The sequence below is a fragment of the Oenanthe melanoleuca genome, chromosome 1 (assembly GCF_029582105.1).
Source record: "Oenanthe melanoleuca isolate GR-GAL-2019-014 chromosome 1, OMel1.0, whole genome shotgun sequence".
In the NCBI taxonomy this organism is placed as follows: domain Eukaryota; kingdom Metazoa; phylum Chordata; class Aves; order Passeriformes; family Muscicapidae; genus Oenanthe; species Oenanthe melanoleuca.
Genome location: NC_079333.1, coordinates 82,390,195 through 82,461,658, shown reverse-complemented (window position 1 = coordinate 82,461,658; position 71,464 = coordinate 82,390,195). Strand labels below are relative to the sequence as shown.

At 43.2% G+C, this 71,464-nt stretch overlaps 1 protein-coding gene across 3 annotated transcripts; it reads left to right on the top strand.

Annotated features, from left to right (window-relative positions):
* The first annotated feature begins 15,265 nt into the window (after positions 1 to 15,265).
* LONRF2 (LON peptidase N-terminal domain and ring finger 2) lies at positions 15,266 to 50,129 on the top strand. Of its 3 annotated transcripts, none has more exons than XM_056493146.1 (12): positions 15,266 to 16,440; positions 30,976 to 31,094; positions 34,006 to 34,128; positions 35,058 to 35,219; positions 35,660 to 35,885; positions 37,849 to 37,945; positions 38,292 to 38,406; positions 39,626 to 39,747; positions 40,539 to 40,697; positions 43,739 to 43,805; positions 45,771 to 45,920; positions 46,250 to 50,129. In XM_056493146.1, exons 1-12 carry the CDS (start codon positions 15,678 to 15,680, stop codon positions 46,406 to 46,408), a joined length of 2,262 nt encoding a protein of 753 aa, XP_056349121.1. In that variant the 5' UTR covers positions 15,266 to 15,677; the 3' UTR covers positions 46,409 to 50,129. The 3 variants fall into 3 exon arrangements, 2 of the variants coding, with proteins under 2 accessions (XP_056349121.1, XP_056349113.1); XM_056493138.1 differs by having other exon boundaries at positions 15,282 to 16,440; positions 43,643 to 43,805; XR_008840635.1 differs by lacking the exon at positions 43,739 to 43,805 and having other exon boundaries at positions 46,250 to 46,336.
* Positions 50,130 to 71,464: the final 21,335 nt, after the last annotated feature.

Genomic DNA, 71,464 nt, shown 5'->3' with positions numbered 1-71,464 from the left:
GAGCTTACAAGCAGTTTAGGGCATTTGGATGAGATAGTTATTTTTACAGGCTGTAGAGCTGATACTGCCAGGTGCAATTAAGTTTCTAAATACTTTCTTTATAAACCTCTGGCTCTGATTATCTCTAATTTTGCTGACAGTATCTAAGCTAAAGTGGTTATATTATTTCTGAGAATACCCTTAAATAAAGTTATTTAGGTCATGTTGTGCCTTTGATGGAAAAAAGTTCATGTGCTACACTGGTCTCTTGCAAGGGATGAAGGATTTAAAACTCAGTGAGAAGGTGAAGTCACTCTGGTGTTTGAAATGTCACCTTGCTATCTGTGGGACAGAACCACTGAGAAAATGATAAACTTTTGAAGAATGAAGCCCATGCAGCCTGGTAAAGTCCTAGAGCTGGTGGCTAAATCCTTTATAGAGGGTATGTCCTGTCCTGGCCTGCACATGGTTGTCCATCAATCACTGCTCCACACTTCAGCAGCCTACTGCAGCTTCAGGTGCTAGATCCACTGAGCCACTGGAGGGGCAAGGATAATTCAGGGGAATTCAGCCTAAAGGCTTGAGTAAGGAGACTGAACACTTAAGGAAGCTTTTGGGAGGGAAGGATAATGCTAGTGAATTCTAACAAGGTGGGAGGTGGAGTAAAAGCAAAGGACTGACAGTGCAAAAAGCTTGCAATATAAGAACTTGGAAGGGATCCTGAGGCTGATAGGACTTGCCTTGCTTTCCCTCTCCCCCCACCTTTTTTTTTTTTTTTTTTTTTTTTTGAGCCAATGTCTATAAATTTACATTCAGTCATTGCTGAGTTTGCAACAGGCTGGTACAAAAGGCTGGGAAATAACAATATTAGAGACTTCCCCCCTGCTCTTCTCACCCACGCTTCTTAGCATAGAAGTTATTCTCATTACATTGTCACATGCTATTTTTTCCACAGAATTCATGTCTCATTCATTGTACTGGAGAAATGAGGCTGCTGGCTTGAGCAGGTCTTGAGGGTGAGTAAAATGCCTGTGGTTCTGCTTTCTTACCTCTTGCAAAAAAACAGAAGGTGAGTATTGAGAGAGTGAAGAAGCATGAAGAAAAAGAATAATCTTGTAATCTGCGAGCAGTTGCCACAAAAGTTTTGCATAATGCCACTTACGTGACCAAACCATGAGTCTCACAAATCCTGTTACAGGTTCCTCATTCTTTAAGTGCAAACCTTCAGCTATGACTTGTACAAGCCCTGTTTGTTCACAGTTGCAGCTGAAGTCTGAAAAGGCTGGAGCCTGAATAGGATGTTTGGGTTTAGGTACCTCAGCTGACAGTCCAAAATTGATTTGTATTTTTTCTTTAGGCTGCTGTACAGTAGCTCTCCACTTACAAACCATCTCACAGGCTTACTTTTGAAAAAAGTAATTACTGGCTAGAAAAATAAAATATAGAGAGTTTCTCAGTCTTGCTGTGGGCAGTGTCATATAAATATGCCTTGAAGGACATAACTAGGAAGAGAAAAGCAGTTCAGCCATGAAGGAGGAGAGCCAGGCACAACACATAGACAAGTTAGGGAGCCAGGATTAGCAAGCACATTTCCCTAGAGACCAGGGTTTCTGGTATTAATGTTGGCTATGAAATCATAGACTGTCCAGAGCATGCCTTTATAGAAAGTTATGAGAGGGGGTGAAGAGCCTTTCTGTGAAATAAAGCTCTTACTGACCATTCCTTTGATGCTGTTGTTCAAGTGTCTTGTTCATGTGGCATAAGAACTGGACTCCTCACTTGAATGTGAGCACCTAACGAGTCCTGCTGAATAGAAACCCCTCAAATGGGGATGTAGCATTCCCATTTAGCAATCCTGTCTTCTGCTACACTTTTTTGTCCATCTGATTAACATTACTTTCTTCAACCCCTTGGCACGCAAGTAAGACACCTTGTAGAATTCCTTGCATTCCAAATCCCCTCTTTGAGGCACAAAGTTAGCTTGGCTGTACTCTTGACCTCCTTACCTTGTTTTCCACCAGCACCTTTGTACCCAGGCAATGTGATCTCCTGCTCACACGCTGTTTTCCAAGTAACACAGAGTGGGTGTGACGTGCTGGGCAGAGCACAAACAGCAATTTCACTTGTTGGGGAGTTCCTCTGGCTTGACAACTCACGCTGTTGACTCACTGGGAGGCTTTTAACCTGGAGCACTATGGCTGTGGGACCCAGTTTTACTGGAGTGCAGTTCTCTCTGGCACACCTGAATGGCTCTGTGCGTGTACTGTGCCTTTCAAAGATACACAGTAAGTGTTTGGTGGCTGCTACACATTGCCTTGATTGAAGCCTGACACCCATGTAGCAACTGGGATTTTCAGTGTATGGTGGGAAGGGAAGCCACTGTTAGTAATCCCTCTACAGCTGCAGAAGCCATAAGATATTTGTGTGAAGGTAATGAAATGTATGTGCATGGAGAAAATCCTCGTACAGGGGTAATGATTAGCTTACATCATTATTGCTTATTTGGCCTATCATGAGGGATTCTGGTCGTTTTATGGTTTGGGAGGAGGCCAGGGTCAGACTTTAGAAACAAAGAGAGTATTTTTTGTTAATTAAGAAAAATTATGCTTGAGTTCTAAATTAAATCAGAATACCCTTAAGCTGCCCTGCTGCGAATGCTTCTACGCAGATCTTCTGGCACCAAGTCAAGCATTGTCACCACTCCTGTGCCTATTATTTGTTATTTAGGCATGTACATGGGGATTTCTGGTGAAGACAGGGCAATATTAATGGTGTTGTGCAAGCCCTGAGTGAAACATCATCCAAACATGGGCAAACAACTCCAAGAGAGACTTCTGAACTAGAATGAGTGCAGAGAAGCTTGGAAAAAGTTGTATTAGGGTTTTGTGGCCTAGATTGATTCATAGGTTGTACAGAGACTTTGTAGTCATCTTTTGTGACTTTCTATATTACACATCCATTAAAGTGTACTCCTGAATTGACTCTGTTTCAATCACAGGTGCATGTTTAGGAAATGGGAGGAGGAAGGAATTGGATGTGAATTTACAAAGGTTCATTAATGTAGAAGTCATCACAGCTCTTGGTAAAAGGTCTTAGTCTTTATTACCTTCACAGGTAATTACCTTCCATTATCATCACCACAGTTAAATGTTTACAATTCATTTCTACTCTAAACTTTCTTCAAGCTTCAAATGTTCAGACTTGGGATACTTTAGTTCACTGCAGCCAGGAGATTTGATGTGATGTCTGTTCTGGCACAGATTCCAGTGGAGGATTCTGCACCTTACCAGAAGAATCATTAGAGGTGGGAAGAACTGGGACTGACTTGTAGCAGTGGGGTGTATAGCCTAGTAATCTCATGTATGTCACCATTCCAGTAACCCTCATGGAATAAGGCTCTGTTCCTGACATGCACTGCAGAAGCATTTCAACTTTTCAACTTCTTTGACCTTGTATGTCAGCCCCATGATACATAGGATCAAGAGAAATTTGCTTTAAAAATCAAATCAAGCTGACAGAGCCAGGAGTTAACAAGAGAGGCATTAGGCAATTAGGCATCATTTATTTCCTCTTGGTGTAAATCTAAACCCCTGGCATGGCATCCAGAAGACATTTAATTTTGTAGCTGCATAGCAGCAGTCTGTATCTTTCTGCAAATCACCTTCATCTATTCACACTTAACAGCACTGTTGTTTGTTCTCTTTGACCTGACAAACCAGAGATAAGAGGATTAGGTTTCCAGACACTGTGAGTCTTTTTATAAGTGACCAATTTGAATTTCAGGCTTAAGTGAGCCTGTTGACCGCCTGGTGAGATATGGCACACCTTGGAACTAATGAGCCTTGACTGTAGTTGTAATTCATCAGTGACACCTGCCTGTATTACTTTACCTGGTTAGCTGGCACTGACTCTGTGGGATGTGAAATCTGCTGACTTTGTTGAAGGATTGGGCAGGCTGCCCCACTTAGAAAACTAAAGATGCTGAAAGACACCATCTAAATAAGGTTTACAGAGGACCTAAGCCAAGCAGTCTGGAAAGAAGAGACTGCTGGAAGAGATCAGTGGTGTGTAGTCTCCTGATTATTAGTTTAATAAAGCCAGAAAATACATGTGTGTATGTATGCAGGGAGAATTAAGGTAGACTGTGTAGACTATGTATTTTGCACAGGTTGCTTGAGAGTAAGCTGGAAAAAGATTTATTCATGTAATAATCAGTAAATTAATGGTCAGCTTTAGCAGTCAGCTGTGGCTATCCCTTAACAGCACTTTGTAAGGAAGACCATTTAAAAGAAACCTCCCAATAGATCTTTAAAGTAAGTACCATGTATTTCTGTGACTGAGAAACTACATGGTTTTTGTTTATGTCATATGGATAAAAGAATGCTCTTTATGTATAAGCTTCACATGCATTTGAATTCCACATCCGGTTCTGCACGATTCTACTGGCTGTTCAGAGTACATTTCACTGGAAACCTTAACAGCTTTCAGAGACCTCATTCTAAATGTCTTGATGGAAGACATTCTTAATGTGTTCTTACTCATTCTAATCATGGCTGCTTTTATTAAAAAATATTTTGAATGAAAATGGCTACAAACTCCCTACACCTATTTTTGTACTCTTTCCATGTACAAAATATTTTCTTGCATGCTAGCTAACACTCTGCAATTGCAATTAATCACAGAAGTATTTTTCCTTTCTTGTCTTATTTCTTTCCAAATAATTAGTTTTAACTGGGGAGATGGTGATTACTGCACAAGCACTCACTTTCCAGTGTTCTTTAGCTCCAGTGATTCACAAAATATCCACTTGTTTGTGATGGAGCCAATACCTACATGTTGCTTGTGCAGTTCTTTTGATAGACAAGATTGTGTTCAGATATTTCATTAAAGGGTCTGATCCTTTAAAGTTTTACTATTGGCTTCTTTAGATCTGGATCAGTCTTAAAACTAATCAGTTCTTAGCTGATTATGAATCTGCGTGGTGTATAAAGCAGCATAAAGGATATCTTTGTTGCAACTGAGACAACCTACATGCACCTAACCTTATTTTTGGCTGGCAGCTCCTTTAAGTGATCTCATTTTCCTCAGTAATTAATGATGAATTCCATTGATATAGGTTAAAAAAAATCTAAACAAGCATTTTATCTTTTCCTTCTCTGCTTTTTCCCATCTTTCTAGTCCTGTGGCTGAATCCAGTCTTTTTTGCTCAAAATGCTCTCCCCTTGGAATCTTTATAATTTCTTCAAGGCTAAAAGGCATTTGAGAAGATATCCCAGCTTTTTGAAAGAGCCTGTTCTGTTTCATCATGTTTCATGAAATATCCATGTTTTTTCATGAAACTTAAAACTTCTTGCCTTCTTCAGCCTCTTCTTCCCTAGAGACTGAAGCCTCTCATCTCCTGCTTTCTCTTACCCTTTCCTCGTGCTTCCCCTCAGCTTCTTAGCAGCCTACGTGGAAAACATCAGTTCTTGCAGCTATCACAAAGATAGTGCTGTCCTTACTTCCTGCCACCCTTCACCTCCAAACACCATCAATGTGCTACTCTAATTCTACTTCAGGTCACTCCAGTATTTTTTAATGTCCTATCCAATGTATTTTTCAGTAATGTGCTGTCCTGTGTGGAAACTTTGAGACCATTGCCTCCTGATTCTTTTTCTTTCAGACCTTAAGGCAGAAGAGTGCTGTCCCTAAGAGCTTTCCTCTCCAATGCCCCTCTGAGTGATGTGAGCCTCAAACACAGCTTCAGCTGTTAGCTTTGCTCTTCCCTCAGCTAACTCCCCACAAACAGGATCCATGCTCCTTGGTGGGTACCTAGCCCACTTGGTCACAATCATCAGTATCATTGCACTTTTTATAAATCAGTCCTGTAATCTTGGTTTCCTACGGTTAGATCCTAATGCTCTGGTTTTGTCTCAATATTTTTATTCCTGCCTGCCCTGCATTTTTCAGACAAGATCTCATGTCTCTTCACACTCCTGTACTATTTTCCTGGTCTCAGCCATGCTGTTCCCATATGACTGAGTAGCCTGCTCTCCCTCTCTGGCCTCTTTTCAGATTATGCTCATTTATTAGTCAATTGTCCAAAGCTCCTTCCCTTCCTGTTTGTTATTCTCTTATTCCTCCTTCAGGTTTTCTTACTGCCTCACCTCTTCCTGAGAAGGAAACCCCCTCAGATTCCTCCATAACTTTGTTCAGCCCTACTTTGTGGGAAGATAGTTTGTAAGTGCAGTGCAGAAGGCAATTTTCCTCCAATGATAACATTTGTACTGATTACCAAGAAGTGGAAACAGCCTTGCCTGCCCAACGAGGATGGGTGTTATAAAAGAGTTAGATAGCTAGCTAGCAGAGAATTACAGCTGCAGTTGAAGATGGAGTTGGAGGAGTTTGAGATCTAGAGTTTGCTGCAGTTTGGGGATGGAGTCTGCTGGCTGTGCTGTGAGAAGGAAGGGACATATGGTTGTGCAAGGGACAGATAAGAACATGTTGTGTGAGGGACAGACAGGGCCAGGTTTGGGTATAGCCAGTCATGCAGAAGGAAGAAGGAAACTTGCAGAGAGGAGAGGAGTCAGTGCTGTATGGATCTACCTGTGAGGAAAGGAGTCAGAGGTGCCTGAAAAAAGGCATGAAATGTTTTTAATAAAAGACTGGTGTCGGTGCCAGTCACATACATCTCGACAAAATTACTACATAATGGTGATCCCGACGTGATGATCAGGACTTGGGCTGTAGGGTGAGGTACAGCTGGAGACAGAGCCCTGTGAAGCTGACAGCAGTAAGGGAAGCTGCCAGTCTGGACCTGATTGATTTTTGTCACCTGGAGGGATGGTTATTCAGATGAGCCACTGGGAACAGGCTGTTTTATCTATAAAACTGTTTTATCTGTTTGGGGGAAGCAGGTATTAAGACTGATGAAAGTACTGCCTTTAGTGTTAGAGTGTGGAAAGACTATGGATGTGGTATCCAAAGGAGACAAGGGAGCTGCAGATTCGGCTACTACCTGGACATTGCTCTATAAGATTTTAATGGAATGGAAAACAGAGCAGGAGGTGGAAGAAGAATCAAAGTAAAGAATGGAAGTTAATTGAGAACAAAGGAAAAAGGATGTTCAGCTTGAGAATGTGCCTGTCCCTGAAGTAGAGCCTGCTAGAATTGCTTCTGTATCCCCAAAAAGCTGAATTAAGAGCCAAGCTAAAATATGTTAGCCCTACACAGCAATTGGTTAAAATAACTTTACAAAAGCAACAAAGCTGAAAAAGGAACACTGAAGTAATGACAGCAACGAGATACAGGAAATGCTGGAAAAAGTATTTCTATTGCTCAATGCAATGTGTCTATTTGATGTTGAAACATATATTGTATTCATGAATTGCAGCTCTTAATTTTTGGTCTTTAATGGTATGTACTGTGCAAATCTGGGTAATGTATCATGCTTAATTCACAAATGCATTTCAGAGCTAAGAGAGAATCCTTAGGTTGATGTTCTATACTGATAAAAGCCATATTAAACCAAAGCAAACAAAAAGACAAAGTTAACAATCAATGAGAATAGAATGAAGAATTAATTGAATTGACTTGGATGCAGTTGTTAGGCTACTGTAAACTTGCACTTTGAGTAATGAATTTGGAATAGATTGGTTATATGTAAGGAGAAACTTAAGTAATAAGATAAGACTTTTGGCTCTGAGGAAAGGTAAATATCTAATGAATTTAAAAGAACTCTATGATAATAATCTACAGTGTGCAGACAATTATCTCTTATATAAGAACTGAAAGAAACAATCATAAAGCAAAGCTAGGCAAACTGCTTGGGATATTTGAGAATTAGGATTTGAAGCATATGTCCTTATTGTGATGTGTTACCCAAGCAATTGTATAACTGTTAGTCTGAAGTGAAATATGTGAATATGTCCTTATTGTGAACAATTGTATAACTGTTAGTGTGAGGTGACATTTGTGAATGTGTTATAATGTCAATTTACCTTAATTAAATAAAAAAAGGGGGAATTTGTGGGAAGCTAGTTTGTAAGTACAGTGCAGAAGGCAATTTTTCTCAAATGATAACATCTGTACTGATTACCAAGAAGTGGAAACAGCCCAGTGAGGATGGGTGTTATAAAAGATCAGGCTAGCTGGTAGAGAATTACAGTTGCAGTTGAAGATGGAGCTGGAGCTTGAGACCCAGGGTCTGCTGCAGTTTGGGATGGAGCCAGCTGGCTATCCTGTGAGGAGGTAAGGGACATGTGGTTGTGCAAGGGACAGACAAGGTAAGAAGATGCCAGACAGGGTCAGGTGGCTGGATAAGGGCCAGGTTTGGGGTTAGCCAGTCATGCAGAAGGAAGAAGGGAACTTGCAGAGAGGAGAGGAGGAGCCAGTGCTGTGTGGAGCTGCCTATGAGGAAAGGAGTCAGAGTTGCCTGAAAGAAGGCATGAAAAGTTTTATTAAAAGACTGGTGGTTGTGCCAGTCATGTCAGTCTTGACAAAATTACTACACTACTTGTCTGGCTTTTTGGCTTCTGAAGCAGTCTGCTCTGCTATGGTGGCCCAAAAGCAGCTTTTATTTAAAATATGAGAAACCACTATACTCTTCTTCCAATCCTTGCTTCTCCCTCCAAAAAAACAACAAAACAAATGAAAAGACAAACACTCACTGTTTAGGAGATGAAAACTTGCCTTGTCCTGTCTGCTCTTGGCTGGCAAAGAACAACAGACATTATAGTTTTACTCTCTCCAAATTTTACATCCAACCTGCCTATGGATTTTGTAGGCTGCCAGACTACCTAGTACCAGGGATGTCATTGAGAGGTTTCTTGAGCTGATGAGAGTAATGTGGCTCAAGGTGATGGGTCCTTTGTGAGGGATCCATGCTGAACACTTTACCAGGAATCATCAATAGCTGCAGCAGGGATTTCCGGAGCATTCCTTGAGTGGGGATGTGAAGACAGCAATTAGGTGTTGCCAGGGAAAACAAGGCATGGTACTGCTCCCCACCTGTAAGAACATGATCTCTCCTCTGCCTTAACACTGCCAGCTCTTCACAATGTTTTTCCTATCTGACCCACATTTAATTTTGCTAGCATAGTGTCTGGGAGTTTTCATGAAAATGTGTCATAGGCTGACTCACAGTAAAGAAGCAATCAAAACAGGACAAGAAAATCTCTTTCAGGCAAAACAGTATCTCATGTATACATCTAACTGATGTTATTTGTCTTTTTCATGCTAGATTGCCACTGAACAAGAATTTCAAAGTTGAGAAAAATTTGGAAAAGTTGGGAAACTGTGACCACAGGTAGGATGCTCAAGTGCAACACCAGGATGTCCTCCAGTCTCCTAGAAAACTCATTCCAGAGCACAGTCTCAGAGAAAACTTGCTGGCATGTGGTGTCACAGCAACATTGTAAAACTATATGGGAATTGCTTATTAAATGAATTAAAAGTGCTCCATTTCAATGGATGCTTTTCCCACTAATATAGTACCCAAAGAACAAGATGGAAAAAATGCCATTTGAAAAGAGAGATGTAAGATTATATTTACTCAAAAGTCAAATGTGACATGGATGAGAGACAACACCTGAGAACATAATGATGGCCTAGCAGGACTGGGAGAGAAGCTTGAGAAAACTTCTCACCAGCCACATTTTTCTTCCTTGAGAAAAGCTTCTCCCCAACCACATTTCTGAGGCAGACTATCTCCCTGAAATATGTTAGTGCAGGGCTGCAGAAATGGAAGAGCCCCCAGATGCCAAGATGTCTTTTGTCCCCATGGAGGTGCCACCTGTGGTGCCTACCATCTGATGTGACCACCCTTGTGGATGGCTGGCACCAGAAGGGATTTGGGATGCCATGAACTGCAACATGCTATCCTGCTTTTGAGAATGAGCTCAGTGCCAGGTGAGTCCCTTGCCAGGGTGTGTGTCATCTCTCTGAACTCCAGGATGCCCTGGTGTGACACGAGGCAGGGTGACAGTGCTTCCCACCCATGCAGGGTACATGCACCTGGCTGCTGCCTTTCAGCCTTGGTCAGGTGCTGCTGCACTTCAGCATCTGCAGCAGCCCAGAGGGAGTGTGAGATGTGCTTTGCTGAAGCTCAAATAGGGATTGCAAACAAGTGTAACTTCACCCAATTTCACCATGAATTTGTTTGCAGAATCCCCTCCCCTCAGTGGGCAAACTGACCCTAGGTATCAAAAGTTGGATGGAGATCAGACATCATGAGGACATCCTGCTTCAGCCCTATGCCTGACAAAGGCCCTGATGGTGCCAGCAACAGAGAGAAACACAGGTCTTGATATTTCTTCAGGTCTACGAACCAGCACAGTGGAAAATATCTGTGTATTGTTCTGAAAATCCAAGCTGATGTTTACCAAACAAGACCGAAAAATTCCCTGATTCTATGCTGGGAGAAAGCAAAGCAACTAGACTGGGCTGTCCTTTAGTTTGTTTTACTTAAGCATGAATAATACCACCTCATTAGATTACAATGTATAATGTGAGCTAATAGATAAATTGAAAAAGTTAAGATTCTTTCATTCTATAAAGACTGATTGTTATCATAGCTAGGGAAGGGGATTTTCTTAGCAGTGCTTATCTCAGAAGCTGTTGGAAGGGAATCCGGTAGTACACTTTAATTGGCTACTTTTGCATCATAAAGTATGTTAATGATTTGTTGGACAATTATTAAGCTGTTTAATCTTCCCATCAGCCCATGCAGGATGTAGTTACGAATAACATCTTTGGTACACAACACACGTGTGAGTCTGGAAAGATGAGATCCATCTCCTCTTCAGGATCTTGCAAAGAAACTTGGGAAGCTCCAGAAACAGTCTTACCTCCTGCAATTCACAGCAGCTGGGTTAATGTATTACATGTCTTATAATGGGCGGGGGGGAAAGAAAAATCTTTGCCATGTTTAACATCAGTAGATTTTAGCTAGCATCTTTTTCATCACTGGCACTACCCTGCAACTTTCTTACATAAATACTTCTGAAAGAAGGCTTTCTTGAAAAAAAAAAAAAAAAAAAAAAAAAAAAAAAAAAAGATTTACACTAATGCTATTTCAATTGGGGAAAATTCATTAAACTGGCAAAGATTTTAGTAGTAATAATTATGCAGTGACCTTTTCTTTTGAAAGCTGGAAAGCTTGTAATAAATGAGTTAGTGATTAGGGAAGGAGAAAAGCAGTTGAGCTGGCTGGAAGAACTGCATTCAGCACTCTGCTGTGGTTTTCTCTGTGCCAAAGTGTAAGGCATTTACATCAAGCCTTGGGAGGTGGTGCTAATTGTACAGCTCTTGTTTGCAGAGTGTTCTAGCTGAGGCTCAAACACAGTCAGCACCTCTGTCCAGTTGCAGCCCAATCAAAGGAAGATGTACTTCTGAAATAATCTCCATATCTGAAAAATCATATTCTGAAATTTCATCCACTAAATCTGGATAGAGATAGTATGCTACTCTATCCCACACAAAACTCTTCTATCCCCAATGCCTATCATGAAAGTGAGTCAAGGACTGGCATAAGGGTGAAATTGTTTCTCTTCATAGAAGAGCTCCTGCAATTCACAGCAGCTGATTTCAGTAGCACCTTTTTCATCACTGGCCACTGAGGCCACTCTGAACTTACCTCAGTTTCTCAGCTCTCAGAGGGTGAATTATTATTCCTTTTGACTCATACTCTTGTTGAAAATATAAATGTGTGCAAATTTGTGAATATTCTAGTGCTGTACCCTGAATTTTACAGAAAAACACTACTGCTACTCTGCTACTGCAGCAAAGTATGACTAATACAAATTAAAAGGTGCAAGGGGACTTGCACAGTGACAAGGGAAAACATTTTGATGTTTGGATGCCTGTTAATTATCTTTTTTCCTGTGACTAAACCAGGATAGGCATGCATCCTGTAGAGAAAATAGTATGTCATTAATTAAAATCATATCAGGTTAATGCATGAAGGAGATATTAAATAAGCCTACACAGACTTAATTATACTGTACCCCAATTTTCATGTCTTTGATTTTATAACTTCTGTAATGTTCTAGCCTGGTATCTGTATGTGTGCCTGCGCATTGATTATATCCTAATTAACTTATTCTGAAATAATAAAAGATTTCCTCCAAAAGAAAAATCATCAAAACAAACTGGAGTTTAATACTTCAAACTACCTTGGAACAGAAAATGTTAGAGGAATTAAAAATGCCCTCCAAATATGTAAATCTGTCACTTCAAAGTTACTTCATCTTCTTTCCCCTTCAAGCTCCAAGTAAAATCCTACCTTGGGGAAAACCCTGTGGAAGCTGGGCCTCAGGAAGAAGTTGAAAATTAGGCTGTGAACCTAAAGGAAACCTCAAGATAACTTTGAAGTATGTAACAGTGACTCATTGGAATAAGTACCTGTAATTCTCCCCTTGGGAAGTGGATGGACTTCTACACGTTGCTTGAGAGTGCGTGATGAAGCCAGCCCTAAGGGGAAGCACAGTATTAACAGGAAAAGAATATTGCAGATGGAGAGAGCCTCTAACAGCCTTCCATGGAGTAGCCAATTTTGGGTGATAGGGCTATTTTTAAAATGATGAAGCCAGAAGCAATTTTGCCATGCTTTATTTCCTGTGGTAGGCAACATTTCAATGCTATGCAGTAGCTACAGCTTTTATTCAAATAAAAGTTATAAATCAGCTTGGTGTTTCTGTCAGCTTTCAGTTCCTTTATGGAAAATCCATTCTGTTTTGTGGCTGTTGCAATCAGTTGCTTGTAGTTTGTCCTGCAAGAAGCCATAAACCACATGACCATGTCATGGGGCACCTGTTCCACTGGATTTCTTGGCAGGAGTCTCCATGTCACGTTTGCTGTGGTAGGCATACTACTGATAATTTCAGTAAGAACCATGAGCTTCTTAAGTACACATTTTTAATAATTTTGCTTTTGTTTCTTTCCCCCTGGTTCTTGCTCTTTCTTAGTCTATCATTCTTTCCTGATAATTATTAATACTTTGAGGTGGCTCAAGTGGTGAATCCACATTTTCATCGTCACTCCAAGATCTGCAGCTCAGTGAATTCTTATCAATTTTGCAAAATGCAGCTGCATTAAAGTGGCTTTGTTGCTCAGATAAGGAAACAGCAAGTACAAGTGCAGCCAGATGTACAAATGAACCATATTCTGGAGCAAGGAGGCCTGTGAAAAAACACGGTCCCCAAAATAGGCATCAGGGAGAAGAGTGACACAGGTGTGCTCAACACAGGTGGCAAGCAATTCTGCTCTTGGGAAGCAGGGAAAAGATGGCACACTGTGCCAGTTTGCACAGCAGTGAGGTAATTTTGTTCCCTTGCAAATAGATGTCTTGGAAAAAAGTAGAGGCTGTGTGCCAAGAGGCTATTGATCACATTGCAAAATAAAGTAGTAGCCTCACTTCACGGGAGGTTCTTCTAGAGGTGCCTGCAAAGCACTGAGGAAAGGACTGGAGCCAGCCTGGCACGACACATGCACAGCAGCACATGGAGGCTGTTCAACAGCAGCCCCTGAGCCAGCACCTCCCAAATCACCACCCATCAGAAGGGACAGAGGGAGCTGAAGGGCCATCACACAGCAGCCCAGAGACACGTGGGGAAAAGTGGCGTGACAGGATGGATTTGCCGGCAATCTCCTTCCGCAGGAAAGCAAGGAGGGCTGCTGGGGAGTTCCCAGCCAAAGAGCCTAATCACCAGATGAGTGGGATGGGAGCAGTCAGCAAAAATGCTGCTGCTCCTTATTGGGGTCATAGGAATGAGAGAATAATACTCTCTCTGTGGCTGGCTCGAGCACTGATTCCACATTTTCATCATCTGCCCAAAATTCCCTGACTTGTGCTTGATACCACAGAATAGAATGAGCCATGGTGTTTCTGTCCTCTATGTTATGTTATGTTATTCATAAATAACATCCCTAAGTGACTCAGATAAAATGGGAATGGGATGCCATCCCATCTTAATTCCAAGTGAACATGTCAAGAAAGGGAACGATGGAATACTAACAGGATGCCAAGGTCACCTTCTGGGTAGAAACCTTGAGCTAAAGAGGACGGTACAATTGTTGGAGCAGTGAACCTCGCTCAAAGAATCAACTGTTAGGAACAGTGCAAAATGAGAAAGTCATGGAGCAATCTGGTGCAAACTTAGTACTGTTCTGAAAACCAACAATACTCGGATAGCCATCATCCACCTCCTTCTTTATTGACTAGACACCCTGGAGTCGGTCTTGCTACAGTCGCTATCTATGATAAAAGGTAAGAGGAGGGTTTCAGGGGTGCAGGAGGAGCTAGGATGGCTGGGCTATCTTGGTAGTTGAGGAATATCCTCTATCTGTCATGAATGGCTTTGAGAAACTGAGGAACCGACATCCTGTTCCTTGCTGTTAGCTGAGGCCCTTTGGTCATGCTTACTCCACCATGAATACTGATGCTTACTTATGCCTGATTATGCAGTGTATGACATCAAACACATACACCTAAAGAAAGGTAATACCATAATATTTAGGAAATCAATACACTTTCATAGTACTTGGTACAATAGTTAATGAATGAGATTTTCCTGATGTGGGCTGAAGCCATTAGTCAGGGGCTAGAGGCCGAGCAGGAGAGAGTCAAAGCCAAAAATACCCTCTGCTGTCCAGCTGCAGCCCAAAAAGCAGCTGGACGTGGGTATCTCCCCATTGGATTGACAGGCTTTCCGCTTCTCAGAGCGGTTTGTTTACAGCTGTGTCTAAAATAAACGTTGCCTAACTTTTTTTTTTACCGCTCCTGTTATTCCTGCGGAGCAAGTTGGATTCCTCTCTGACTCACACATGATTAACTAACTTCCAGCTGCATTATCTTTATTGTTGCTGCCGATGCACAAGCCAGCGCTCAGCACGACTCGTGGATCCCAAGCTGTGCTGGCGAGGCTGCCACTTACAGAAAGGATATTTTCCCTAACAGTTGTGGGGTTTGGGAAATGTCTTTTTTTTATTATTATTATTTTATTTGTGTATTTATTTATTTAAGAGACAGCAAGTACCTGCTTTCTCGGGGACCAGAGAAACAAAAACAAACAGCCGATAGCGCTGCCGGACGCACCCGGTCGGCGCTGCTGGCGGAGAGGCGCGGCGGCGGCGGGGCGGCACCGAGGGGGTCCCGCACAGGAGGGTCCGGCAGCCGCGGGCAGGAAGCGGTGAAGGCCGGGCACCAGGAAACGGGAAGGAAGAGGCCGGGCCGGGCAGAGCCGCACGGCGGAATTCCCCCCGGGCTCGGGCCCGCTCCCGCCGGGAGCCGCCGGGCCGGGCGCACGTGCTGGCGCGGCGGCGCGGGGGCACGTGCGGGGCGGGCACGTGCGGCACCGGCACCTGGCGGCGGCGGCGGCGGCCGGGCGGGCGCGGAGGGAGGGGCGGAGGGAGGGAAGAGGCGCTCCCGCCGCGCCAGCGCTGCCCCCGGGGAGGGCGGGCGGTCCGCCGGCCTCGGGCGGTTTTACCCAACCGCTCGCCCCTTACATAAGCCGGGAGCCGGTCCGCCCCCCATCCCCGCCGCCGTTCCCCCTTCCCCTTCCCGGGAGCCGCCCCCCTGCTGCAGCGATGTGACACGCCCCCTCTCCATCCCTGCCTCCCTCCCTTCCGTCGCCGTCCCCTCCCAGGAAGGAGCCAGAGTCGGCAGCGCCGCGGGCCCAGCATGGAGTAGGGCGGCCCGGGGCCGGCGGCGCCGCGCGGGCATGGAGCTGGGCCCGGGGCCCTGCGCGCTGCCGCCCGCCGCCGGGGCCGCGGCCAGGGCGGCGGCGGCGGGGGGACCCTGCGCCGAGATGCTGCAGGTGGCGGAGGAGGCCTTCCGCGGCGGCAACTTCGAGCTGGCGGCCGAGATCTACGGCTCGGAGCTGGCGGGGCTGCCGCAGCCCGAGCGGGGCCTGTGCCTCCGCCGCGCCGACGCGCTGGCCAGGGCCGGCCGCATGGCCGAGGCGCTGGACGCCTACGGCGCGGCGGCGCGGCTGGCGCGGCTGCGGCCCGAGGAGCTGCGGGAGCTGGCGGAGAGCGTCGCCCTCAGCATCCGCGACAAGGAGCTGCGCCTCCCGCCCTGGGGGAGCGGCGCGGCCGGCGGCGGCGGCGGGACGGAGGGGGAGAGCCTGGGCGACCCGGCTTGCTGCCGGCCGCCCGAGCTGTTCGCCTGCCCGCTGTGCCGCCGGCTGCTGTGCGAGCCGGTGACCCTGCACTGCGGGCACACCCACTGCCGCCGCTGCGCCGAGCCCGGCGACTGCGGCCGCTGCCACCGCCCGCGCCGCCCCGCCGAGCCGAGCCCCGCCGCCGCCGCGCCGCCGCCGGCCGCCGGCCGCCCGCGGGTCAACGTGGTGCTGGGCAACCTGCTGCACAAGTGGTTCGGCGCCGAGAGCCGGGCGCGGCGGCTCCGCGCCGAGGGCGACGCGCTGCGGGAGCGCCAGGAGCTGCCGGCCGCCCTGGAGAAGTACAACCAGGCCCTGGAGATGGGTGAGTGGCGCCTGCGGGGAGGAGGAGGAGGAGGGGGCGCGGCGGGGGCAGCGCTGCCCGCCGGCACCGAGCGGGGGGGGGCTTGCGGTGAGTGGTGGGAGAGGGCACCCGGGGGAGGCTGCGAGCGGGAATCCTGCCAGCGGGTCTCCTCACGCCCGCCCCCCGCTCCAGTGAATGGCTATTTTTGTTCCACTGGTATTTCTGTCCTTGCTCTGAAGGTGCCTGGCGTTTAGCTGTTCGCTGCCGATGACTCATTATGCAGTATTTCTAGAAAACCCGCTTTCCTATTTATGGGGAAGCCATCATTCAGTGTAGGATACGCACTAGTGGTCGTGTTGAGCCCCGCCGCGGCTTCGTGGAAGAAATGAGTATGTGGGTCGGATTCATTCAGCTACGTGCCTTCAGCAAGACAAAAGCTTTGAAAACACCTAATGAGATATCAGAAGGCGCAAAGGCTCAGAAAATTTCCTTTATCTTGCACTGTGCAAAATACTTAAGATTAATCTACGTTTATCCTTGGAGAGATGGTGCGCCCGTGTTTTGAGCGTAGCCTCTTTGTTGACATGCAGGATTTCTGTGTGCAGGGTGCTCTCTGAAGAGCTCGGCTTTAAATAAAAATGCCTGCCTTCCTCCTCTGCCAAACCGATGGCAGCCTTAGTTTATGCAGACTGGCTTGTTTTCAGGCTCTGTGCCGAGTAGTAGGTGGCTCCTGCTCTCGGTTGTAGCCGTGTAGTAGTGGATGTGTGCGTGCGCCCGGCTGTTTGCCCTGCGAGCGGTGGGGGTGGTACCGCCGTGAATGCGGGAGGCGTGGAGAGCCCAGAGCCGCGATCTCGGCAAATCCCCCGGGAGCTGCCGCTCCCTGCGTGATGGATGTCCGGTTTAATCGAGGGGGAAGGGGGGAGAAAGCCTCCGTCCTTTTAACACTGACGGAATCCTGCGGGTAAATGTCTTTAAAAGACAAGTGTAGGGAAAACTGTGCCGCTCCTCTGTCCATGAGCTCCTTCCCTGCATTGACTAAAAATCATGTTCCTTTATCCTAGTTCTTACGTGCAGGGATAAAAGGCTTTGATTTTTTTTTTTTTTTTTTAATTTCTTTTGCTATGGAGACAAACAATTTCACCGTTATGCCAGTCCTTGACTCACTTTCATTTTTTGCCACAGGAGATAGAAGAGTTTGGGATGGGATACCATAGCATACTATCTCCTCACAGCTGATGCTGGCTGTGGAAACCTTTACTTCTGCTAATTCTTCCACTTTTCCAGCTAGATGTGACAAGTTTTCAGTTCTAGCTGAGTGTCTCTATAAAACTATTATGTGGTTTAGCTGTAGTAATCCCTATTAAAATAGGGCAGGATGGAGCCCAAGAAGGAAGGTGAAGCAGAGGGAGAGGCTTAATGTAGGTCACTGGTGGATACGGTGAGTTTTCAGTAGGCAAACCTCCAAATATTTTGGGTTCAGGGTCCTGCTGCTGGGGAAAATAGCATCTCATCAATGAAATTTAAGTGTGAGGAGGTTTTTAGAGAACTATTTCTCACAGTTGTCTGCTTCTTGCTGAGTGTGCATGGGTGTGAAAGGAGAGGGAGGACTGTGGTGTGCTGCTGGTGTTCTCACGCAGCATGTGTCTTTCTCCTTCCTGTCCCTGTACAACCTCCAGCCATGACTGTTGTGCATCAGGGTCTCTTTGCAGTGTCCTTATTCCTGTCTCCAGTCATTTCCCAAGGAGCCTGGGAATATGTTCAGAAAGTCCTCATCTGTCAGTGAAATTGAATTTTTTTTTTTTAATAAAATTGTAATTGGAAATAATAATATATCTTGCTAGCTTTTGAAATCCAAAAGCTGTAGGTTTACATGTCCCTGTAGTGGATCCCAATTCCTGCTGATGAAGGGCAGCCCATGCCCCCAGCTCATTATCTTTTTTGATGTTTTATGTGTGACAGTGCTGTTTCTCACAAATTGAACTGCTGTATGAGCCTCATGTTCTTAAATTCTTGCCACATGTTCATCAGGTACCACTTTTCAGCATGTAGGAGTTGCCTTCTTGTATCCCAGCCAAGTATCATAGTAAATAAGGGGAAGAAAACCCCACAGCTCTTTTCTAACTGTTCAAAATTTAAGTGTTGGCATATGGGTGACTTAAATGCACAGGAGAGCCCTAAGAGTCGCACCGTGTGCCTGAGAGCATTGTCCAAAAGCTTCCTGAACTCTCTCAAGCTTGTGGCTATGACCATTTCCCTGGGGAGCATGTTCCAGTGCCCAGCCACCTCTGGGTGAAAAACCATTTCCTAAAATCCAACCTAAACCTCTCCAGACTCAGCTTCATGCTGTTTCCTCAGGTCCTCTCCCTGGTCACCAGAGAAAAGAGATCATCAGTGCCTGACCCTCCACTTCCCCTTGTCAGGAAGTTTGATGAGGTGTCCCCTCAGTTTCCTCTAATCCTAGCTGAACACTCTTCTAATGTGTGAGAAGATAAGTACTTTTTACAACCTCAATATGTTTGTGTATTGCTGTTGAGTGTCAAGGGCCTGAGTATCAGTACAATTTCTTTGTGGCATCTGAAGGCACATAAACACATTGATTATACAATTGTGCTATAAAGTTAGGTAAAATTCCGGGTTTCTTGGCAGTACACATGCTTCAGTGGGATTTTTTCACTGGTTTATTTTATGGAGCACTTTCCTACTCAATTTGTTACAACTAGCTCTGTGTGATGCAATATTAAAGCAAGTTTTCCTATCAGTTTGCTCATTCTGATTGTGACCTTCTCCTTATTGACACTTCAGTTCTCAAGGTGCTTCAATTCTTGAATTACATTTCTGATGCAATCTGGAATGTCTGGTACATATTTCAGGCATGGGAAGAGGTCCTCATGCCTCCAAGTTGTCAGCTTTTTCCAGTTGAGCAGTTACAGTCTTACAAACTTCTACTCTTAGTGAGTATGTTCATCTTTTGTCCTTAACTATCACATCTACAGCAACACTGCTGCTCCCATGCTCACTCCTGTAGTCTTCTATGGATTCAGGTGTGACTGAGTGGGGTTTTTTATTCTTAAGAAAATCAGCTTTGCTATTTGATCCTTCCAGCCCTCTTGAGATGAGATCTCTGCTGTTTTATACAAAGTCAGTGCCTTTTTTTTTTTTTTTTTGCTATAGACATTGTAATAGATCCTCCATTATTGTACGGTATCTAATTACCACAGCTTCAAAGCAAGCACATGTCAAGCTGCTTGAAAGAAAGCATTTGTTTCCAGATGGATCATTTTTGTGCCAAGCTTTATGCTGTTCAGCCATCATAATATCAAGTATTGTCCAAATGTTGCTCTCATGGCCATTACCCCAGATTTCTGAATTTCATTTGTGAGGATCAGAGGTGGGTTTCCTTTCTGACATCTCTTCTAGCTATTCTTTTGATTCTCTGGACTCAAAAATTAATTAAACTGAAATATATGATATATATGTGCAGGATTGCTTTTTTGTTTGTGGGGTTTTTTTCTTTTGTTTATTTGGGTTTGGGGCCTTTTGGTGCAGTATGTGCTTTCTGCACCCTTTTTTCTTTTACCTGCTGCTCTCTCTCTGATGGAGATACTCTCTGGAGAGACTGTGCTTGGGAGGAGTACAGTCATTTCCTTATATCCAGGCATAGGGACTCCTTAGGCTGTGTGCCTAAGGTTAAAGTAAGCTAGATTTCAGTGACAAATTAATGTGTTTTGAGGATGTGCTTTTGGGATTGAGTTCTGGTTTGATTTTTTTTTTTTTTTTTTTTTAATTTCTCCAAAGCAGTTCTCAGAGGCAGCAGCTAGCTGTTGCTTTATTGGAAAGATTGTGAATAGAGCTATTCCCAAGTACAGCTCTAAAAGAGTTGAAGCTCTTGTTGGGATGAGGGTACATTCACTAGACAACATGCATGCAGTGTGAGAAGTTTGGGGTGGTCTTGGATGATGCCTTAAGCCAGAATTTCTCTGTGCCCTTCTTTGTACCGAGACAGCCTGTTAACATCCTGTGCCTTCCCTGTAAATAAACCTGAAGGTATCTGCTCAGGGATACAAAGCCCAGGGGTATAGTTTTATGGCATTGCTTTGTAGAGGTTTTGTTTCCTGGGCTGTGTCAGCAGTTGCAGGTCCTGTGTGGTCTCTCAAGCCTGCTGGGCTGTGGCTCTGCTGGGAAAGGCTGTGACCCTGCTGTGCCCACTGAGAATGAGCTTTGTTGGGTGTGGAGGGGTGAGCCTGCCCTGGCTCCTGTGGTGTGATGGAGCAGCTGCTTGTTTGCTTGCTGTGTGCTGTACAGTTGGGTCCCAGCCCTGAGGATGGCACACATCCTATCTGGACACTGGCATTCCAGGACACCCTGTTTCTACATGAGGCATGTTGGCTTCGCTGTGTAGTTACCCTCTGCTGCAAAGTTTATCAGGCTTGAGAAGATCATTGTTTCTGGAGAGCTGTAAGAGCTCAGCAAACACTCAAAGTCGTTGTGTTTACTCCTAGTGTGATGGACTCTTTCTGAGCAGAAATATGTTTGTCCTGGGCAGGGGAAGATAGCTAATGCATACAGCCACTCACATTGCCTATGTGATAAATGTGATTCATGCTAACTAAATTGTAACTATATTAGCAAAATTGTACTCGTATCAATAGAAAATGATTGTTACAAAGCAACAAAAAAAAAAAAAAAGGAAATGGTGAGACAAAGCAGATGGAATCCTCCAGATGTTAGGTGGGAGTAGTGGAAGGATGTAGATTTGATAAGCAGCATCTAGAAATAAAAAGTTTCAACCTTGGAATGGGCCAAATTGGGATGATTCCAGGCGTGGAACTTGACTAAGGTTTTATTGTGGGAACATATGCTTAATTACATAACCCCAAGCTCAGTGCGCTTGCGCTGCCCGCAAGGTTACCCAGCGGGCAGGATGGAGAGAAGGAGCCTTCATCAGAAACGAGACCCCTAACTACTAGTAGAGCATGGGCAACACAACATAATGGCGTAGATTTTAGGAATAGGAACTAGGAGGAGCTTTCCAGAAAATTCTGTATTAATATGTATTAGCATATAGTATATAAGTGGGATTTTTGGCTTGATGGTTTGGTATGTGAGGAAGGGCGGGCCCCTCCCCATACCCCTGGTCAGTTTTGCTTATGCTTTATATGAATATCAGTTATACTAAATTACTCACTGCCAGATTTTGTATATACTCAAATATATTATCCAATATACTTTGATTGTATTCATTTATATACAGTTGTTGCTATTAAAATAATTGCTGCTGAATTTAATCTTGTTGTTTGATAAATTGGACAAATAGAATGTCATTTGTAACACCTAGGATTTTAATTCCACCCCTAAAGGGTTCCAAAATGAGCATATAGGAGATCAAGCTCAACTGTACCATAGAGTTTTCAAAACACAGGGAAGATCAAGGCCTTGGGAAGAAAAGGCTCCTTTGCACTTTCCCTGTGTCTGTGTGGATCTTTGTTTCAAGTGAATAAAGGATGGTGTAGGAAAGGCCAAGGAGAGGAGATGAGTTTGTACCAAGCCCAAAGTAGTGTCAGAGGCAGCAGTGCTTTGGGGCAAGCAAAGGAGGGAGGTGCTGCTGAGTGAGTGCTGGGGGGGCTCTGTCTCCAGAGTGGAGAGCTGCTCACTGACCTCTGGCCCACGGGGTGGTGGTTGTGGTGTTGCTAGAAACAAAATGCAGAAGCTTTCCTGAGCTTTGGTGGAAAGAGGAGAATCTGCCTCTCTTGGCCAGGCCTTGGAGAACCCTCCCCACTCGTCCCATTAATTGGGCTGATCTAAAAGAAAGCATATTGTGGCCACTCAACACTAATTACTTTTGTGTTCAAGCAATTAATGGAAATTTATCTGATGCCTTCCAAATTCTCCCTTTGTAAGAATTGAATTAAAGGGGTGGGGCAGGCCAGGAGGCAGTAGAAAAAAGACACAGGGGAAGCTACAGACCTTCAGTGAAAGTTGAGTCAAGAGCAACTGTTGTAGATGTTCCTGCTAGCTAAATGACAGATTGTGGGGTTGCACTCCTTCCTGGAGAGCGTGGCACAGGTAAACTTCCAGAGGCATTCTTGGAGTTAGACTGAGTGCTTACAGGCTTAAAAGAGGTGTGGGCAAGCATTCTGCCGTGCCCCAGAAATAATTTGCTTGGGCATTTTCCTTCTATGTCTGTGTCTAAGTTGTTTCAGATAAAGGGAGAGAAGGATGGTCAGAATTTCTTCGTGGACTGATGGAACAGCCTTCAGCTGCTTTCCTACTGCACCCCTGACCAGTGTTGGATTTCTCTTAGTCCTGGGTCAAGGGTCAGAAAAAGCAAAGAGTCCTAAACTGTAACAGGAAGCTACTGAGCTCTCATTAGAGAGAGCTGTGCTTAAATTTTTGTAGAGGTGGCTGATGCCATCATATGCATTTTATTATTTTCTATGCCATTTTCTAAGGTTGTACCCTTATTAATGGTGCACTTGCACCAAAGTCTCGTTCAAAGAAAACTGCTAGAGAGCATCCATGTGCACCTGTATGTGAATTATACATATTAGAACACTTCAGTGGTCTCTTCTTTAGTACATATTTCTAGAAAGCTGCTATTAAAAGATAAGATCATTTGTCTTTTCCAGATAGGGTAGAAAAGATGTTGGCCTAATCTTCCTTTCTCACAGGGTCTTTGGGTACACTTTCCTGCTTGCAGTAGTAAAGAAGTAAGTCTTTGATAGTGTACCAGCCATTTAGCAAAAACAACAAAAAAGCCATGGTAGACAGCTGTCATGACTCCTGCAACAGCAGCTGCTTCAGTCGTTTTAATAATTTATCAGAAGAATATTTAATTTTGTAGCTTCTAAAGTAAGGTGACTTTAAGAGAAGAATGAGAGGTAGTTTCTGAAATTACTTGCTACAAAAAATAGTAGTTGCTTGCTTCTTAGAGGAGTTGTGCTAAAAAAAGGAACTTTCCCATCCATCTGTAAAATCGTGTCTTGGAATCCGCTTAAAGTGTGTCTCCAAAACTCTTTGCTCTATTCTACATGGACAGAGAAACATGTAAAAATGGGAGTCAAGGTTACCTAGAGACTGTTGCAGTAATCCCAGAGCTATTTTTAAACTTGAAATATTTTGCAGAGTTCTGCCCCTCAGTGCCTCCCCTCTCCTGCCCCACCCTCCCCTCCCCCTGTTTTACTGTGAAATAGTGCTTGAAAAATAGTAGTAAATACTTCATGTATGTCAGCACTGGAAACATGTCAAGTCATTTGGAGGAGAAGCTCATGTTACTCTTGGTTTGTACAGAGCTTGTGGTTGAGTGCTCAGGTCCTGTAGTTGGATGTCTGGAAGTTTTTCCCTGCTTGCAAAGGGTCTGCTGAAGGCAGAGGCATTGCCGAGCTGCAAGACCAGAGCCAGGGTGGTCAGGAAGCTTATTCATCCCTGGCCAAGGGAAGGAGGCATCATGCTGTATGGTTGACAGTCTTGCTGTGGGTTTTTGGGTTTTTGTGTGTTTTTTTTAAAAAAGTAATTAACATTGCTCATGTAACTGAACCCATCTTAAATGGTACAGAACTGTATTTTCCCCTCCCCCTTCATGTATGTAACCCAGATGTAATTTCCTGTAAATAATTGAACTACTTCAGGAATCCTCGAGAATTAACTATACCTACTTATCAAAGTCTGAAGAATTTTTGAAGTCTCTTCAAGCAGCATACTCTTCTTTTTTTCTTTGATAATGTATAACAGAATGTCTTTTGCTTTTGAAAGAAGGCATTTATAGAACTGACTTGTGCTTCCTTATCTTAAAATTAGTAGAGTATTGCAGTACTCTTTTCTTTTTTGCAAATGTAATAAGTGATCAGCTCTATTTAAGGATAGGAGGAGTGAGGTATTAGTTGAGAAACAAGAGGGTCTTTCTTGCAAAAGTTAATTTTTTTGAAACAAGCTTTAAAGAAAAAGAGCTTATAAACACCTAAAGAGTAACTTGTAAAATGTAGCTTATGTACTAATCATGTTAAAGGGGGCAACTAGGTTGTTACTGGTAAAGTAGTTTTATGATAGAATATCTGGCTGTAAATTCATCTTACTAAACTGTGATCACAGGAGACCTGCTTGGCTGGTCCTACCTGTCTGTAAAGTACAGTGGTGTCTTGGGAGTGAGTCTCCTGGCAAGCACAGGTTCTTTTGCACCTAGCATAAGTCCCTGTTTCTTTGGGAGGATCAGAACTTTTCCTTGGGTACTTTGGAGATCTGGTGGGGGGTTGACCCCCTGAGGTTTTTGGGTTTATTTTTCCGTTTTGAATCTTGCTTGTTGTATCATACTTGAGTCCATAGATATCTTGATTTGAGGTAGTCTCTTCACCTGCTGTTTGAGAGGATAATGCCATTCTGACTGAGGCTTTGGTAGGAAACCTTTCCCATTAACTAAATGCTGGGTGAATTAGCATTGGAAAATGAGTCATATTTGTGTATTTACTGCTTTTATTATACTAGTTCCAAGAGGCCATAGGTGGACTTGGGGTTCATCACGTGAAGCAGCCAAATGTCCAAAGGGTAGAGTGGGAACTGAAAATACAGGAAGGGTGTGTTTTTGTGCTATATTACCTGGAAAGACTAGCAGGCATCTAGCAGAGTGTTGAAAGATTAGGATTTGCATAGGAGGAAGCAATAATCTAATATATGCTTAGCTCTATCCTGGAATGTTCTTGTATTCAGGACTTTTGCTGCTGCCTGCAATTCATGACTTATGGGTTTGGAAATAAGGTTATAATTGGCTTTGGAGTTGTGGACATGCAAACTAAATTGTGGGTTAATGTAATTGGTAGTACATTAATTTGTAATAATATAATGTAATTGGCATGCTTCTGCCTCATGAGGCCAGAGCTACAGCTCAAAAGCGAGGGTGCAAAGTTAGCTGCATCATCTGTAGCAGCTCTTCTGGGTAGTATACAACTTCCTTTATGGTGTTTCTCCTTAGTAATGATGGGAGTAGTGATTAGCTGTGCTTAGCAGTGATGACAGTCCAGCTTTAAATAACATATGGATCTTCCTAGCTGAGGACTTAGTGAGCCTGAAATAAAACTGCTGAGAATCTAAAGTGTTTTGTTCAGCACACTGCAGGAGCTGTGTTCTCACACCTGGGCTTTTGAGCAGCGAAATACAGAGGCCCGAGACAAATTAGTATAAATCTTAAAATTACATCTTCCTGAAAATTGGTGGCACAGGCTCCAAGTGGAGGAATGTGGTGCCCTGTGCTCCTCATCCTCACCACAGCCTATTTCAAGAGTCACTAAGGCCATACACTGCTGTCTGCTCATGTTGGTCCCTACGTCCCCCAGGGGAAATGGGTGTTCCATTTACCTGCGGAGTCCTGTTCACAAGTGCCTGCCTTGTAAGTGCTGTGGTAGGGTGCTGGGTAGGCTTCTGAAGGAAGAGCCATCTTCTGTTGCATTCTCTGTGCACTAAAAGCTCTTGCACATTTTCTCTGGGATCTCTGATTACTTCATTTTAGGAAGATGCCAGTGATGTACATGCAAAGAAGAAAAGCCATGATATTCAGAAAAAATGTATACTTCTTAAAGTCCAATTGTTAATCCAGTTAAGGTGGACTGATGTTATAGAAAACATGAGTTTGCTGATTCCAAGTACGTGGTCATGTTTGTTGTCCCCATGAATCAGGTTTGGGAAGCTGACCCTGGTTTTCATCTTTGCTGTGAAATGAAGTTTTATTTTAAAGTCCTGAATGTCTTTACTACTTCTGCTAATTATTTTATCCAAACTGCACATTTCTCTTTACTACCCCTTATTTCCCTACCAAACAACCCTGTGCATCCATTTTTTGTGGGTGGACTTGTCATGCTTACATGAAGTTGGAGGTGAAAAGCTAATTTGCTTTTCAGTTAATTACTGAAACTTGCTAATTTCTCAATGAAATAAAAATATATGTTTCATATTATTTTTCAAGCTTGTTAAAAGGCTTTCAGTACTAATTGTTCAGAACTAAATGCATAATGTAGCAAAACAAGCCAAGTTTCTTTCTCTCTCCAGGGCAGAAATTTCTTTAAAATGTGAGAGAAGCTTCTGCTAAAAAACTGTGCAGGCTGACTCTTACAAGCAAGACTGAAAGGTGTTTGTGATGACACTATTTCAATTCTGCTCATGCCTTCAGGAAATATTAGTATTGAAATATGTGTGAATAAGATGCAATTTTCTATGAAGAATTGTCAGATAAGGAGAGTTAGAGAGTTCTAGCAGCTTTAAACTTGTTCTTTCTTTTCTGAGTTCCTGGAAGAAATCACAGTGTAGTTTACTACAGTAAAACTTTTGTCATCATTATGGTCAGTTGGGCAAATTCTCATAATTCCCCTAACTGCCTTCCAGGCACAAGGAGATTTTGGGGAGCCCTGTTCTCCTACCAGCCTCCTGAACTCAACAGAATAGTTTTTAAAAAATGTGAGTGCTTGGGCATATAGCAAAGTAATTTTGGGTGATAGCTTCTGCATAAGTAAAAGCACAAATGTGTAGGTGAGTACAAACATGGTGTGAGAGGATAATTAAGGATTTTGAAGAAATCCAAGCTGACAGCCACACTCAGGGTAGGCAGTATTTGGTGGGCCAAAAGAGGGTCCAGGAGGCAAAGACCCAAACATGCCTTTGCTCTGGGCCCTGTATGGGCCAGGGTTTTGTCTGGTACAGTGGGATTATGGCTGGGGGGAGGGAGATGCCTGGGAAGGCTTCCAGGACTTGTGTCTTGGAGGAAGTCCCTGTGTCCCAGCTGCCCGGAGCCGTGGATCCTGGGAGCCTCAGTACTGCATCCCTGATGCTGACAAGGACATAAATTTTACTGTGCAGCTGTAGATTCCCAAGAGGAGTTGGATTCACAAAATGCCATCTGCTGGTATTGTGGAAACAGTAAAATTTTCTATGCTTTTCTTTTTTAATTTGGCCTGAAATAATAAGTCATTTTATAAAAAAAATCTTTTTTTCTCTGCTCTTTATCTCCAGGAGAGACAGTGCATTATTTTAAAACAAACTTTTGACTATTGTGCAGCTTTTTCTTTTAGGGTTGTTTCTTTGAGTTTGTTTTATTTGTTTGCTTTTTTTTTTTTAATTGCAAAAATAAACTTGACAGTTATTATAGTGTAACATCAAAATGTTAAGAGTTGGAAGGGAGCTTAAAGGTCATCTAGTCCCATGGGCTGGGACACTTTCCACTAGACCACTGGACTGGGGTGCTCAAGGCATTGTCCAGCCTGGCCTGGAATAGTGGCATACTTGTATACTGGCATCCAGCAGCATTCACAAACTCTGTACATCCAAGCCCTCTCCTTCCACCTTCTGACACTAATTTGCTGTGGCATGGAACCACTCAGTATCATGGTGCTCACAAGGAACCCAGTAGTTATTTAGGCTGCAGCTGGGTATACACTTTTTCATCCCACTTCTACATGAACCCTGAGTTGGAGTCAGTCAGCTGATACCTCAGTTCAGCTGACAGAGAATGAGGTTTCAGTCCATCCAGCTTTGGCCTGATGAGACACAGACCCTCCTGAGACAGTCCTGCTGATAGCAGGAGGCTGGGAATCAGGGATGCATGGGCTGGGTGTAGAACCAGCAAGATTTCAGGCTGAACTGCTTGCTCTGTGGGTGAGGTGAGCCTGAGTGGAGGTGGCTGGTCGCCACTCTACCTAGGGCATCTAGTCTAGATGCTTCATCTCCCTGTAGAAGACCTGTTACACTATGGCCTCATAAATACTGTTGTTCTTTAGCAAAGCTGTTTGGTTTGTTGGCTTTTTTATCCTTTCTCTCAGTTAACTAAACATTCCTTGCCAGTTACTCATTAAAATGGGCCACACCTTATACTTTTTGACTGAGTGTCAGAACGAGAGGTACAAGCCCTGAATACACGTAGCTTTTTCTGGCTTGCCTCCAGGTTGCTTTATTTTCTTTTCATATTGTGAGACCCTTTGGACTGTGCTGCAGGAGGATCTGCAGCCTTTGCCACACTGTTGTGCTCTGCAATAGCTTTTTTCTGCCCGGATCTTTTGCAGTGAAGACAAGTTCCTGAAAAAGAGCTGATGAACCTGTTCTCTCTCTGGGTCGGTTGGGTGTGTGAACCGTTCTGAAGCGGTTCTGGTGCTGGAAAGCATCAGTGTGGTCAAAATGTGCAGTAGTGAACAGAAGCAGCAAGCTGATTTGCTTTGCCCCCTAATTTCACACTGCATCCTTTCTCTATGGTACCAGAAATACCCCACCCTGCTTTCCTGTGGAGGTGCTTAACTCTGCTTGCTGCTTCTACCCTACTCAGCGTACCCTGCACTTGGGTACCCTAGAGCAGATACAAAGATGGAAATACAAAGTATGAATTCCTTACCGTTCAAATGTAGCTAAATTAAATAATTTCATATTTGAGCATCTGCTAAAAGAAACAAACTTACTTGAAGATCTTAGGTTAATTGCTTTTCAGTTTCATTGAAATTGCAGTCTTTTTAAAAACTATCAGGTAGAGATGTGGATCACTGCATGCAGCAGTGTAATAGTTAAAAAAAGAAAAACCACAACAAACGATGACAAAACTACAGAAACAAAAAACAGCACAGAGCCCCACCATGTGAGCGTTTGTGGAGCTCTTTAAGTGTATTTTCTAGCTGTCTCACTGCCTGAGACCAGTGCAGAAGCATCAGCCCTGATATGTCATGCTGCAGTTAGTATTTCTGGCATCAGTCCACACTCCAGCCAAAAAAGGCAGTGCTCCCTGCTGCTTCTTTCCTTCTCATCTGGTGTCCTGGCACTCAAGTTTGTGTGTCTTTACAGTGAACTAGTAGAGGGGAAACCGATCCTCTTAAAGCTTTCTATTTATTTGTTGCTATTGAATTAACTTCCAGTCAATTGATTCTTTGCTCTGGTTCTCGGTGCGATCACATGAGCCTGCTGCACAAGCAGTAGCATCAGCCCAAGAGAGGAGAGGAGATGGGAGGGGGATGTGATGTGAGCCATCCCTCCTGCCAGATCCTTGAACTTGGAGAGTGGTGGCACCTGCAGCACTTGTGCTTGCTGTGTGCCCGTGCACATGTGTTTGTAAGTGGGCTGTGTATGAGCAGTGTGTTCTTACTGAGGGCTTACTTATTTAGGATGCTGGTGCTGAAGTGAGGTCCAAACAGTGAAGCCAAAGCAGGCTGAAGAGAGCAGGAGAAGCATGGAAACAGGAGCCCTGTGTGTGAACATGTATAAAGTCACACTTGGTGGAAAAGTTTGGATGTGAGCTAGTTTGGATGTGAAGTTTAAAATTTGCAGAAACGTGATACTTTCTCTTAGCACACCTTGGAGCCTTTGTAAAGTTTATTAGCAATTCTGACAGTTTCATTCAGCTCACATTTGGGAAAGGGTTGCTACACTTGGCTGCCAGCAGCCAGCTTCTTGCCTTCCAGAGGCTTCTCCCAGTACATGAAGGTCAACAATGACCAAGACTAAGTCTCTCATAAATCTCATTACCTATGATGATGTAGCTGCTCTAGTGAACAAAACCAGAGCATTATTTGGGACTTAGTGTGTGTTTTGGAAGGATGCTGCCACAGCCTGCTGCAGTGTCCTTCTTGCCAAGCTGGGGACGTTGTGGCAGGGAGGTGGAGGATTGGCTGGACCATGGGGCATGAGGTGGTCACTAATGGCTTGAGAGCTGCTGGGCAGATGGCTGCCAGTGATGTTTTCCAGGTGTTGGTCACGGGGTTAATATCAGCTTTGATCACAGAGCGTGCTGCCAGCAAGTTTGTCCCTGACACCAAACTGGGAGAGGAGGAATCAGTTCATGTGCTGGAGGGCAGGGCTGCCATTCAAACCAGCAACCTGGGGCATGGGCTGCCCAGCCTTACCTACTTCTGCAAAGGAAGTACACCTGGGACACAGTAACTGTGCAACAGGATGGGCTGGGCTAGACAGCAGATCTGCAGAAAAGAGCTGGAGGTCCTGGTGGACTGGCTGAACATGGATCAGCCAGTGTTTCTGTGATTCTGTGAGATTAAAATGTGTTCTAGAGACCTTAAGACAGGACAGAATAATAATGCTTGGGTAGTTCATAAACCATGTGAACTGAATGATTCATGAATTTGTGGAGGCAAGGTGTGAGATCATGAGAGGATTGCTTGCCCTAGGGAAGGCAAGTGGATATGAAGTGTAAAGGCTGCATGCATTTTTATTATTTAATGGCTTCTGGGAACGTTTTAGCTCAAGTCTTGCACTGGTGATATCTTTCTCCACGCTGGGGTTAGAAACACTTGTTGCTTTTTTCTTTTTGCTTTCTGAAGTGTCCTGTAAGCAAGATGGGGAAAAGAGCAGTGGCGGGCGTCCTGTTTGTGGTTGTGAAATATATCCTGCTAGATAAAACAGAGAGGTTGCTGCAGGGTGATAAGAATATATTTTAAGTAGGAAAGAATGAAGGAATTGCCTTTTTTTTCCATTACAGGAGAGTATAAATGTAATGGGTGTGAAGTAGTGATTTTTTTGGTTATGGTAGCTGAATATGAGGTTACACTAGTACTTCTTTTAATGAAGTTCCTTGCAACTGTTTTTGTTTTCCAGCTCCCTGCAAGTGTTCTCTAATAGCACAGCGGGCAGAGCTCTGTACGTTGATGAAGAACTATCAGCAAGCTCTTCACGACGCGGACATCCTGTGCCGGAGCAAGCCCCACTGGCCCGCGGTACGGTGCTTGCCTCCCGAAAGACCAGAGTGAAAACTCAGGATGGCCCTGCAGGTCCCTCTGGGAGAATGTGTCCCCAGCAAGTGGCTAGCTTTGACAGCCCTCTGGCCAGTGGGTTTTTCTGAGGAGCCACCCAAACTGTATTTCAGGATTATTTTCTTTCCCTCTTCAATCCTAAGATTTCATATCTGTGATGTCTACCTGTGTCATGGTGTTTCATAGAGGGCTGGGAATTTTTTCGTAACCAAAGGTTGCTACAGGGAGCAATGGGTAGTTTGAAGCAAGTGTCAGAAACGATATTAGGAGAGAGAAATGGAAGAAGCACATGGTGCCCATCATTACTACTGAGGCTGTACTGAGTGTCCAGCTGTTCACCCCACCTAGGATTACACCTGCAGTCAGTCTCTCTCCTATCAGTAGCAAACTACAGCACAAGTTTGAGCAGATAAAGCCTCTGGCTGCTTTCTGGGGAGACTGTAGCATGGAGAACTGGGGAAGGATTTTAGGCAGACATTGTCTTCCTTTGGACACTAAGGAGGTGTTGCATAAATGCCTTGGCCTCCTGCTGAGCGAGCAGGACTGTGCATCTAGTGTTCTATTCCCAGTCAGGGATGATGCAGGGCAGACAGAGAGGTGCAGTCTGAAACACCAAGTTTCGTTAATTGTCTCTGAAAGCTGTCTGTCCTGTCACCCATTAAAATCGTTCATTTTGGAAGGCAGTTCATGATCTTCCTCTGCATCCAGTTTGCTTCTCTATCTCAGATAATATCTCATCAAGTCAGGAATCCCAGCTTGGGTGATGCTGGCTGTGTTTCTGTGCAGAGGGAGAAAAATTACTGAGGCATGTTCAGATGTTTTCTGGAACTGTCTTCTGTTTGCCTGAATCCATGGAAATGATATGTGTGTCAGTCGTAGGCGGGTAAAGGTTTCATTAATCACATCTCTGAAGAACATTAATTGAAAATGAAATTTGTCATCATGGCGTAACCAGCAGCGTCTCAGACGTACTTCACTTGTGCTTTCATGTTTGTGAGGGCATCTACATACACTGTGCTGCCCCAGAATCCATCTTCTCCGGGAGTTCTGGGCATCTGCTTTTTTTTTGTATTGCAGCATCTCATCCAGTGGCAGAGATTAGCTCAAACATTTGCTGTGTAGTTAAAAAAACCCAAACCCAACATAAAATTAAACTTAATTCTGGGAGTAGCTCCTAGTATGCAAGTGTTCACCTACTGGTATCTTTTGGCTTATTGATAACAGATGTAGTGGCTTGCTGAATTACTGGTGGAACTCCTTAGTATGTTATAGTCATTGGAGCTATAGATAAATTGGTTTGTTTTCAGTTTCTATGAAAATCGGGTCCTTGGACTCTGTAAGGCAAGGAGATGTTTCCAGTTGTGTTTTTATACAGAGGGTGCCCTCCTGCCTGCTGCTCGTGATCCTTCTTGGATCTCGCCTTCAGTCTGATGCCTGTCAGGGCTATATGAAAATAGGAAAGCGAAGGTGACAGCAGTAGTCTCTGAAGTATAGGGGCCTCTAGTCCCTGGGCCTAACTCCTGGTGTTGGATCTTTAGTGGACAGCCCAGCTCAGTCCTCCCTTGCAGGTCAGATAAGGACATTGCTCTTTTGGCCCCAAAGGATGAGTCCAAACAAGCTTGTAGACTCTGCAGTGCAGTGCAGTAGTGCTGACAGTGATGGCAGGCGTGTAAAAGGTTACATGGAGGCTGTGCAAGCATCCAGGTAAGAAGGTCAGGGTCAGGCCTCACAGTATCTCTCTTCTGACTGCAGTGAGGAAAAGAAAAATGTATCTTGCCTGGAGAGAATCGATGTGTACTGAGACTTCTTGTACAGGTCACCAAATGATAATTGTGTTAATTAACCTGGCCTATGCAGTGCTTGCTATTTACTTTTGGCATGAGCCTCCTTCTTCCAATTCCAGTGGAATGGTAAAGATCTTAACAGGTCTCAGCTTGGATGACAGTATTGAAAGAATGAGGGAATTACCTGCTTAGGAAGATTATAGGATACTGCATCTTTCAGCATTATTATGAAGGAAGAAAAGTGGATTTGCTTATCTAGCCTGTCTTTTATGAATGAAGCTGTACTTTCAGTCCAGCCTAGAGATGTTCATGTGAGTCAGGGGTGGAACACCCACTCTTCTGTCTAATAAGCAAGGGGGAAATGTTTATATGCACACTTAGTTTCTTTTCATTGTAAAGGAAGTAATTTCCGTGGTCAAATTAGAACTGTAGTTTGATATCTGCAGGTAACTTCAGAGGCAAGGCATTCCTCTCTTGCTACTAGTAACAGGAAAAATAGGATTTATTCCCAAGCTGGCTACCGAACTGTTGGCCATTGGGTTTGTTGCTCCAGGACAGGGGAGAGGTAGTGTGGGCTAAAATGCTTTGGGGCAAGCATTGGTACTAAATTTGTGATGGTTTTGGGCCAGATAAAACAGGTGAAAAACTATCTCTGTCCTAGTAAGACGTCCAGGAGAACTGAATATCATGAGCTCTCTTAGCTGCCATTTCCAGGGTGCCCTGTGCCACTGCCTTTTCTGTGCAGGTGCATTACTTTTTAAGTTTGTCCTAGTATGTGAAACTGTTCTCTGGTGTATCCAAGCACAGTGGGATGTGTAGTAGATTTGTCCCTGGGGGGAAAAACACCCCTCCTTATTACCAGCTCTTCTTTCAGGAAATCAACAATGCCTTTGGCAGAGGGTTCCTGGGGAATCTTTTTTCACCAGATGGGACTGAATTTCTTTCATTCACATATGTCAAATAGGTTGTTACCCCAAAAGCGTCTTATTCTTCACCTGCAGAATGAGTTGAACTTTCAGGTTTGTTTTCAGGTGTCTTGCAGCCACTTCAGAAATGATCTCTAGATTTGTATGTTTCCTTTGTGTGAACAGGGCCATTATGTGAAAGCAAAAGCTCTTTCTGGATTGGAAAGGACTGAGGAAGCATTGAAGGAGTTTCTTTATTGTGTTGCCTTAAATCCTGAATGGAGCTCAATGAAGAAAGAAGCCCAAAAGGTATAAAATGTATTTGCTGGCTACTTGGCCATCGTGCTGCTTTTAATCTCACAGCCAAGTAAAATTCCTGGTATTTCAGGTGATAGTAAACACCTACAGGATAGTTTGATTCAGTAGATTCTCCAGTAAACCTTTTTAGCATTATTCTGTGTGAGGCACGTCTTGGGTTTGGTTGATGCCTCAGCCAGAGGGACTATATATTTGCAAATTCCACTGCGTAGGCTTGAGGCCACTAATTTTAGTACCCATCAGAAAGTGACTTTTATGTGGGAAGTGGCAGAGGATTGAGAAGAGGAAGCTGTGTGCTGCCCTGTTTTGGAAAAATCCTGCAGTCTGTGTAGCATTTTGTTCCTTATGGGAAGTTAGACACATTAAGTGCTAACAGCCCATCATCAAGTTCTCTGTGACCATCCATACTGGCAGCTTTTTATAAAAATGAGACACAGGTTTGGCAAGGTGCTTGGTGGGGACTTGTGAGAGGGGGAGCAGGCTCTACACAGCTTTAAGCTAGGGGTTAAATCTGCTTGAGGATGGAGGAGATAATGTAGAACACAAGGAATGTTTAAATACATCTCTGTTAACTGGTTTTAATGGGAGAGTATAGTCTGAAGACTTCTGGAGGCAGGGTCAAAATGGAGATGGGTAGGATAAGGAGAAGGATGCAACAAACTGCTGCCCTGGATGTTCTTAGGGAGCAGAAGCCTTTGGTAAGGGAGGTGGGCTGCAGAAGAGCACCTTGGAATGTGACTGTGGTTGTGGTGGGCACTGCCATTCAGATTTCCCATGGGCATTGGGGAATGCGGGATGTCGTGGATGTTGCATCTAGAAACTGTGAAGTTTCTAGATGCATCTGTGTTCACACAAACATAAATATCTATGTTGTAATTATTACTTTTTCTTTTTTTTTTTTTCTCTCTCTAATTGACTAGATAATGTGTGAGATGTTTTTCCCAGCCTTTGAAAATGTGCATGATAGTCTAACAGCACCTTTCTCTAGTCGAACATCCCATACAAGATTGAAACCTGCATTTCTGAGTAGCATAAACACACAGTCAGCTGTGGAAGATAACTCTGTTGCTGGGTCCTCCAAGGTAAAGCAAAAAGTGTTTCACATAAAAGTACCAAAAATAGCACATGAATCTTTCTGATCTGTGTGACATTGTCTTTGTCTGCACCTATGTAGGCACTTACTTTCATGGTAAGCCTGTTCTCTCCATTGTTGTAGAATCTCTTACTTTCTCAGAAAAAATAAGAGAGTGAACCTTTTTCTTCAGAGAACAATGTGGGTGTCAGTTGTGTTTGTGGTTTTTTCTACTGCAGATTTTAGTATGGCAGGGACATGATTTCTAGGGACAGGAGGTATAAGGAGGGACATGGCCATACTTCATGCAGTTGGGAAGTGACCTTTGATACAGACCTTTCTCCATTGCTAGGCTCCTTGTGGGAGCATTGATCTATTGCTGATAAAACTAATAGGTAAAAGCAAACCAAAATTGTCTCATGCTGTATACAACTGTTCTTATTTTTTTAGGATACTATGTTCAGGTTAACAAAAACCCCATCTCAAGAATCTGATGTATTCAGAAACACTGATTCTTCTGTTACCCATCATGTTCTGGATCTCTATTTTGATGACAACAAGAAGTCTTTGGGAACTATTCTCTCCGGTTTACCTGGGGTTGGCTTAAAAAGAAAGCTGTCCAGTGATACAAGGGATTTGCAGAGTTTGGATGTCCCCAGTAAGATTCTTAAAAAAGGTTTGTGTTGTGGCTTAGAAAAGTGATTTCTTTTGCACATAATGAAAAACTGTAAACTTTTTTACTCCTCCCTTTTTATAGGGGTCAGTAAAGTATTCCCTAGAGGAATTGAGATATTTTGTTCTCTGGTGTGTCTGTCTGCTCTAACAACCTATTTACCTTATTCCAGAACAGTTTAAGTTCATTGACTGAAAACTGTATTTTTCTTTCTCAAATGGACCATTTCCAACGTAGGGTCTGTGTAATCCACTCACAATTTACTCTTGATATTGGTAGTGCCATTTCCATTTTCTAGGTCTCAGCTATAGCAATTTCATTGTCTTTCTATATGGTTGAAAAATGAAGTAAGCCTGGAAACTAATCTTTAACTAGCATTAGAAACAGTCACATGCAACTTTACATGAAATTTTCCAAGTAAACAAAGAAGTCTTTTAAAGGGTAATAAGCCCCCTACCCCCAAGTTTTCTGTTACTTGGTAGCTGTACTTACAATTTGTGTGCTTCTCAAACTTTTAACAAAGACCTCCAGAGTGGCTTTAGTACTCAGGACTAAAAATGGTGAAGGCAATACTTTGCTGAGTAGTGTAATAATTGGTTAACATAGACTTTGAAAATGTTGCTGTTCTGGTGTGAATTTTTTCCCTTAACAAAAAAAACAAACCCACACCTTGATGAATTTGTCTTCTGCCTGAAAATGTTACAAGTCTTCAAGTACAGCTGTCTGTCTGACCTCTACAAAAGATCAATATATGGCCAGTTTCTGATCACGTTGTTGTGGAGGAAAAAACCCTGTACTTGCCTGTGAACTGCAGACTCAGTAAATAGATTGTGAAATCTGACCCACCTGTATCTCCACAGGGAAGGCCAGAGATCGTGTTTTGCCCATAAGCACTAATTTCTGGTCTGTGCTAGGTCCTGGTGCCATGTTACTATTTGCAGAATTAACACAGCCAGGTCCTTGCAATTACTAAATGCTAACATATGAGATGTAGGTTAAAGATAGCACTGTTTTTCTTTGTGGGCCAAACACCACCTATCCTGCCTGTGCTCAAGATAAACCAGATGCTGGGCAGAAGTTACTCTTTAACAAAGCATCCTAGTGTTTTAACTTAACATTAAAAGCAGAGCTTTGTAACGGTCAAGAATTTGGTTAATAAAAAACATGTTGGAGGCAGCACTCACGGCTCTGTTGCAACTCATCACAAAGATGCAAATTGTAAAAGAAGTTGCAGAATTTGCTTGTGTAAATGTCAACAGAAGCTGGAGCTGATACTTTTGAGCCTAAATTATGCTGCTGTGAAATTTGAAGTGAGTTTAACCCAGAGATAGAAGCCACCCCCAAAAATAAATCTGGGTAGAATTTTAAGTGAAGTGTGTTGCCTCTGTGTTTGCAGATTGTTGAACCTAGTAAAAGCTGTGTTAGCTAATGCAGCTCCAGTAGGCCTTTTAACATTTAAGCTGTCTGAAATTTGGGATTTCTACAACAGCCTAGTCTAAAAAAATGTAAGCCTTTTTATATTTGTAAGAAAAATTACCCCTGCTGAGAAATCTATAATAAACAGTGATGAAATATTTTGACTGTGTGTAAACAAATTAAATTCTGGACTTAATGTACTTGAAAACATCTGGCCTGGCTGATGTGGGGGTGGTGGTGGGAAAGCAATAGCAGAATATTTTAAAAACTAGTCTAGAAAAACCCACAACACAATCATTTTTGGAGAAGCAAATAATGGATATTCAGCTCTAAAGTGGAGTCTCTGGCCACAGTCATCATCCACTGCTCTCCAAAAGATCTCCTGCCAAAAAATCTAAAAGTTAGATGGGAAGTACGTTTGTCAGGAACAAAACTTCAGAAAAGAAAAGACATGAATCAGGCTTTTTATGGAGAAGTTAACAGTGTAAAGAACATTGGAAAATGCAGTAATGCTTACATCTTTACTATAATAATCTTCTTGACTATTTAGATGGAGATGTTTTACCTGAAAACACCAATGACACTTCAAGTGAAATTCCAACAACTCTGGTGGATGCGTCGGACTTTGAGTGTTCCCTCTGCATGAGGTATGACTGTGTTGACCTGGCACTAACATAACAAAGCCTCTTCTGAAAAAAGTTATCCTGATGTAAGAAGAGAGACCTGCCAGAGAATGTCTAAATCATTACTCTGTTCCTTTTTGCCGAACCTTACATCCGGTGAATCTTTACAGATGTGGTTTTCTCCTTTATATATGTGGTTCTCCACTGTTTACCACTTGTAAAAATTAAAACCTTAGAATCCTTGGATAATACTGTGCTTTATACAAAAGCAGAAAAGAAAGAAAGAGCTAGGACTAGTCCCTCCTCTCCACACACTGGGAATTGGTTTTGTTGGCAGCTTAGCTTTTCTGTTCCATGTTTTCATGTTAAGGTTGTTCTACGAACCTGTTACCACACCCTGTGGACACACCTTTTGCCTCAAATGCCTTGAGCGTTGCCTTGACCATAATCCACTTTGCCCACTCTGCAAGGAAAAGTTGTCAGAAGTAAGTATGCCCTTGCCCTAATTAACAAAACTGCACAAACATGTGTTCTGAAAACATCTGGTGGAGATTTTCTGTGCTCTACTTCTGAGCTGGATCCACAGCAGCGTGGCCAGCAGGGTGAGGGAGGTGGTTCTCTCACTGCTCTACTCCTCTCTGGTGAGACCCCACCTGCAGTGTTACATCCAGCTCTGGGGTCCCCAGCATGAGGCAGCAAGTCCAGAGGAGGGCATGGACATGGTCTGGGGCTGGGGCACCTCTCCTGTGAAGAGAGACTGAGAGTTGTGGTTGTTCAGCCTGGTGAGGAGAAGGCTCTAGGAAGACCTCATCTCAGCCTTCAAGGGGGTTTATAAAAAAGACAGGGACAGGCATTTTAATAGAGGGGTGAAACTTTTAAAGTGGAAGAAAGTTGATTTGAAGAGATTAGATGTAAGAAATACATTTTTTACTATGAGAGTGATGAAACACTGGAACAGGTTGCCCAGGGAGTTTGCATATTCTCCATCCCTGGAAACACTAAAGGTAGTGTTGGATGGAGGGCTCTGAGCAATCTGATCCATTTGAAGATGTCCCTGCTCACTGAAGGGGTTGGACTAAATAACATTTAAAGATCTCTTCCAACCCAAACTTCTGTGATTCTGTGAAACCAGAACAAGACAATACTGACAGCATGAAGCTATGCACAGACCTCACTTACTTGAGGATATATTCATTGGAATGCAAGGTTTTATTGGTTCTTAAAGAAATGGAGGCTTCCAGTATCACATCAGGTTCATGCCTGGGGACCTCCATCCATAGCCATGTTCATACCAAATTTCCAGATTTGTGTGGAAACTGGGGTGTATGAACAAGGTGTGTGCTCCTTGGCCAACACTTGTCAGCAGCAGACATGAGGTATCCCATACATAGCACTTCTTGGCAGCAAGCTGACAGCTGTAGGTGAAAAAGATACATATATATTTGCAAAAGTGGGGGATGGACTGCCTCTTCTTCCTGGCAGTACAACTTCTGCCAAAAAAGGGTATGAGGTTAGAGTTAAAAGGACAGTGGGGTGAACCACATAGGCTGAAGTGGAAGTTTTGGTGCCTGCAAGCTGAAAAGGGTGAGAAATCTGTACAGTCCTAACTAATGTGCACTTTGGCCTCAGGGAAGAATGGGCTGGGAGGAAGAGATGTTACTTGTCTTCTTGATTCCAGACTTAAGAGTTGACTCTTCCTTGTAGTTTCTGGCAAGCAGAACTTACAAGAAGACCGTCCTTACAGAAGAGCTGATAGTCCATTACTTGCCAGAGGAATTATCTGAAAGGAAGAAAGTTTATGAGGAAGAAATGAAGGAATTGTCAAAGTAGGCTCTCTTTATACTACTGACAGCTGTTACAAAAATGTATTTTTCAATCTAAATTACTGAAGATTAATTTGCTTATGAAAATGCACCAAAGGGATGAATTTGTAACACATTGCCAGATGTTTTTGTATATTTGACATGTATGTTGCGGATAAACAAGTAACAATGTACTTGGATGGTGGAGAGGCACAACAATATTCTTAAAGATAATTGCTGTTTCCTCTGAAATAACATAATAGCTTTAGAAGTTACAGTGGGGTTTTCTGGGAGTAGAATTCAAAGTATGAATGGGTTATACTTCAGGTCAGAAGTTCAGGGATTCAGTTTTTTGTCAGTGACTTGTGAATGTTGTGCTGTAACTCAGCTAAAAAGTGAAGCAAAACATGCAATTAATCCCCCCCAAAATTATGTGGATTAATGGGCTTTGAAATCAAAGGGGTTTACTGAGTTTGAACATGGCGGTTTCTTAAGTACTTTGTTATTGTGAAAAGTTGTCACCAAAATCTTGCCATGTGTATCTAAGATGTATCACTATGCATGTTTTTAGGAAATTGGCCATTTCTTGACTTTTTTCCTTTATGGAAATACATCAGAGGGATTGTTTATTTAATGTATTTAGGAAGAGTCCTGAAATATTGTTTGTCTTGTGAAAATGGCAAGCCTCAAAGAGATATGCATTTACAAAGACTGACTCTCAGGAAGCCATTTGTCTTGTATTAAGGATATATGCTGAATATAGCTGCAACTAGAAAAAAAGTGATTTTTTTTTTTTTTTAACAATTTTCTTACAGTTTGAATAAAGATGTTCCCATCTTCGTATGTACCATGGCCTTTCCTACCATCCCTTGTCCACTCCATGTCTTTGAACCTCGTTATCGCCTAATGATAAGAAGATGCATGGAAACTGGTACCAAGCAGTTTGGCATGTGCTTAGCTGATGAATTAAAAGGGTAAGGAGATGAGCTGAGAATGTCCTGTTGTTGCAAAGGCTGCTGTGAGCTAATGGAATACTGCAGCACAGTATACTTGTCTCCCCAAATCACTATGGTTCCTTCCAGTCCTGTATGAACCAATACTAAAGTTGCTTACTTAGTTTTGAGCTTCAAATTTTTCTTTTTACACAAAGATGTACTTTTATTACTCCCCTCTTGGATAACGGCAAGAATGCAACTCATCCTGCTACTACAGGCTCCAAAAATAGCATTTAATTGGCTGTGTGTTTGGAAAGCTTGCTGGCCTGTTTGTTCCAGTGAAAACTGACTGTCTGGGTAAGGTTCCCCCTCTGTCTATTCAGTTAAAACAAACAAAACAAAAATAAGGCAAAACATCCAGACCTCCCATGGCTTTCCTGAAAGAGTGGTATCATTTTAATGAGACAAAGTATACCCTTGGCTGAGAAGTCTGTTTTGCTGCTGAGTGTTGAATTTGAATGTTTGTCTTTACTGCTGTGTTGCAATGTCTAAACTATCTGCAGTGAGTGGGTTACATTGTCTTTCTATATGATCATACCTTTCATTCATTTTTGTGAATTCTGACACTGATATGTTTCCAGCTCCCTATGTGGGGACTGACTAGATTAAAGGTCCCTTATAATGCAAAACTATTCTCTGATTCTACAAAAGCCTTCAGGTTTAAGTATTTCACAGATAGTGGGGTTTTGAGAACATGCTCGTGGGAGAAGCATGAAGTGATCTTGGGAGTCTGCCTTATGAGATGCAATAGTTGCTGACTCCAGAACTACATTGGCAGGCTGTAGAATGGATGACAAACATGGGAATTTTTAAGAACACATTAGACAGGCATCCTCAGGAGCAGCATTTTTGTATGTGATCATCACTAGAGCTGAGAGGGGGACAGTCATTACTGAGGCTTGGCAGCCTTCCCTTGTCCACTCCATGCTTCTTGTGGGGGGAAATTTTGTTTTTCTCCCAGGCTGGACAGTAAGGCAGCTGTAAGAATACAGGAGATGCTGCAGCTTCCAGTCAGCTGTGGCTGTGCTGCAGTGCCATTTGGCATGCTGTCAGTACTGCACTAAGTGGAGTTCAGACTCCAGCAGCTGATGCTCCATAGTCCCTTTCAGGCCTATTACCAATTTTCTGAAAGTGAATACTTGTGAGGGTGAGGACAGAATTACCCTAGGACTTCAGTGATAACTCTCCATAAATCCCTGCAGGCTTGTGGAAGAGCCAAACTTATTTGGAATCATATAATAACACAGAGGGCCAAGGTGTTACAATCCCCAAAACACAGTAATTGATGTTAGATAAAATCATGAAGTTAGATTCAGTATGGTTAGATTTCTATGTCCTGTCTGTTTTGAGTTACTAAAATAATTAAACTTTTTGAGCATGGTAACTTAAATCAAACACTGAAACACAGCAAACCTTCATCTGCAGACACCTGGCAGGCTGTTCTAGCTTCTTACACAAGTAAAGAAGTTCTTCTGTTTATTCAAAATTGCGAAATCAACTTGGGAATACAAGAAGCAGGGAAACTTGTTTTGCCTCATCTACTGAGACGTGGATACATACCTCCCTTGAAAAACACAGTGACAAAGCATGTTTATTTCGTTACCTTCCTCTGTTTTATTTCTCCATTTTAACTTATAATTGGTTAAAGAGTATAAGCTTTTAATGTCAGCACATTTTATGCCTGTTTCCAGGTGCTTGTCTCTCTGATTCACATCCCTGTCTACACAAAAGTATCTCCTCTATCACTTCTATATTAATTTCTAAATCCAGTATGAATGTCACTAAAATAATGAATTAAAACTATTTTTTATGTAGCTGTTTAAATAGTGTACAGTATAATGTTGCTATAATAGACTAACAGACTTGTTTTGTATAATCAGTCCTACTGGTAGAGCACCAGGACTTAGCTGTGTGCAGCTCTGCTCCTCCTGCTCTCCCTGATTTTTTCCTGTACACTGACTGGGAGAGAGCAGTTTTTTCCTGTACACTGACTGGGAGAGAGCAGTTGTTCACAGTGATGAGCTACGCCCCCCCATCCCTCCCAAACCCATGGTTTCTGGTGGAGCAGAAACAGGAGTCCTTTCTTCATCTCTCCATTGTAAGAAATAGCCAAGCCCTAGTATAACAAGCATTTCCATTATAATGAATTTACCAGACTCTGCAGGGTTTGCTATCTTGAGATGAGACTAGATACAGTGCTTTCTCCTACCTAACAGTAGGCTGAGGTGTAGACCTGCAAAAGTATTGTGGTGAAGAGTCATTGTGCAATCAGCCTCTCTAGTGAAATCACTGCACCACAAAGGTAGAGTTAAGTAAGCTTGATAAAGTAAAAGTTTATTGTGTGCTTGTTTCCAGGGTGTGATTAAAACCTGTGCCTACTCTAAATATAGTAGATATAAACGTGCTTTTGTGAAGAGGATATTTTGGGTTTGATTTGATTCTCTTTTTTTTTAAAGGAAACAAATGCAAGAAAATACTTGTTATGTAGAAAGCCTTTTTCTTCTAAAGCCTGCAGTCTTCTACTTACACCTTGGAGTAGGGGGATAGCCCTCACAGCCATGCATTTGTTTCTCAGTTTCTGTACTTCCTTATAGTATCTTTACCCATCTTGTTTTCTTTGCAAACCAGCAAATTTTCCACCAGCAGCTGGCAACTCCCAGCATGAAACATACTTCATGTAGTTTCCTGTCCCTTTCCAACCCTCCCACCCCACAACCCTGCCCTGAAAATGCTGCTGCTCAGGCCCTCTGAGGGAAGGCAGAAAGGGTGGGGGTTGTGTGGCTTATGTGAATAAGCAGAAATGTATTGTCACCAAAGCAGAATCCTCTTTCAAATAAGAAATGGTGAATTAGGCCCAGTATTTGTCCTGATGTCTATAAACGCTTGTTGATGACTTCCACTTTTATGCCCTTCTGTCATTTCAGATTTGCAGATCATGGCTGTATATTAGAGATCAGGGACGTAAAGTTTTTTCCTGATGGACGCTCAGTTGTTGATACAGTTGGTGTCCGTCGTTTTAGGGTCTTAAGCCATGGCCAGCGAGATGGATATAACACAGCAAACATCGAGTATCTTGAAGATAAAAAGGTGATCTATGGTGCAAAGTTATTCATACCCATGTATTGCTGGATTCACTTAGCCTTTCCTTGTTGCATTTCAAGCTAGCTGTGCATTATTTTTAAGCCAATATCATTACAAATACACTAAAGCTCTGTTTTAAAAACCATGGAACAAACTTTGTATCTTCTTTCTCTTTCTTCCTTTCTTCCCTTATAATTATCTCTGCCTAAAGTGTTGCACTCCTTTCATGGATCTCAAAGTAGCTTCTAGGATGCTGAGGTCACGGTGTGTAGGTGAGGTCAGAGTAACATTTTAAAACTGCTACAGAATTTAAAGCCTTCTAAAAGCACATGGTCCTGTTCGTAGAGAACTGACTGTTCTCCTGCACTGAACAGACAGTTGGCACACTTCAAGTTCTCATTTACAGAACAGGTCCTCAAATAAATGTGGGAGTCAGCTCTTAAAATGAGTTCTTAGGGACATCTAGTTAACCATGCCCTGTACTAGCATCCATTAGAACTGTCTGAGAGCAGAGAAATGCAAAGAGGGGACTAGCTTCAAAAACAAGTCCTCTTAGCAAACCTGCATCAAGGCAGGTGTTCATGATGGGTGTTGGCCAAAGGCTGAATTTTTGGCCATGCTTTCTGGATCATCTTCAGACCATGTCTCTAAAACCTTAGTAGCTGTTAACATGGAGTTTAGCAGTAATCTCCTGCCAGTTGATGAAGTCAGTTTGGTCATACAGCTCTAGTGCACTCTCACAGTTGAAGTGAAAGTCAGTAGAGTCTTAGCAGTGCTTTTCTAACCTGTGCAGAGGGATGCAGTTGTTTGCCAGGGCACAAAAGGTTGAGCTCATGGAGGTGCCCTTGGCTGTGAAGGGCTGGAATAGGCAGTCTGCTCAGTGAGGGCTGTGCTCTGTTTAAATCCCTAGTGAAGAGTAGTGGAACTCAGATATACAGACATTGTTTATAGATGGTGCCAGAGATCCACCTCTTCATAATAAGAGTGAGATTTACCTTGTCTCACGTTGGAGGCTGGTATCTGTTCAGTGCCCTACATCTATGATATGTCTGATGGTCAGAAATCTCAGTCCAAGGATATCTGTTTTATATGCTCTTAGATACTTACCTTAAGATGAGATTAATTGCTCTGTAGGACTGCTTCTCCTTGATTGTGAAGGGCATCCAGAGCAGCTAGATCAGATGTGTATCTGAGTGAATAGCATAGGTGAAATCACCTATGTGATGTACACATGTTAAAGGGGGGAAAAACCCAAACAACCCCAAACAAAAATCCAGAATCAAAACCCCCAAAAAAAAACCCACAAATGACCAATTTGTAGTGGTTTTTGCTTATGCTTTTTTTTTTTTTTTTTTTTTTTTCCCAATAGGTAATAGTAGGCCTGTGCAACTAAAACACTCTGCTTCAATGAGGGTGTTTCTTCATGGCTGTTTTTGGTATTGGGAAAGGATCACTTTCCCTGCTTCCTGCCTGCTCGGGTGTCTACCCTCCTCCTTCTCCTTGCCTGTCCAGCCATGGCCTTAACACTTGTATAAAATAGTGCTGGTCTCTTTAAGTGCTGTAGCCCCCTCCCGTCTCTGTGCTCGGTGGCAGTAGTGTTTGTTTTGTTTTGCCAGGTGGTGTACCACTGTCCAGAGGTTATTCTGTGACAGGGACTCGAGATTGAGGGTTTGAGATGATAAATATATCCCAGGATTAGAGAGCATATTCCTCTAGTATGCCAGCTTTTAGGAATGGATACTAGTGAGGCAGTTACTGCTCCAAGAAATACCACACAGAACACCTAAGGGAGGGTAAAAAGACTCCAGCATCACAGGTTTGAAATATGAGACTCAGGCACAGTTGGTTTAGATAAGGAGATTTGAACAGCTGTAGTCACTGCATTATTTTGCTTCGTTTGCTTCTGGGGAAGCATATGGACTGCATGGTATCAAACCTGTTTTGTTCCGTCTCCCTTCTTTTGACAATAAGGTTGAAGGACCAGAATATGAAGAACTCGTTCGCCTTCATGACTCGGTCTATGATCAAGCTGTTGCCTGGTTCACTTCTCTTAAAGACAATATGAAAGCTCAAATTCTCAATCACTTTGGATCTATGCCAGGAAAGGAACCAGAGCCACAGGTAATAAAACCTGCCTGCTTATGCAGCCTTATTCTACACAGAATTTTAACACTAGACTGTTCTCTGACAGATTTCTGCTGTAGTTTTATACATTCTAGACTCTTATTTACCCAGTTTTGGTGGTAAACAATATACCTCTGTAATTTGGGAGCTGAAGAGATAAGTCTTAGTGGTGTATACAGATAAAGAGAACACCTGCAATTAAGTGTTCAGTTGTTGCTTATTTTGTGGTGATTTCCTTAGCAAATAGAAGATGAGAAGGAATATGATGTTCTTTGTGGAGCTGGGCTGGTGAATACATAACTGCATGTTTTTCCATCCTTCTGCAGAGCAACCCCAGTGGTCCTGCCTGGTACTGGTGGCTCTTGGCAGTGTTGCCTCTGGAAAACAGAGCTCAGCTGGCTATATTGGCTATGACCTCCCTGAAAGATCGTCTAATCGCCATCAGGCGGGTATTGATATTTGTGACTCGCAAAAGACCCAGATAACATGGACTGTGTTGTGAGTGGGCACCAAAAACATCTCATGACAGGTTGTTCTGGGGGAGGGCAAAGGGGAGGGGTTGTTTTTTGTATTTTTTTAAGATTCTTTCAAAAAGGAACAGCCCTTTCTGACTGCGTCCTGCATCCATCAATTGCATCGGTTTGTTATCTGGGTATTCACCAAACCTCGCACATTCTCCTATTGTCCTGGTGAAAACTGAGCCTCTACAGAGCTGTGCTACATTTAGAATGTAGCTGATGGATGTGGATAATTGCTTCAAAGTACTTAGTAGAATTGATGTTTCTAGCCAAGAGAGTTAAGGACTAGAGTAGCGCCATTGGCCTGCATGTGATGTGGATTTTCACTCAGTAGGAAGAGGAAACTGGACAGTGGATTGAAGAGGTGTTTCCTAGACTTTCTTGAAGGTAGTGAACAGAAGAGGAGTTACACTGCCCAGCAGAAGTATGCACAAGGAACTGTAACAACAGTACTCTCTGTTAGTGAATTGGAAGGCAGTCTGTCATACTCCCACACTTCCCTCTCTCTCTCTCTTCAGCAAATAACAGTCTGAGGAAAAAACAGGTTAAGCCGTTGTTAGTCAAAGCATCTGAGGATGTATATCAGAAAGAATAATAGCTACTGAATAAGCACACTATTTGGTAGCCTTAGGTAATCCCTCCTTTGTGATTTACATGTTGTAGCAGAATAGGTATATACAAAATGTTTGGAAATATGTACTTTGGGTTCTTTGAAGAGAAAACCCAAAGTAATCCTATTCAGTCTTACTGTTAAATTCAAACCAAGCCGCTCACTAAAGTATGATAAACACTGCTGTGAAATAATGATTTCACCCTGAGTACAAGGGAGGCATGCTGCAGTTTACTCTGAATGCCTGCTCTATGAGTGCAGGCAGGGAGGATGGAAGGTGGGGAGGTTTCCATCTCCCTCCTTCCTGCAGCGTCATGCCGACCTTCCATTGCATTGGGGTGGTCTCTACTGAACGTGTTTCAAACCGAAAGTATTGTAGTTTAGTACCAGTTGCTGTATGTGATGGAAATCAGTCCACAGTAACACCGTGAGAGGAGTCACAAACAGAACCTATAAAGGCAAGTCTCAATGCAAGCTTCAGTCAGGTGTTAACCTTCATTTGTCTCCTTGGTTATTTTTTTATGTATTGTTTTGTTAATATCTAGCTTTGATAGCTGTTAAATTAATCGCTTGTCAGTCAAATGATCAACGTATGCTCAACTGCCAATGAAATAACTCAGTGTTACCAGTTCAATTGGCATAGTTTCCTATAACTAGAACTGATACTACCAACAGGGAAAAAAGTTGACTTGAATCTCCATGTGCTGCAAGCATAGCAAGACCAATGTAAAGACTTGTTCATGTGCAGAAGTCTGGTAAGAAGAAATGGCTGCTTACCTAAATGGTCAAAGTGCCTGGTTTCTTTTTTAGTTGTTTTCTCCTTTTATGTCGATGAAGAGGTATTTAAACTTTTTTTTTTCCACTTTGTACATGAATTCTGGAAGAAGACTGCATTAAAATGCAGTGATTGGGATATATTACCTGCTTTCTTTGGGTATTGTAGTTATAACCTCTGTGGTCTGGGAAACAAAAAATTCTGTTTTTTTTCCTTTTGGCAAATGGCTACCACAAATGGTTTCTGTAACATACCCTGAATGTACTGTAACTGCCTCTACCTTGAACACGCCTTTTCTATTTAAGTAGTCTGTAAGTATATTCTCTCAATTGTGAAGTGCATAACGTACAAGCAATGATGTCATAACCTCTACAGTAGCCTTCTGCAAGTTCTGCTACCACCACCAAAAACTCAAAATTCAAGTTGAATACATTTCCTCCAGGACTTGAAGATGATGAAGAGGAATTCACTGAAGTATAAAGGAACTGTTGTATTTATGGGGAGGAAATGTCAGAAGTCAGTAGGTCTTCAGCCGACTGTCAGCTGAGCTACTGAAGGGTGATTTCACAAACTAGTTCTTGGACCAGAGGATGGACTGTATTTGGATCTTGCAATCCTTTCTGTTCAGCTTCCTGTTCTTGTTCCTTTCCACACTGTGTATTTCTTCAGGACTCATTCATCTTGCTTGTTTGTGTGTCTGGCCTAGTTTTGAGTATTACTAGTTTAGCTGGAAGAGGATGCTGATGATATTTGTATATTGCTGGTCCCCAATCTTATATGTGCTTAATTTTACAGATAGGAGTGCATTTAAGAAAAAAAAATCAAGGTGCTAGTTAGTGTCTTCTTGGCTTTGCCTCAGTAAATGTTAATGTTAATATTCTTCTCTGCGAAAGTGATTTTTTCAAGATACCTACTTTTGAGGTACTTCTGACAGAAAACCCTATGAAATGAGAGGTTGTTTACTGCTGTTTTGTAATGTGTAAAGACATTCTACATGGGAAGTGACATTACTGTGTTCATGAAGGCCTGCATAGTTAACAGAGTGATTGCTATTGAAAAGAAAGCTGAACTGTAGAGGGATTTTTTTTTAGTCAAGGTTTAAAGCAGTTTGTGAATATTTCAGTGACTGATGTTTTGGACAAATGATAACAACAAAAGGAATTGTCTGTGTATGGATGCAAATAAAAATATTAGCAGCCCAAAGCTGACATTTCTTCCAAAACATTGAATGCTGATCAAATAGCAAAGCTTTAATAAATAGATAAAATCACCACTGCCCTGTGGTACTTGCTTTTTAAGAGGAAGTACCAGTTTCATTTTTACCAAATCACCTCTGCCATATAATATCTGCAGCATCCAGTAGTACCTCATGGGAAAAGCTGTCTCGTTGCTCTCTAGAGGAAATGTCCACATTACAGCCAGTCTGTGCTTAGGTGTGTAACTTGTTGCCAAGGTACATGTGGAAGCATTGGAGCTGAGCTCCTGGAAGAGATAGACAGGATTTGTTGCCTTTCTAGCTCATTACACTTTTCTTGCTTGCTGTCCAAGCAAGGATGCTGGGATATATGATGAGTCTTTTCACTGTGGTGAATGTGGCCCTTCTTTATACATCGTAAAGAGGCCAAAAAGAAAAAAAAAAATCCCTCTACCTCTACACCTGTTGTTCACCTGTAAAATTTCGAGCTACAAAATGATATATATATATTTTAACCTTTTTTGTCTTTCAGAAGCATACTAATTGTTTGCCACTGAGGCCTTTTATCTACTGTATTTTAATATGTTCATTTGATAGTCATCAAGATCTCTTTGTACTTCTAACCTGTAGGACTTGTCATGTTTCTTACTGCTCCTTTTTCCTTGTTCTCCAGTCCACTTTTAAATTGATAAATAGAAAGCTGTACACTCTATTCCTGTTACATTTTACACTAGTGGACCTGGTATTTTGGTAGCGCCTTAATTTTGCAGTTGTGAAATGATTGTATCAACTCTTATCTGGGGCTTCTGACCAGATGTAAATGAGTATGTTTAATGTAGATAAACTTGAAACCATTTTTTACTGTTTTAAAGCTAGAAGTGAAATGGAGTGTGTAAATATGTATAAATATAAATTATTAATCTGCACCTTTTTGTATCTAGTAAATACAAGAGAAGTTTATGTTCTAACCACATTTGGCACTTCTTGTTGCATAAACAAAGCCAAAACTTTTTTTAAAAATTGCAGTGTTCATTTCATGTGTATTTGCAATATTCATGGGAAATGTGTTTAATTTATGTGATATTTGGAATAAACCAGGTTGAATTTATGAGAGTGTGAGTTCATGGACAAAGCTTTATCACCATGAGGATTAAGAGCTGGAGCTGAGGTTAATATGGTCTGAAAGAAACAAGCCACTGATGTGCTGCTATCAGAAGAGGGGTGATAGTTTGATTTTCCTGACAGGAGCCCAGGGGCTGGGAATTGTCCTCATGAGGCTTTAAGAAGCAGATGGCATCCCAGGAGCAGTGGGTGGATGGTGGGGCTCATAAGTTGCATGGCACTTGTTTCAGCCCCAGTTGAGGAAGGGGGAGAGGCTGCTGGGGTTGTGCACAGAGGGGTTTGCTGGGCAGGCTGTGGCACTGGCTGTGAATGTCAGGGGTGGATTTGAAGGATTGGGTTTGAAGGGTTGGAGGGCTTCAAAATAAGGAAGACTAGAGGAGTTGAGGGGCTCTCAGCAAGGGCTGGGATGGAGGAGATGAACCTTCAGCTTTCTCAGGAGTGGGTTGGGACAAAGATGGGCTATGATCATGAAGTGGCTCTTCCTTTTGGAGCTTACTGGATTATTTTGTAGCCCTAAGCATGACCTGACTGGCCCGATAGACTAAGCTCTGAAAAATACATGGTTACAATGAAGAACAACAAATGCTTTATTGTCTAAGCCCAGTGAAATAAAATACCTTCAGGGTGCAGGGAGGGAGGCAATGTTCCAGAACAAGGCAACTGGACATGGCTAGCACCAGTGTATGGGGGGTGGGACACTGGTCAGCAGCAAAACTGATGATCCTCATGGGTTCCTTCCAACTCAGGATATTCTCTTCTAAAACAGAGTTGTGTGAAGGCAAAAGCCAAGCCAGATTGTAGAAAGCATATCACATTCCTCAGTTACATCTTCCTACCAGCTATGCTGTGGAGCAAAACTGCTGTGAAGGCATTTTTGAAAACACCAGCCATTTTTTTTTTTCCTTTTGGTGTTGGATTGACTGACCTTTGTGTCTGTATTCACTGAAAGTCTGAGCATACAAACATCAGTCACAGGACTGCTCTTTTAGGTTGCAAGTGTGTGTGGGAGTGTCTGTAAATGCTGCTTGATCTGCTTCAATACCCTGGACAACAGCTTTTTGAAACAATATTCCTTTCACCAAAGAAAGGAGGTTATCAAGATTTCCTTTTTATTACCCAGATCCTTGTGCTCTTTAAAACTTGAGAACAGTAAAAGTAAAGTAACTGCATGAAGTTAGTAAATAGCTTTTTTCTCCATTATTCTGCATGTACTGCTAGTAGATGGATACCAAGCCCTGGAAAGGCAGCATCTCAGACTGTGCCTGCTTCCCTGAGTAATGCCATTCCTAAGAGTGTGGAAACCTTAGTGGTCTGTTGTTCTGCATCACTGTAATCAAGCCAGAAATCAAAAATAATGTTGCTTGATTCTGTCCAACAGCATTTGCTTGAAGCTTGTTACCTGTTGAATAATAGAATAAGAAAGATGGGAAGAAAATCTGAGAATATCAGGTGCAAAAAAGAACAAAAAGAAAGTGAATTCATGCCACACTTTCCTTAGTTCCTGTAATGACTGTGCCTACTGCACTTGCAGCTAAAAGACAAGCATGTTTTACATTACATGGTAGGAACAAGTTGTTTCTAAATCAAGATGAATATCACTTGCTGACAACTTTTATAGCTCTGTTCTGCCATATGTGGGGTTCTGCCTTCTCTGCTAAATTTGGGACTTCATGCATGCATGAAGAAGTGTCTTCACTTGTAAATGTTTCTTACGTTTTTTCTCATAAACATCTGCTGCTCTTTTTGTGTAGCAGTTGTATTGGAGCCCTGGATTTTGAACATAGCTTTTGTTGGGGTCAGGCTAGTTAACCTCACTGTAGACAAAGTTAGGGAAACAACTCTGGTCCCCATTTCCCTCCCCAGGTTTTGAATATCTAGAGGTGTAACAAAACTGTCAAGGTACATCTGCTTTCTGCCACTTGGGTCCCTGCCACCAGAGCCTAAGCTGCATCAGGGGCTTTGCTAAAGGGTGACTTCATTCCTGACACCTTCATGCAGCCCTGCCCATACTTAGAGAAACACTGTGGAAAGGACACTGTTGTCTACAGGCACTTCTTCATGTGGAGCACTCTGAGATCAACTTTTAAAGTAAATCTGTGAAGCCTGTGTTGTAGACCCAAAGCTCATTTGCCACTGAAGACCAATAATCAAATAGAGGTATTCAAAGAAAACTGAAGTTACCCAGAACCAGAAATCACTGTAATTTCCCCCTCCTCCTGGTTCTTTCCTTGGTCTCTACTGGAAATAGAGGACAGGAGGGCACATGAGGTAATTCCAGAGGAAAGGTGAATGCTGAAGTATCCAGCCTGGTTTGCTTAGGGTGCAGTATTTCCCAAACCTTATGTATATTTGTGGGAAAAATGTGTGGAAGATAGTAGTTTCTTTAGAGTGAATTTTTTTTCTCTGTTGCTTGCTGTTGTTATGAATCAAGACACTGCCCCACACCAGGTTTATTTACAAATCTCAAGGTAAAGCTCATTTGCACCCAGGCAGAGTAAATCCTCCATAAGAATTGGATCACTTTCCAAGGAGTCTAATATTCTTTCTCAATATTGAATACTAGCAGATACTTGAAAAGTACAAGAAATTCTTGAATGGGAAAAATGAAAAGAATCTGGCAAGATGTTTCTCCCAGGTCCCTCAATTTGAGTCTTATATATATCCTGGAAAACTTTTTCTTGTCCAAATTTATATATAGAATTTGAGGGAGGCTCTGAGTTTGAGCAAGTAATGTGCCATAATCACAACATTCATAAAAAACAATCGATTCCTTCTATAATTCTGCAATATTGTGACCTCATTACCACAGTGTATTAACACATTCCTCAGATAATTTGTGCATAAAGATACTCCATTTTTCTTCATTTTTGCATTGTTTTGGCTAGACTCAGAGCTTCTGTTATTTCTGGTACGTGTATTTTTGTGCTGTTTAGAGAGGCCCAAATCGATCACACTTTCCTAAATAAAGGAACTGTTAAAAAAAATGTGCCTCCCACTTTTCACACACTGAAGTGTTTTGTTTGCTGTGTAGACAGTTACAATGTTCAGAACTGTATCTGAATCACGAGCTTCTCCTTTCACAGAGGTACCTCCTTACCAGATGGTGCTTTCAAGAAAGTAATTTTCTTGTTTACTTTGCAGTAATTGACTCTGCCTGAGTGCTGGCTTTAGCCGGTTCTTTTCAGATATTTTCAGTATGTGCTAATTCTACAGTGCAGAGGCTTCTTCATTTTATTGTTGAGAATAGAAGAGGTAATTCCCCTTGGAGAACATGTACTAAAGCATCAGTAAGAGTTGATGCTCTTCCAGTTGTAAGACAGCCTGGATTTACATCCTTTTTTAGCAGCAATATCTGTTCCCCTTTAGACAGACAGCTGCTGACTGCAGTTTGCCTCTTGCTCAGCAGCCTGCTGGAAAATCTCTTGGCACAGAGGAGTTAAATATTTCTGAGCTCTTGCTTGAGTCATCTGTCCCCGGGTGGGGAGTGGGTTTGCTTGCAGCACGTATTGGTTTGGAGCTGGTCCTGGGACAGGAGAGCAGGGCTCACATCCTGCACTGCCTGGCAGGAACCAAGGATGCAAATCAAAACCACCAGGATTAGCCAATGGCACTCTCACTTTGCCTCCACTCCTGCCAGGTGGAAGAAGGAGCACAGGAAAGCAGGGATGTTTTTGGCTCTGCCTCTGTTCATAAGCTGAGTGTGAGATTGTTCTCTGGCACAGGCACTGCTTGGTACAGAAGAGATGTGTGTGTCTGCAGTGGGAAATCCTCTTTCCCACCCAAAATACCTGTTGGGAATGGTTCCTGAATGTACAAATTTGAGGAGCTGGGGAGGAAGAGGGTGTAACATTATCTGGGAAGTACTAATACTTCATCTCTCAGCCTCCAGCTGAACAGACTTCCTAAGCCAGATGTGATGTCTGTGTGTTTCAGAGCCCTCAGGACATCTCACATCTTTGTTTTTTATGGCACCATTTTGAACACACAGACTTTTTTGGTCAAGATGTCCATAGGCTAACTGGAGGGTGTTTGAAGGACTGCTTTTCATTCTTGACTAGGATCTCACTAGCTTCCCTTTGCACCCCCTAGCTCTTGCATTGGAGGTAAACAGTAGGGACTTGTTCTCTGGGGGGGCTCAGGTGGGTGAGCATGGGCTAGTGAAGGCAGATTTTTTGAAGAATCCATGGGCAGGTGGCCTTAACATCTCATAATTTCCTCTAATAGAGGAAATTAAGGGGCACCAACAGGAGGTACCAGGAGCTGGCCAAGGAAAGGGATTGTTCCCTCAAGCCATTTTCCCCCCAGTTCTGCTGCACTGCTAGAGCTTTTTCTGACCAGAGCTTTCTCTGAGTCCAGGCTTAGTCTCTCACTTAGATGCCTTCTGTAATTTGTCAAGACCAGCCTTCACTGGCATAAGCCTGAATTGCTCAGCATTATCTAGAGAATAGTTCTGTGAGGGGCAGCTGAGGGAGCTGGTGCTGTTTAGCCTGGAGAAAGGGAGGCTCAGAGGAGCCTCTTCAGCTCTACTCTCTCTCCACAACTACTTGAAAAGAACTTGTGGTGAGGTGGGGATTGGCATCTTCTCACGAGTAATAAGCAATAGCACAAGACAAAACAGCCTCAGTTTTACATCAAGGGAGGTTTATATTAGGAAAAATTTCTTCACCAAAAGAGTTGGCAAGCATTGAAACAGGCTGCTTAGGGAAGTGGTAGAGCTGCCATCCCTGGAGGTATTTGAAAGATCAGCAGATGTGGTACTTGGGGACATGGTTTAGTGGTGAACTTGGCAGTGGTGGGGTGAGAGTTAGACATGCTCACCTTAAGGGTAATCTCCAGCCTGAAAGACTCTGTTATTCTATGGTTCATCCAAATGCTTTCCTTCTGAAATCTTCTCAGTCTAGAAGTCCTTTGCTGAGTTTTCCTGTTCTTCTTTGCCTAGATCTTTTCTGTCTTTTCCTGTACTGGGATACAAAGGAGCTTGAGGGTACAGAGGGGAGCAGGGGCAGCCTGAAAAGAAGCCAGAACTTGGGTGTTTTTGCTCAGCCACCTCACTGACATCCCAGCCTGACTGACTGCACTCCATCAGTCACTCCAGCCCCCCCTGGATGATGCAGGAGCCATGGAGCTGTGTGTAGCTGTTGTTATGGTGTGCTGGTTTTGGCTGGGATAGAGTTGGTTTTCTTTGCAGTGGCTCATTTGGGGCTGAGTTTTGTGTTTGTGCTGGAAAGAGTGTTGACAACACAGATGTTTTAACTGTTACTGAGCTGTGCTTACACAGCCCAGGCCTCTTCAGCTCCCCACCCCACCCATGAACAGGCTGGGGGACACAGGGGGCTGGAAGTGGACACAGCCAGGACAGCTGATCCCAACTGACCAAAGGGATTTCCTGCACCCTATGGGCTCAGGATATATACCTGTCCTTGTCTGAACCCACAAGTTTTCCCACTTTACCCTCCTGACTCCCACCCCATCCCACCAGGGAGAAGGCAGTGAGTGGCTGTGTGGTGCTTCACTGCTCTCTGGGGCTGAGCCACGTTTCACAGCATGCACACAAAACCTTTATTTTGGTTACCACTGCTTACCCAGCTCCCCTCATTGCATAACATCTGACAGGAGCACCAGGTGACTTGTCACCCTATCTCCTCTCACCTCTGCTCACCTCTTGGCTCTTGCTCAGGCAAAAAGGCAGTGCCTGTGCTGCCCTGAGCCAGCCAGGGGCTGCACCCTGGCCCTTACCTGCAGCCATGCCAGGCACCACAGAAAAGGGCCCTACAGCAATCCTCTGTGCCATGCTGCCCCACCAACTCTGGTCTTGACAATAACTTTTTGCCTTCAGGGCTCTACAGATACAAGAATTTTTTTCTAGGCACATTTGTGCAGGTAGTTATTGCTTGTATGTTCTGCACCCCCCTAGGAGTTTTAGTATAATATTTGTACTTCAGGAAAACTAGTATCTTTACTCCTAGGAGCCAGGAATTCCCTGCAAGTTCCCAGAAGGAGCTTAGGAGGAGCCCTGTGAACCTGCCTGCATTTCTGCATCCTGCTCACAGAAACTTGGTTCCTGATTGCTTCTGGAAAGAGGCACTCCTTCTAATGCCTCATTTCTCTTGCTACATTTTTAGCTAGAAAACCCTTCCTGGGTGCAAGGCTGTGCCTCTGTTGTCAGCCACACCAGCACAGGATGGCTGAAACCAGGTACCTCTCCCAGGAGCTGCTGGGAGGTAATTACATTATCCTGGCCCTGCAGACTGTTGGGACTGAACCATGACAACCACTGACAGTGTTATGTTGCAACCACTACTTATTCTTGTGGTTAAAATATACCCAGAGCACATAAAACATGAAGTAATCCTTCCCATCTTTATAGAGGGCTCCAAGTGCTGCTGCCAGCTGGGACAACAACAGTGGGACTCTGTAAGGTCTCATGGCTGGAGCAACAGTCCTTCCCTCCACAAAATTTTAAGGTGCTTGGTGATTTCAGCAAGATTTTTCAGCAAGAGAGAAGCCTCAGTTCTTGTAGGTTTAGTGAAAAGTGGTGGCCACACAGAGGACAGAGACACTAATTCCAACTCCTGTTCCTGCTAAGGAAAAAATCTGCATTTTTAGAAATTACTGGTCAAGCAGAAGAAACAAATATTGAGACAGTAAGTTGGGTGGTTCTGAGAGCCCTGGGAATGCCTTGTTTTAGAATTGATCTGCTGTGTCTCCTTCCCTCAGAGCATGACCAATCCTGCAGCACCCTGCAGGGGTCTGGCTCTTGCTCTGCCCAAGTGTGACCAGAGCAGTGCTTGGCCTCTGGACTTGTGACTAATTCAGGATTGCTTCTATTTCTGTAGTTTCCAGGCAGGAACCTGGTGATCCTGCCATTGCGCCCCTCCCGCCCCCTTACCCAGCCTGTCCTTGTGCTGTGCAGTGGGGCAGGGAGGTGCTGCCCTGACTAATGTGTGTTACCTGGGGTGCAGTGCCCCAGGGCTGGCCCTGTGCTGCTGCAGCACTTCAGCCCAGGAACCACAGGGATGCTGTGCCTCAGCTTCAGGGAGAGCCCCAAGCCTCAGACACTGGCCAGGAGGACAAACACATACTGTAAGTGGCCAGGCACCACTTGCGAGAAAGGTAATTAAACACCTGAAGCCAGAGACCTGATCAGTGGCTAGAGAGCTCAATCAGAAGCTGTGGGGATAGCGCCACAGCCTGGGTGAAATGCTGACCCCTGGCTGTGCTGCTGCCAGCCTGCTCTTTCTGAAACTTGAGAAAGAGGTTTTGAGACCTAGGGAAATTTGGAAATCATATTAAGTGATGAATCTTAACAAGTAATTACAGAAAAAGGAAAACAAGCAAAATGAGCAGTGTGTTTTTTTTCCCTCCCTCCCCCATGTTAAATGGTAATGGAATATGGTTTCCTGGTGTGATGCTTTAAGTACAGTGTGTCCCAGTTTCACAGTGCTCAGTACAATGTGTACAAAAAATAATAGGAGTATCTTGTGGTTAGGCTGTTTATCAGCTGTCTGCTTTGCTAAGTATATATTTCTATAAAGGTGGTGTTTTCACAATGAATTATCTATATTAGCAAAGAAAATGAAAAAATTGTTACCAATAAATTAAATCTCACAGGATCTTGAAAAGAAGCTGCAGGGGACAATCAATGTCAGGAAGGTAATCTTCTGGGGGTCTTTTCCTTCCCTTTCTAAATTATGACCTAGTTTGAGGGGTTTTTTTGGGAGGGTGGGGGGAGAGGGGATGATGTTATTTGTTGTAATAAATGGTTCCTGGATAAAGACAGCAACTACAGTGTTACTTTGCAAAACTTGCTGTGTCTCCTATCCTCTGCTGTAAGTCCTCTGAATAAGAGATTATTTTGTAAAGCTGGCATCACTCAGCCACCATTCTGTGCTAGTATCTGCAAGTGACAACATGTTCCAAAAGTCCATTAACAAGCCCTGGTTAACATCTCTAATGACTTCTCATTCCAGCCAAGTGTGTGCTCCTTTTTATTTGCTCTTCATGGAACAGCTTGTTTTCTTACATAAATACAAGTCGTTGCTTATGTCTCTTCAATGATGTATATGGAAGGAGTGTTTATTGTTGCTTTTGCCACACATCATTCTGGCTGTGGTCCTTTCAAGTTCCTGTGTCCTTAATTTACATGCCTAGAAATGCACACTGTATTATATTCCAATATTTCCCCACTTGGATGGGACACATCTCTCTCTAGACTGAATCTTCCCCTTAAGGGATCCCAGTGCCATTGATGGATTGTCATAAGCTCACTCTTTCTTTCTCTCTCTCTTTTCAGCATTTCCAGGTTTCTCTTCCTATCTTCCAGATAATTTTTATTGCTACCTCCAAAATGTATTTTGCATTATTGAGTTTAATTTCCATTCAGTTCGATCCTGTGGGTGTTCAGGCACATTATCCTTTTCCTCCTCTGTGCCAATGTCTTTCAGCTTTGTGAAACCCTTCCATGATTATGTAAACCTCAGGCATTTCTGAACAGAAAGGATTTCTCCCAAGACTAGTCCTTGAAAAAAAACACTAGGTATTTTTTCACCATCTCCAGTCATATAATTCCTTTTCAACTTGAGGCATGGATCACCTCTCCTATGAGGAAAAGCTGAGGTAGTTGGGTTTGTTCAACCTGGAAAAGAAAAGAGTGACCTTTGGGGTGGCAAATTGCATCTTTCCAGTACCTGAAGGAGCCTTCAAGAGAGCTGGAGTGGGACTTTTTACAAGGGCATGCAGTGACAGGACAAGGGGGAATGGCTTCAAACTGACAGAGAGTGCTTTTAGAGTAGATATTCAGAAGAAATTCTTTCCTGCAAGGGTGGTGAGACACTGAAACAGGTTGCCCAGAGAAGTGTTCCCTGAGCTGTTCAAAGCCAGGTTGGATGGGCAAACCTGGTCTAGTGGGAGGTGTCCTGCCCACAGCAGGGAGGTGGAACTAGATGGTCTCTAGGGTCCCTCCTAACCCAGACCACTCTGTGTTTCAGTGAAAGAGATGTTAATGTCCTGTATTTATTCATCCTTTATTCTGCAAAAACCTGCCAGCCCTTTACCAGGGTGTGGGTGAGACTCAGCTGCTTTGGAGAAAGCTCAGGCTCCTGGGTTCAAGCACTGCTGGGTGCTAACTGCAGACCACACATCCTTCTTCATGGCACTGAGAAGCCACAGCAAGGGTGAATATAAATATAAAAGTGGCACAACATGCAGCTGGAAACCAAAAAGAGAGGCATGTTGCAGAACATCCTGTGACACTAGTCTGAAACCACATTTTGTGTCCAAAGTCAAAAGAAAATTTGTTAGCCCGGGTGAAGTTACTACTGACTGGTTTTGCTCAAACAGATATAATGTCTTTAATTAGAAATACCAAAATCTGTCCATGACTTCTGGTTACAGTAACACACTTGATTAGTAAACCTCAAGCCCATCCATTTACTTTTTAAACCAACTCTCTTCCTGTTCAATATATGTACTATTTTCCTTTCTAGCTCAAAACACTGACATCAAGGATCTAGTAATAAACTTGGCAAGGGAAAAATTATTTCTTCTTTTATTAAGTTAAAAATGCATTAGAAATGCCAAAAAAAAAAAAAAGATCCAAAACTAATTACAGGTTAAAATAACTTGAATTAGAAAAGATTTTAGAAATATCCACAAGAGGTCACTGTTATCATTAGCAATAGCTAAACAGAACTTTACACTTGAGAGCCGAGCGTCCTTAGGGGAAACATAAGGTCGCTCAGAATAAATATTCCCCAATAATGCATTTCTCATCTATCTTGCAAAACAAAACCCTTGAGATAACAGTTCATTATTCCTAAATTAGTCCTAAGAACCCTCGATTTTAAAGAAACAGAAACTATTCAACATTTTCCTTGTCAGAATGACCTTTGCAAATCAAGACATTTTAATTGGAAGGATTTACAGGGATGTGCACACGGTTTGGTTTATGGTTTCACAGGGTACTACAGCAGAAAATAGAAACAAGCCTCAAAATTTTGTCTTTCTTAGGGTGGTGGAGGATAGCAATCTCCCTTGGGAGAGACAGGGGAGAAAGGCTGGTGCCTTTTCTTATCTTAAAAGACAAGCAGACTGGGGAAAATGTGTGAAAATGCCAGCAGAAATAAAAGCATCAATCTTTTAATCCTACGATGTAAAATCCATAAATTTCTTTAGGTTATGTGAAATAATAACCTGATACACTGACAGTTAAATTTGGTGGTAAATAAAAGGGACAGTTTTGAACTGGGACCTCCAGAATGCCAAATTTTCAATCCCATAGAAATACAGGAGCTGCCTGTAAATTCCACCATGCCAAACACAAGGGGAGAGCAGGATCCACGTTATTCAAGCATTCTCCTTTTTCAACAAAATTGCTTTCTGTTACCTTGAAAGAATCACTGAAAAGCATCATATTTGAATGATTACTATGCAGACAAAGGTGCCTTTCCTTTCTAGGTCCTCATATGAAATGGAAAAAGAAAGTAGGGAGGTCACCATAATGTGCTATAGACAGTAATTCATGGCAGCAGCGTTGCCTACTTAGTGTGATTGCTCCAAAGTGTTCTGCTGTCCAATGGAGGCAGTCATTCCTCACAGAAACAGCAGTCTGCTTCCTCAGAGGGAAACAAACAGGATGGAAAGGGCAGAGGGACATTACTTTAGGACAGATGCAGATCAAATGAAGCAGTGCTTTGACTCGGGCCTTCTGCCCAAATGACAGTGTAACTGCTGTGTTAATGGAAACCCTGGAGCTGGAATGAATATGGGCCTTTCTCTGGGCAGGCAGTCGCTGGACCAGAGTAATTCTATACCGTGATTGAAGCACAGATAGCAAGAGACAAAAATAGACTTTGCTTTTTTTCACTGTCAATTTTGAGCCTGCTTATGTAAAATCTTCCATTCTGCTCCTTATTGCTGCTTAACCTCTGGGCAAGTTGGTCCAAGAGCATTTCTAGTAACACCTCTCCTGACCTTCTCTACCTGAGCAAATTTTCTATAATAACTGTTACAGAATACATCATCTCCCAATAGTTGCTTAGGAGTAGTTCTCACTAGGTTGTGCTAAATGAAAGAAAGTCACTGCATTTCCAGAGGGCAGTGATTATTAATGGGAAATAATCCTTTTCAGGAAAGCAAAGCCACCTGATGAGCTATTCTAGAGCAGCTATTGCAGTTTTGAAATAGCTGTTCTGGTCTAAAAAGGCCAGAGGATTGCCAGATAACCTGGTGTTCACCCACACCCTGCAGCTGGCTGGGTGTGTGCAGCTGTGCACCTCTCTACACAATTGTGTGGATATATTACATGGCCAGGCACTGAGAAGTCTTTGTGGTGTGTGGCCCTTCTTGATGACAAAAGATGTATTCTGTATGCAAGGGGAAATACTGGACAAATGTTGTAGTTTTTATATCACAGAATAATAGAATTGGTAAGATTGGAAAAGGCCTTTATTTTCATCAAATCAAACCATTGCCCTTGCACCACCACATTCAGGACTAAGCCATGTCCCTGAGTGCCATATCCACATGTGTTTCAAATGCTTCCAGAGATGATGATTCCACCACTTCCCTAGGCAGCCCATTCCAATGCCTGGCAACCATTTTGGTGAAGAAATTTTTCCAAATATCCAAAATAAAGCTTGACTGGCAGAATCGAGGTTGCTTCCTCTTCGCCTGTTGCTTGTTCCTTGGGAGAGGAGGTGAATCCCCACCCCAACACAAACTCTCTTCAGGTGGTTGTAGAGTGGCAGGGTCTCCTCTGAGCCTCCTTTTCTCCAGGCCAAGCACCCCCATCTCCCTCAGCTGCTCCTCACAGGACTCAGGCTCCACACCCTTCACCAGCTCCACTGCCCTTCTCTGGACGTGCTCCAGCCCCTCAGTGTTCCTCCTGAATTGGGGGGCCCAGAACTGGGCACAGGACTTGAGCAGTACCCTCACCTGTGCCCAGTGCAGGGCATAATGCCTGTCCTGCTCCTGCTGGCCACACCATTGCTGATACTGGCCAGGTCACCATTGGCCTTCTTGGCCACCTGGGCACACCCTGGCTCATGTTCAGCAGCACCTGACAAATGCTCCAGGTCTTTGTCTCCTGGGCAGCTTTCCAGCCACTCTGCCACCCAGCCTGTAGTGCTTCCCAGCTTGTTGTGACCCAAATGCAGGACCTGGCACTATATGATTTGGACCATCTCATGGCTAGAACTGGACCCTCTCAGCCTGGGACACAACACAGCCACGAAAGAGGGGGGAAATGAAACAGGTTGTTAGCAGGCAATGCATTAAATAGACCAAAATAATTCTCAGACAAGCTCTTTTCATATGATGGTGTCAAATAATTCAGGCAAAATCAATTGCATTATCGTTATTTCTCAACCCATGATGATTTGGCCCTTGGCTCTAAAATATAAGTGAGTGAGGTGGACAACTTCAATTTCTCCTCAAGTATCTTAAAATCTTTAAACCTCCCTTTTGACAAAGATCATTGGTACATCTGACTTTTTCCTTTCCATAAGGCACTATTACAAACAGTGTCTACCACTGTAATTACTTGACAGTGGCATGAAGTGCAGCTGGTTTGTGGCCTTGCTCATGAACCACTTTTGCAGCTGATGGAAAGCACAACAGCATCTGAGCCCAGGCAGTGAAGAGATAAATCCTGTGAGTGAGAGAGAAGCAGGAATGGCAGCACAGCATAGAGCTGGAAATCCTTTTATGGTGGTTTTCCTGTGGGAAGTGAAAAACATTCTTTTGAAACACAATTAAGTGAAAGGCAAATGCTAAAATTGGTGCTTTGAAAAATGAATGTAGACCTTTCTAGGCCATCTGTTTCCTAAATCTGGGAGGCAATCCAGTCTGGAAGCATGTTCCTAAACACCTTTCATGATCAGCAAGGGGTTTCTCCCACCCAAAGCTGAAATTTTTTCCAGGAGTAGGTGCCCTGTAGTGTGCCTGAGATAATCATATTACCTTAGATGATAACTAAAGAACAGGAACTTGACTTTTTTTTTCTGATTCAGCTATAGTTACTATAAGGAAGGGTAATCTGTGGGGTGCACTCAGATATACCTTCTGATTGAAATCCACATCTGTGACACAGTTTGATTCACACTCGCTGAATATTAGAAAGGCAACATTCATGATAGTGATCAATAAATGTGCTGCATGTAACAATGGCAGTTCAGGTAATTAGGAAGGATGCCTAGAATGAGGCTGGCATCTGAAACCTGCAGGTTTCCCTTCAGAGAAAGGCATAAAGGAGTAAAGCAGGAGGAATTAGCACATTTGGCTTTCAAGCCCTGTGGAAAAATTCTCTTTGCCAGTGGCAGAGGCACTATCAGTCAGAGGAGGAAAAGGATGCTGCCTTTGAACCTCTTTGCTTTCTCACCTCATAGAACTTTGGATCATATCAAATGAGGGATGTTGGCAAGGATGTGTGTGCACACACAACAACAGCGGGTAAGGGCATTGTAGCAACCAGAAAGAAAGGTTTCTTCATTCAGACCTTGTAATCCTTGGGCAGGGCTTTATTTAGATGTTTCTAATTACCACAGTATGTTTAAATAGATACCCAGAGTAATCAGCAGGGAGCAACAGCTCTCCTCACTGCCTGCCAGGGCTGATGATGACAAGGGTCATGTAATGGCTTAATATGATGCCACTTAATATCCTGCTTAAGCAGTGTAATTATGGGGTTTATTTGATAGATCAAGAAGGTTTATCTCCTGCAAAAGGCATGAATGAGATTGCCAGATGCAGGTGCTGCTGCATTATAAGATTAATTTTTTTATATTATATAGTTTTTACAGCCTTGTCCAGTTGGGTGATTTTCATTTGTTAAATCCAACGCAGTCTCTCTCTTCAGTCTGTCTCAGTGGTGCCCCTGTATAAATAAGCCACTTTTCTCTAGTAGTTGGCAGCTCTCATTACAAATATTTTCTGCCAGCTGCTCTTGGAAGATTTCTTTATTTTAGCTTTTCACCACAAAATGGAGATCTCAGACACTCATCCCATGTTTTAACATAGTATGCCTCAAAGGAAGTGATTCAGTCTTTGTATACAGTCCTGGTCGACAGCAAAGTTTTCATGCAGAAACATAAAAAAGAGATTTATGTAACTAATATAACACTGAAAACAAACAAGCCCTCCAACCAAGTTCAAAGCACCAGGTTAACGTGTACTTTCTAAATAAATATGGTGCTTTCAAGTTCGTCTAGACCTCATGATCTAAATCTTGAGATGCTCAAAAGAACTGAGGGGGAGGGAGGGAGACTGTGCTAAAATTTCAGAGCCACTGGGGGTTTTCTGTAGGAATTCACAAATGCTGAGCTCTTGCCACATCTTCTGAAGGACTGTAACAGGAGAGGAGGGTGCCTGGCACTGAGGGCAAGGGCAAGACTCTGGGGAAATGTACCCCCATCAGTGCAACACTGGATCCTGCAAAAACACTGAAACAAATGATGTGACACCTGGGAGGGAGCGGGGAAGAAGTAGCTGCCAATGCAGGCTTGTCAAGCCAGCCTTATTTCTCAGTGTGACAGGGTGACAGATCTCACTGGCAGAAGCAAATGCCTGTCTGGTCACGGCGTCTCCCGCAGAGCGCTCACAGGCAAGAGCAGCCACTGTGTGGTCTAGACAGATCTGCTGCGTGGTGGGCACAGAGCAGCCTGGAAAGCATTACTCAGAGAGCCACAGATTAACTCATTATCAGAATGGGAGTTTTGATCAAGGAGGGCTCAGTGGGAGGCTGCTGTGCCCTGTGATTGCTCAGAGTCTTGGGCAGTGCAGCCAGCGGTGCTGATGATGGACTCGGGAATGAGACTGGAGCATTTACAGACAGCAAGGAGTGAGCACCTCAGTGGGGCTGGGGCAGGCTTCAAAAGCCTTGATGTACTTAAGATACACCCTTGTAAAAAAAAAGAAAAATAAAAATATGCAATTTAATGTCATTTAAAAGGAAAATGTCCAAAGTCCAAATGCCAGAGAGGGATCAGCTCTGCAAATAAACAAATCTATAAAAAAATTAAAAACTCTAGTGGACTAGTTGTTGGAAGTGAGTCTACTGTGTCAAGCTATAATAAAAAAGATAAATATCATGTTCCTACATGTACATAAGAATATGTAAAACAATATTTAACTCTGTTCAGCTCGGGCATGGTCTCAGCTGGAAGGCTCTGTCAGGTTTGTGGTAGTGCACAAAAAGTGACAAAAGGTGAGACCCAAGAAGAAACAATGCAGAAGAGACTCCTGGGAAAGGCAGAGCCAAGAAAGCAGGATCTGTTTCCAGGTCTAAAAGACATGGGTTTGATTTAGCCTGAGGAGAGACAGCTAATCTGCCCTTCATGCCTCTCCTGGAGGAGACAACTGACCCAATGTCACAGCAAAGATGGTAAGGTCAGACCTTATCCAAGCCTCCCTTGCTGAGGCAGGAGACACTGTCAGGCCCCTTTACCAGTGGCTGAAGGAGAGCTGAGACAGGAGCTCTGTGGAGCAGCCCCCATGCAGCAGACACAGTGTCTGGGGGTGTGGTAGGTGACCCTTCAACAGGGACAGCCAGCTCTGCTGGGTGACCCAGCTGCTGCCAGCACCCACACATGGGCTTAGACATCCTAATTTCACTGAGACTGGTGGTCAAGGTGGTCACCCTTCTTCCAGCTCTTAAACTCTACTTGCTCCCTCTGCTAAATGATGAGAAAAATAATGGAAAACGCTGCTGAAAGGCATAAAGCTGTTCTTGGAACCTAGGCAGTGTATGCAAGTGACCTTGATGTGCTGCATGTGCCTATTTATGCATGCCTTTACCTTGAGGTCAGTGTGACAAAAACCTGTGGGTTTGGGTGGGTAAGTACATCTCTTCAAATTTCTGTAAGATTCATCTGCATGTTACTCAAATGGCACAGTTACAACAAGGCTTTATTTTACAAATGCTATTTATTTAAACTATTGAGTCTTCTGGAGAAACCAGTGAGTTGTGGGCTGTATGGAATCCCATGGTTTGAAATTCTCAAAGATATGTAGGTATCTTGTGGTGAGCTGTAGTGCAGGGCACTAACATCTAACCTTTCTTTAAATAGGTAGTCTCTCGCCTTGCTTCCTGTCCTCCATCTAGTACAAGGGCATGGCACAGTCACCAGACATCTTAGGCTTTAAAAGAAAATGAAACTAAATGGAAATTAAAATGAAAATCAATGAAAAGAGCCTGCTACGATTCTTACCTCGAGAAGAAACAGCTTTTTGTCCCTGGGGAGAACACAGGTTTGTGACTAACTAAGGGGAAGGACATCCTGCTCTGCCTGCCAGCTTTTGAAAGCCATATCATGCCCTCTCAGCTGGCACAACCAAGGAGCTGGCTCTCTTCATGTCCACGGGGAATTAGGGCTGGCTGAAGGAACGCAGAAAATCTGAAGTGATTCAGACAAGCATGACTCAGCCACCCTGTCACAGTAAGTTCATAATGCTGAGGAAGAAATTCACTCTTGAACATATTTTAATTGACACACCAGATAATATACACTGAAAGAATAACTTTCAAAATAAAAGATGACAGACTTTCAACATCTGGTCTGCTTCCCTGCAACTATACTAGCAGATGTAAACTGTTATGTCTTCCATTAGCAAATATCCTTCCTTTGTTTCCTTTTTCTAAGTATATGAATGCAGATGTACATATTTTTATTACAGCTATAATAATCTATCTTAATTTTATATATTCGTGCTTGAATTCTGGATTTAAGCAAAAACTGTTCATGGTGCACAAAATCCTGCTTGCCAGAATGGTGAGGAGTTTTTTTAATTGCTTATGTGAGGCTGGGATTTTGCTCACTGAGATTATTCATGTCTCAGGAGTTTCCAGAAGCAGTATAAACTGTGAGTCTGAAGCTGAAGTTGTGTTTATAGGCACCATAATTGCACCAGAAAAATTCTGGGGTTTTTGTTGTTGTTGTTGGGCTTATTTGCATTTTTTTCTTCTGGAGCTGATTGAATGAGGACTGCTTATGAGCTCTTATTTTGGCTGTCTCATGGTGATCAGAGAATGGCAGAGCTGTGCCAGTTCACTCACTGCCCCGTGGCCCCTGATCCCTCAGGGAGGTTTAGCAGGGATCCAAGAGGGGCTCCCAAGGAAAGGTACTTAGCCCAAGGAAGGAAACCTGCCCAACTGCTGGTTCAGATTTTAAATTTAATTTTAATTTATATTTTTTTCCTGCCTGCAGGATTTCTTCACAAAGAAGATTCCCAGCTTTGGCTGCCCTTAGACCTGCCAGCTCTCTGCTCTGGTGCACACCAGCCAACCTCTGTCAGTCCCAAAAGCTGACTTAGCACAGACCTGCCATTTCTGGCTCATTTTCACATTACCAGCTCAGCTGGTAAATTCAGGGGTTGTGACTTCCAGCAAAGCTGTAGGACAAGTATTTGGGGCTGGTGACCTTAGCCACTGGAGCAGAACCAGCTGGGACAGGGTCCTGTGCCCCACTGCCCACTACAGCCAGGGTTAAAATCCCTGCTTTTATTGACCACACAGAATTGTTTTGGTAGGGCATTGCTCAAAGTGTCCAGCACAGCATCTTCCCAGACAAAGTGTGCTAATGGAATGGGAGGGGGAAGCCAGCCTCTGAAACAGCAGTAGGCTGTCAACAGACACATCCTTGTGCTCATTCATCCAACATCAGCCTCTCCAAATATGTGAGTTACAAAGTAAGCTTTGAAGCCAGCCTGGGAGGTAAAAATTGAAGGAGATGAGAAATTTGCATCTTCTTGTGCATTCAGTCAAAACTGCTCCTGCAAAAACACATAAAAGCCCCTAACCATTATGGATTTGTATATGTAGATTTAGTTCTTGAGCTGCTTTACAGGAAGACAGAGAAACCTGTCAGCAGAAGCACTGTCACTATGTTCCATTACCATGTATTTATTTACATGACTACCAGAGACCAGCCACTTAAATAAATCATTGTTAGGGAAGTGGTCTACTTAAAGAATGTGTAGCCCATTCACCCATAAAACACTAATTATCACAGCAGCACCTCTCCAATGAATCACTGGTAATGAGACACCATTATGGAAAGTATCAATTTTCAGTGCAACTCAGCCACACTGTATATGGTCAAGTAATTGCACTGAAGTGCCTAACAAATAAAACTTTTCCATGCAAATACATTGCTCTCTGAGCAAAATCATTTTCCAAGAAGGCTTAGCAGGTTTTTTGTTATTTATATTAAGAACAAATAACACCTTGGTCCATGTGTTGCTTGTTGCTCTTAGGAAACCTGGATAGGTGATTACTTACAACAAAAGGAAATCTGTCAAAACCTGTCATCCTCAGGTAAGAGGTCACATTAGTGCTTCCTACCAGGAGGGAAGAAGATTTACAAGGCCTTTAAGTAGAATCACATAATCACAGAATCATGGAGTCACAGGATGGGAAAGGTTGGAAGGGACCACAGTGGGACACATGGTCCAACCTCCCTGCTCAAACAGGGTCATCCCAGAGCACATGGCACAGGATTGCCTCAAATGGTTCTTGAATATCTTCAGTGATGGGAAACTCCACAACCCCTCTGGGCATTCTGTGGCAGTGCTTGGTCACCCACACAATAAAGAAGTTTTTCCTCATGTAATGTGATTTCATTACTTGGACATGCAATTGAAAATATACTCTGTTTGATATTTCTGTCCACTTCTGGTAGAATCTACAGGCAGTGTGTCTTTCTCATGAATCAGACAAAAAAGGTTTTTCAGATTTGCTGAATGTCTTCATAAGATTTCCCCAGGAGCATATTTCTATACACTCAGGGGCAGAAGAGGCAGTTTCATGCAGGTGTATGAAATAGGGCAGGGCTTTGGTTCCTGGAAAAAAAAATAAAATCTGACTTCTCTGTAAAGCAGATATCTATCTCAGATGTTCTGTGAGTCAAGAGTCCCTTCTCTGAAGCAGGTGCTCTTCATCTCTGCCCTGACAGCTCACATTACAGAGAACCAGGTCATTGCCAGAGCTCATCGTGACCTTCAGGTTGTTTCAATGGAAGGAGATGCTGCAAAGTGTCAGAGCAGCCAGAAGGAAATCTGCACAGCAATGTGCCTCCCTATCCTGCTTTGGAAGGCAAGCAGGGAGAGCACAAGTCGTGTCTGCACAGGGCTCAGGGCTGGCAGCCTCAGGCAGTGACAAGTTCTCAGAGCAGGAGCCTTGGCAGGGAACCAGGTAACCTCCACCACTGCTGGCAGAGCTCTCCAGGCCATGCAAGGGGAAAGGCAGTGCTTGTGTAAAGCCAGGAGCTTTTTACACTGTGTGAGGCCCCTGTGTCAGGATGCCCAAAGCTGGACAAAGATGCTGTTCTGCCAACAGGTTCCAGAGCCTGGCTTCCTCCTGGGCACATCACTGAGACAAAGCAGGTCCAGGCTGATGATCATGGTCAGCTTACCATGAGGGCTCTAAATAAGAGAACTAACCATGGTTTTCTCATTCTTGATCTATGTGCACACTGAAGGCCTACTGTAAAAGCTATTCAACAATGAGAGCATGGCATCAGTCAACAGAAGGGATGAAATGCTTCTCCTGTCTGCTCAGCTGCAGTGCCCAGTTCAATCCTGAATGCATTCTTGCAGGGGCTTCTCCTGCATCCTCTGAGGACCACAGCTGCACACTCACACACATCACAGTTCTGCATGTTTCACATATATAGACATATTGCCCTAAAAAATTCAATTTTTTTGGGTTGATCCCTGTGGGCTGTTACTAGCTAGAAAATTTTGCTCACTTTTTACATTTCCAGGAGCATCTCCTAGTGTCTGTGGGATGCACTTACATAGCCATGCACTACTTTTATCTTACAATATCTACATGAAGTAGGTTATTTTGTAGGTTTGCCCTTGTGAGGGATTCACTGCTGCCTGGGATGTGGTTGGGAACAAGACAGCAGAGCATTTACATTCCTCTCTTTCCTTAAGCAGCTGTCTGTTCCTGACTCTCTTGTGTGAACTCAAATCCCCCAGCTCAGGTGTTCACTGCTAAATATCTTTTTGCTTTCTTCTCTGACATGTGACTGTGCCAAGGATATAGATACATCATATGAGGATAGGTATTTAGAATTTTCCAGTTGGAATGGGCACTTAGGGGCAGTCTGTCTGCTTCATGCCAGAACAGTGTAGGCTTGTGAGTAGGATTTTATGGGGCCTGATTTATTACAGATTCATTTATCATGGATCCAAGCAGCAGGTATGAGTGGTGGGTGCTTGTTCTCCTGTGCACAGGGCTCTGTGGCTGCAGGAAAAGCAGACCCACAGCTCTTGCCCAGGTCCTGTTTTCGGATGCTGCCCTTATTGGCTGCTAAATTGCTCCTGCCAATGTGTAATCCAAAACCACTGGTAGGCAGCTCTGGTTTTGGCAGGACAGGAGTCTCCTCTGATCCATGAAATACTTCTGGCTGCTGACTCTATGCATCAGGTTTCTCCCTGCAGAAAGCTCCAGGCAGCAGGGGATGTGCACTTTGTGGGTTGGGATTTTTTAAACCTTCATTTCTCAAATAACTGCCCCTTGTCAAGCTTGGATCTAGTCCAGGGAACAAGACTTACCCCTACATTCTTAAAAAACATTGTATTTCTCTTTTTTGAATTATACACCCAAGTGAGCTATAAACAGAGAGTAACTGCCATCCACAAGAACAAAGGGTTTGCTAAGCAGTGATAAATAATAAATTGCCCAGGAAAAATGTGTCCTGTACCTTGGGTTTTATTTTGCTTTGGCTTAGCACAATTTCCACAATTTTTTTTGCAATCATGCTGCCATTATCTCTTCATGATGGAGGCCCTAGGAACTTGTCCAGCCCACAGTGAGAGCCCTTTATGTACCTACTAATGTGTGGCTCACAGACAGACAGAGCAGGATGCTGATCTGAATAGCAATCAGATGCCAGCCTACACTGCCTCTCTACAAGAACTGTGGACATTAATAATGTCTCTGGGGAGTGGCTGCAGCTGTAATAAAGGAAAGATATCTGCAGTGTTTGCACAGCTCTCTTCATTCATCCTGATATGTAGTGAAGTGTGATAATAAGGACTTTACAAAATCTGACTGTCACTCTTGGGGGGAGATTCATCACGGGAAGAAAAAGACAGAAGAAACATTTGTTTCTGCTAAGCATAGTTGAAATACAGAGATATTCTTAGAAGTGACACTTCTATTTTGTGCTTTTTGGCTTTTGGTTTCTTTTGGGGAGGCTGGTTATTTTTTGCACATAAAACAAAGGACACAGCACAGTCATTTCTGAGTATAACCTAAGAGGTTTTGATTTGGAGCTCTGACTCTGGAAAAACGTCACATCACAGGCCTGCATGAAC

Bases quoted from the DNA above. Each gene is read 5' to 3' on its own strand.
- LONRF2 (XM_056493138.1), top strand. From the start codon at position 15,678: ATGGAGCTGGGCCCGGGGCCCTGCGCGCTGCCGCCCGCCGCCGGGGCC. The intron at 40,698-43,642 runs GTAAGGAGATGA...CTGTCATTTCAG, and splicing joins TTAGCTGATGAATTAAAAGG to ATTTGCAGATCATGGCTGTA. The intron at 43,806-45,770 runs GTGATCTATGGT...TTTGACAATAAG, and splicing joins AGTATCTTGAAGATAAAAAG to GTTGAAGGACCAGAATATGA.